Source organism: Lampris incognitus, chromosome 7 (genome assembly GCF_029633865.1).
Source record: "Lampris incognitus isolate fLamInc1 chromosome 7, fLamInc1.hap2, whole genome shotgun sequence".
In the NCBI taxonomy this organism is placed as follows: Eukaryota; Metazoa; Chordata; class Actinopteri; order Lampriformes; family Lampridae; genus Lampris; species Lampris incognitus.
In genome coordinates, this window is record NC_079217.1 from 49,864,350 (window position 1) to 49,925,297 (window position 60,948).

At 43.7% G+C, this 60,948-nt stretch overlaps 2 protein-coding genes across 3 annotated transcripts; one reads left to right on the forward strand and one right to left on the reverse strand.

Moving 5' to 3' along the window:
* The first annotated feature begins 3,228 nt into the window (after positions 1 to 3,228).
* Positions 3,229 to 16,396, forward strand: yif1b (Yip1 interacting factor homolog B (S. cerevisiae)). Of its 2 annotated transcripts, none has more exons than XM_056283502.1 (8): positions 3,229 to 3,355; positions 7,290 to 7,395; positions 8,704 to 8,833; positions 9,116 to 9,220; positions 10,575 to 10,711; positions 11,379 to 11,534; positions 12,966 to 13,059; positions 14,539 to 16,396. In XM_056283502.1, the coding sequence occupies exons 1-8, from the start codon at positions 3,319 to 3,321 to the stop codon at positions 14,692 to 14,694; spliced, it is 921 nt and encodes a 306-aa protein (XP_056139477.1). In that variant the 5' UTR covers positions 3,229 to 3,318; the 3' UTR covers positions 14,695 to 16,396. The 2 variants fall into 2 exon arrangements, with proteins under 2 accessions (XP_056139477.1, XP_056139476.1); XM_056283501.1 differs by having other exon boundaries at positions 3,254 to 3,364.
* A 1,733-nt stretch (positions 16,397 to 18,129) lies between these two features.
* Positions 18,130 to 53,061, reverse strand: LOC130115264 (probable E3 ubiquitin-protein ligase HERC6). Its single transcript, XM_056282877.1, has 23 exons — positions 52,793 to 53,061; positions 51,650 to 51,806; positions 49,224 to 49,300; positions 47,926 to 48,153; positions 47,468 to 47,559; positions 47,103 to 47,230; positions 46,705 to 46,859; positions 46,266 to 46,321; positions 45,114 to 45,205; positions 44,934 to 44,993; positions 44,193 to 44,289; positions 43,847 to 44,027; positions 41,337 to 41,488; positions 39,069 to 39,191; positions 36,736 to 36,834; positions 36,148 to 36,327; positions 35,566 to 35,706; positions 27,646 to 27,812; positions 27,070 to 27,136; positions 26,888 to 26,949; positions 22,631 to 22,814; positions 22,337 to 22,439; positions 18,130 to 19,913 (listed from the first exon to the last, which is right to left on the reverse strand). Exons 1-23 carry the CDS (start codon positions 53,004 to 53,006, stop codon positions 19,699 to 19,701), a joined length of 3,030 nt encoding a protein of 1,009 aa, XP_056138852.1. The 5' UTR covers positions 53,007 to 53,061; the 3' UTR covers positions 18,130 to 19,698.
* Between the last annotated feature and the right edge of the window lie 7,887 nt (positions 53,062 to 60,948).

The following is a 60,948-nucleotide window of genomic DNA, read 5'->3' on the forward strand; positions in this document are numbered from 1 at the left end:
GAGCGAACCGACATGTTGAATCGAAGCGATCAGAAAGTTAATAGGCACAGATGCACATCCCATCTATAGCCACCAAACCTCCATGGTTTACGTCATGGCTTTTTGAACCATACGCACCCAATAGGGAGGGTCGGGGATTCCAGAAAATGCTGACTTTCCAACCAGTAACAACATCAGGGTCACATCATTCACGTGTGCTCTTCTTGTAATCACAACACTTGATTTGATGGCTTGACTTGGAGGCAGCAGCATCTCCGATCAGCGGGGGCGGTAACAGTCACACCTTTTCTCACAGGTGTCTGCTAAAGTTCAGGACTGCACGGTTATAGCAGAGTTCGGCCAGCAGGGCGGCAGTGTTGGCAGATTCTTTACAGGAAATGTGGATATTAACATTTTTTTTTTACTTTTTATTAATCAAAATGAGTACAATTCAAATAATACAATGTACAATGAACAGATGTACAATAATACAATGAACAGCAGGATACAACGAAAACAAAGCATACTACAAAAGGGAAAAAACAAAAAGCAAAGGTTGTGTAAAATGAAATAGTATAAAATGGGGGGCTCAGTACAGTATTTTCAGGATGACAAAATAGTTTCACAAATGTTTCTAGTTTCGATGGCTTTACTGTGTTTACTAAATTTGAGGGTATCTAAATATTGGTCAAAAATGGCTTTGAAGATAAAGAAGGATATTAACATATGTGCACTGAAGGAGAGTTCCTCCTTGACTGGTGTCTCTCATTGAAATTAAGCCAAACATTTCGAGTTTTCACTGAAAAATATATAACAGCAACCTTTGAAATCACGTTTAGTAATGCTCAGAGTCAGAATTTATCATTAAGCAACCAAAGACCACTGTCCACAAAATAAGCAACTTTGATAACTTCATTCTTACTGTAAACTGAAACATCCAGGTAGTACTATAGCATATTGTGCATAGTATATTGCTTTCAGGCACACAGCAAAACATATAAAAAGTACAATTAGCATTGATGAAAAATAAATGTAATCATGGAGAAAAATGTAAAATCAAGTAAAAAACAAAACTTGAGCTATTGTCCGTCTCACCTGTCGGCATGGTGTTTATTTGTTCGCCCACAACATTGATAACACAAAAAGGCAAGCAGATTTTTTTTTGAAGAAGAAGACAAAAAGCCAAAAAAAAAAACAACAAAAAAACCCCAAACAAAACCTATAGATATATGTGAGCATATATTTACAATTTTACCAGTATTGGGGAAAATAGGAAATGGTGTAGGAACCCTTGTAGCTCAGTTAAACTAAGCAGGATTTCAGCACACACACACACACACACACACACACACACACACACACACACACACACACACACACACACACACACACACAAAATCTGATTTCCCCCTCTATAATAGCAAATGACAATGCTCACTCGGGAACTGCATGCTATTTGGGGAGCAGACACACACCTTACTGTAGAAATGTTAATGCATCCAGAGAGGAACATTGCAAAGTTGTCAGCCTAAGTGCCAGCTTGACTTGCCCCGCTCTTTCCTACAAATTGAATAAACTGCTAACAAACTTGTAGCTAACTGATATTGAGAGCCGGAAATGTCCTTTGGGCTTGCTGTTGTGACATTCTGTTATCATGATATATGCACGAGTTCCCCCCAATTAATCTGTAATATTAAGATGTTAACCACAAAATAATATTGTTTTTTATCAATAATGGTAAAGCAAATCCCTTCATTTATTACCACAAAGGCATGTGCACACAGAAGTATATCTACACACACACACACACACACACACACACACACACACACACACACACACACACACACACACACACACACACACACACACACACACACACAGTGGGAAAAAACATACATAAAGATATATAGCACTCACAACACATAAATATGTTTATGGGAGATTCAGCATTTCACCAGCCATTATCCAGACCTTTCTTCTCTCTCTGCCCCTTTGTTTGTTCTTCTTTTTAATCCAATTCCCTTAGCCCATGTCACAATGTACAGCTTTTCTTCTGTAAAACTGTTATTCTGTACAAAACACAACAAACAAAAAACACAATACTTTCAGAGGTGATGGCAGATGTCAGTTCCTCCAGAATATTGCACTGTGTTTTGTGCAGGACTCACATTTTGTGTTTCAGTTTGTAGGTATTTACATAAATGTATGCATGTTTTTATCAAAGTCTGCCTCTTATGTGGCTACCTACCACAGACTATACTATTTAAAAATGAAGGAGCCATCGAAGGTTCACCCAGAAAAATCTGTAATGTGACACTGCCACCCTGGGTTCAAACATGGTATGTTAAATTTGAAATTCAACACGTCGTGAGCCTATCTGGCCTACATGACTTCCACCTCAAGTATAATGAATTCACAATGGAACAATGTCTTTTACATGTGCCAGTGCGATTTAGTGTGGTTTCCAAACTTTCTTACTTGCTTTGCCATTTTCTTGCTGTCTCGATTAATTGACATAACATCAAATGCTCAGAAGGTAGATCTTGTGCATGGTCTCTGCCAGACTATAACCTGAGTTTGAGGATCTGGGTCTTTTAGGGATAGGTTTGGTTTTGCAAGGACAACTGCAAAATGGGAAATTGTGCACAGTATGTGCAATAAAAAAGTGTGTGTGATAATTCCACAGAAAATGCATTCAAATAACTTATTCCACCATTAGTGTGCCCTCCATGGAAGCAGATGAAAGAAGCACAATTGTTTATTTCAAAGGAGGCAAAAGCTGTTCACTTGCCTCTTTAATATGATGCAGTGGCTGCAAGCATCCCACTGTGCATCCCCGAGCAATATTAACAAACGTAACGGAGCAGTAAAATGATGAAATAATGAAATTTAAAGGCACAATATTTTATAAACACTATATAAACATGGCAGTTCTCATCAGGCCTACTTTTACTATATTAAAAAAAAAAATTATCCACAACACCCCCAGTGGAGGACGCACTTGCTGGCCCGCTGCAATGCACCAAACAAATAAAAGCGACGAAGAACCACCGCTGGAATAATGTCAAATTTTTAATACATAATAATTATCTAAAAAGTCTAAAACTGACATTTTAGCCCGTATGTTGACGGGTTTTTTTTTAATCATCGGATCCTTGAAGGATGGGAATTATTCGTTCAAATTCCGAGAATAAGGAGGCATTCCTGCACCGGAAGGACAATTTACTACTTCCGGGTTCGTTGTAGAATGACTCCGTGCTGCTCTCCCTGTTTGGGTTCATAGCGCCCACTAAAATTAGGCTGTCTGTAAGATTACTTAACCACTAAAGTGATCCAATGGATTACACCTCAACGCCAAGTGGATACAGACAGCGTAAGTTACGTACGTGATGTTGATCAAAGCCTTTATTTTTGTTTTCTTCACCATTTCCTTCCCTCCCTCTGCTTTTTGCTGACTATCTCATCATCCCCTCCGCCGACATCACTGACAGCGAACCGTTTGTCTGACAGCCAGGCTCATAATTCATCGTAGTCGATCGCATGAGTTATCCCAAAGCATCCTTGGTTAGTAAATCTGAAAATATATATGTTTTTTTTATTTGTGATAAACAGTTGGTCGTTAATTGCAAATTAGCTCGAGACCTAACTGTTTTATTCGTCGTGATTAGGCCGGCTCATTGAGACGGTGCCAAGTTGACTAGCATAATTACCAACGTTATAACGTTACAATAATATCTGAGATGCCCCTTCACACGTTGTCCCCTTGGCCTTGCCTTCCACTTCATTTGCAGTTTTCTTGATTGTTTGGCCGAATTGGTCTCGTTCCGTGGCAGTGGCTATGGAAAAGAAGACACCTTATTTGTCATTGTACATACAACGAAATTCATTCTCTGCGTTTAACCCATCCTAGGAGCAGTGGCCAGCCGCAGTGCAGCGCCCGGAGACCAACTCCAGGTGTTGTTGTTTGTTTTTCCTCCAATGCCTTGCTCAGGGGCACATGCAGGAGTACTAACCTTAACATGCATGTCTTTTTGATGGTGGGAGGAAACCGGAGCACCCAGCGGAATCCCACGCAGACACCGGGAGAACGTCCAAACAAAGGACCAGGGATGGCCTGGGGTTCGAACCCAGGACTTTCTTGCTGTGAGGCAACAGTGCCATCCACTTGGTCACGGTGCTGCCCACTGTGCTGGGTTTCCTCTTTTAACACAGGCATGCAAGGAGTGGGCGACGAAAGGGGTTTTGAATGTCGTCATTCATTTACAGCCTCTTAATTGTAGTTAATGAATTGGTTTCATTGCTTTTGGTAATCTAATTGGGCCTGGGATGTGTTGGTTTGCCCAGCAAATTGTGCGGCTTCCTATTTGAATGTGCAGAATTGGTCTTGATTTCTTGAAATGGTTGCAGTCGACAGAGGCGAGGTTAGGTCTCAGTAATGGGGAAACATTCAAGCTTCAATCAAAGTAGGTTGAATCAGTTCACCAGGGTGCAACGTTTATTGACAGATACGTTTCATCACTCAGCTAAGTGACGTCTTCGGTCTAAACTGACTGCAGATTTCCCCACCCCTTATAAACAACATAGTACAATACAGTTGCATAGCAACCGAAACCAGCGACCAGGTTTCATATGCAAATATGAGTGTGACCATTAACCAGCAATTCAGTGGCCATGTGTACTAGTCACAGAGGATTTGGGAATGTTTGCAATCACAGCATTGTAAGATTGCGACAGATATACTCTTAGCCCCCCCCCGACCCCCCCCCCCAGTTCAGGGATGGTTGTTCCCTCTTAACATAGATGGCCTCCTTGACTTCCCGTTCAAACCAGCGTTCCTCCCTATCAAGGGTGTGCACATCCTCATCCTTGAAAGAGTGGCCACTGGCCTGTAGATGGGTATAGACTGCGGAGTCCTGGCTTGACGTGTGAGGTCTCCTGTGCTGTGCCATCTTCGTGGCCAGCGTCTGTTTAGTTTCCCCAATGTATAATTCACAGCAATCCTCCTGGTACTTAACCGCTTACACTATATTGCTCTGTTTGTGGCAAGGGACCCGATCCTTGGGGTGGAGCAACTTCTGCCGCAGTGAGTTTGATAGCAACTGAAACGCTGTGTTTGGAAAATACCCCTCTCAGCTTTTCCGACACTCCCGCCACATACGGAATCACCGTTGGTTTGCACTTATACAGCTGTTGTCCTTCTCCTCTCTTCGATTGGCTGGTACATTGTTTGGCCGTCTTCCTGGCTTTGACAAACACCCAGTTAGGATAACCACACCTAACCAAGGTGTGGTTGATGTGGGGTTTCTCCCCTTCCCCGGCAGCTGTTGGTGGGGACGTTGTCAGCTCAGTGGTACAGTGTCCTGATGACTCCTAGTTTGTGCTCCAGTGGATGATGAGAGTCAGACCTTAAGTACTGATGTGTTGGTTTACGGTAAACATCAACAATCAAGAGTCCCCCGTCACCAATTGCAATTTCACAGTCTTAAGAAGGGTGAGCTTGATGTGGTTGTCCACAGAGTTAATGTGGTCAGTGAAATGTGGTACATCTGAGATTTAATTTAAGGTGTCGTCCACAAATCTGAACCAATGACTAGGCGGTGTCCCTGGATAGGACATCAGAACCCTCTTTTCCACTTCCTCTATGTACAAGTTGGCCACTACAGGTGAGACTGGGGAACCCGTAGCACACCCATGCCTCTGCCTATAGTACTGACCCGTAAGGGTACCCCTATAGTAGGTACCCCTATGGTCACAGCCATATTTTTGCATATGAAACTGGTCATTGGTTTTAGTCGTTATGCAGCTGTATTGTTTATAAGGGTGGGGATACCTGCAGTCCGTTTAGACTGACGATGTCACTTAGTTGAGTGATGAAGTGTATCTGTCAATAAATGTTGTATCCAGATGAACTCATTCAACCTTTTTGGATTTTCTTACCTGGATGCAATGAGACATTCAAGCTTCAACACCAAGCTACAGAGACTGGTTGACTTGATGTAATATTCCTTTAAATCAGGCTTTTATGCTGGGCCAATAAACTGGTGCTTTTCTTTTAAGTATTATGTACCTTACCCACGTCTTGATATGTTTAATAAGAATGATTAAGTACTTCCAGTCAATGTGCTAGGTTGCAGGGGGAAAACACAACTTCACTGAAGGGCTCAATGAGTTTCTCTAGAGCAACAAACATGTTTGTGAGGAGAGGTCGAAAGACCTGTGCTCTTTGTAAACGTGCAGGGAATGCTAACATATCATCCCAGGTCACAAAGATGCAAAGGTGTATCAGAACCAGGATCATGTGTATTGGCCATGTAGGTTTGCACATACATGGAGATTGACTCCGGTTTCGTGGCTCTCTGTGTACTTACATAGAATAACAACACTACAACACAATGAATGAATGTATATATGTATGCATGTGTACATCAGGGTCAGGAAACATGGATTTTCTCAGTAGCCTGTGAACAGCAAGTTATTGCCCGGTCAGTAAATGCTCAGTTTGTCAGGTTTCTGGTAACTCAGTGTTGTATAAAGTGGATATGGCAGTGGACTATTTAAATTACAAAGTTAAAAATCCACCCTCACATTTTTTTTTGTACTGTCTGCCTTCACTTTTGTAGCTTTAGAGATTCGGGAGCAAAGCCACTGGTGATTCTGTCTTAAAGGGATGATATAATAGTGTACATGTGATACGTGTATGATAATGCCATCTTCTTCCTTCTCAAGCTGTATCTCTAGACCCCTGCTCCCTCTCTCTTGTTCTGTTTCATGCTCTCTTGCCTACACATTGTGTAGTACTATTAATCTAGGCGATATGATCTATATGCAGATCAAGTCCAAAGTGTTTTGTTGAGTAGCGGCCAGATAGCTCGTGTCTTACCTGTTGCTGGCTGTTGAATGATTTAACCAACCCTTTTCGCAGGTTTTGGTTCATATTTCACTTTGGTCGTACATTTTTACTTTTTTGCATTTATCCTTATAAAGGTTTATGATTTGTCGTTCAGGAGACCAATGGTCACTGCTATCCACTTTCATTTTGCGCACCAAGTTTAAAAATCATGTCATTAGCGGTAGTTGGTGGATGGGGAATTTTATATCCCATTTATATCCCCTTTTTCCACTGTTCCAAGTTGAAAGACAGACTTAACAACTGTTCATTTCCCCTGGTTTTTCTGATGCTTTCACTCTATTCATGTGGCTGCTTGGCTTCGACTTCCTCTACTAACCCAGTCGTTTGTTGTGAATCCCAAATCACATACTCTATGGTTTGACACATGTCTCTCTTTATTTTCGCTCCTCTCCTCCAGAGCCTAAGATGCGTCTGAGGAATACTTCACCAGATGGTCCAGATGACAGCCAGCTGTTTGAGGATACCAGTGGAGTTGGGCCTAAAGCACAGATGGGGGGCTACAGGTTGGAACACGGGCAAGCAGAAGAATAGGCAGGCTGGTTGGGAATGTCAAAACATTGAGGGATTTTGGTCCATTAAAACTCACGCAGCTAACATGGGACCAGCAGCTTACAACAGTAGTGATTTCTTGTCTTCCCTTCCCAGTACTGTGATATTGTGGCCTCATTAAAGCAGATTGTCTCTTCCCAGTAAGAGGAATTCTTTTTCAAAGAACATCCCCCACGGCTGGGAATTCCTTTTTGGCAAGCTGACTTGAAGGAGGGGTGGCACGGTGGCGCAGTTGTCCCGGGTCATCCTGTGTGGAGTTTGCATGTTCTCCCCGTGTCTGCGTGGGTTTCCTCCGGGGGCTCCGGTTTCCTCCCACAGTCCAAAGACATGTAGGTCAGGTGAATCGGCCATACTAAATTGTCCCTAGGTATGGATGTGTGTGTGTATGTGTGTGTGTGTGTGTGTGTACGTCGGCCCTGATAGTCTGGCGGCCTGTCCAGGGTGTCTCCCCGCCTGTCGCCCAATGACTGCTGGGATAGGCTCCAGCATCCCCGCGACCCTGAGAGCAGGATAAGCGGGTTGGAAAATGGATGGATGGATGGGCTTGAAGGAGAATGAAATGTTGTCGTTATCTTGACTTATTCACTTTGCAGACTTGTAGCTAGACCAAAGCCTTTCAGAAACTTTTTTTCCCCAGGACTGAGCCAAAAATAGTCAAATATATTTTTTTTTGGGGGGGGGGGGTTTCCCCCCCCCCTTTTTCTCCCCAATTGTATGTGGCCAATTACCCATTACCCCACTCTTCTGAGCTGTCCTGGTCTCTGCTCCACCACCTCTGCCAATCCGGGGAGGGCTGCAGACTACCACATGCCTCCTCTCATACATGTGGAGTCACCAGCCGCTTCTTTTCACCTGACGGTGAGGAGTTTCGCCAGGTGAACGTAGCGCGTGGGAGGATCACGCTATTCCCCCACCCCCAGTTCCCTCTCCCCCCCGAACAGACACCCCGACCGACCAGAGGAGGCGCTAGTGCAGTGACCGGGACACATACCCACATCCGGCTTCCCACCCGCAGACACGGCCAATTGTGTCTATAGGGACGCCCGACCAAGTCGGAGGTAACACGGGGATTCGAATTGGTGAGCCCCGTGTTGGTAGACAACGAAATAGACCGCCACCCCACCTGGACGCCCATAGTCAAATAATTTCATTTTCATTTTTTTGTAATCATTTTCATCGGGTACATTTGAATGTCTACATCAGGTCTGATCAAAGACTAGTTTGCTAAGACTTCGTATCTCATTTTGTGTTTATATTGTCAGAAACCAGCAGCCTGTGCCTCAAGCAGCAGGCTTTCCTGGTCCATCCCTGCTGGCAGACCCGATGTCCAACCTGGCCATGGCCTACGGCAGCTCTCTGGCATCCCAGGGGAGAGAGATGGTGGACAAGAATGTAAGACTGAGTCACATATTTTCTTCAACAGAACAGCAGTCTTGTTTTTCCTTGCCCTATTTTGCATCCTTTATGGAAATAAACTGAATATTTGATAGAAGAGATACAAAAAGGCTCCATGAAACCACCAAGAGAGCTGGTGTAGAGTCAAGTCAAAGCCAGCTATACAGCCTTGTTGAATTTTGGCTACAATTGAAGTACAAATAGTTCAAGTATAATAGCTGACATACTGTGTGTGTGTGTGTGTGTGTGTGTTTTGTTTGTGTGCGTGCATGTGTGTAGTTGGACAGGTTCATCCCGATCTCTAAACTGAAGTACTACTTTGCTGTCGACACGATGTATGTGGGAAAAAAGCTCGGCCTCTTGGTGTTCCCTTACATGCATGAGGTAAGCTGTTTTTCTGAATTTAATTTGGCTGACGTCGTTTCCCTTTGTGTGCTTCAGGCTGAGGTGGCAAGGCCTGCTTCTAGGGCTCACGTACAGCCTTGAGCATCTAGATGTCTATTCTGGCATGCAGTTAAAGAACCAAACCTATGGGGGTGATGGTGGTGTGTAACAGTTGTGCTTAATATATTTGGTACCCCTAAAATCACATGTGGCCCCAGCCTGCCCCCCCTCCCATTTGAAATGGTCTAGAACCGCCACTGTTTTCACAACGTAAGCTTTGGAGTGTTTGCAGTCGTCCCTAAATACACCAAATGATCTCAGCTGATACATGCTGGATGTCTCATTTAGGAAATGCCGTGTATTGGTCTGCTTACAATTTCAAAGGATTTACAATTTGGGCCACAAAAAGAAACGTTTTCGGGCATCCAGGTAGCGTAGCAGTCTATTCCGTTGCCTACCAACACAAGGATCGCCGGTTTGAATCCCCGTGTTACCTCCGGCTTGGTCGGGCGTCCCTACAGACACAATTGGCCGTGTCTGCGGGTGGGAAGCCAGATGGGGGTGTCCTGGTCACTGCACTAGCACCTCCTCTGGTCGGTCGGGGTGTCTGTTCAAGGGACTGGGTGAATAGCGTGATCCTTCCACGTACTACGTCCCCCTGGTGAAACTACTCACTGTCAGGTAAAAAGAAGCGGCTGGTGACTCCACATGTATCGGAGGAGGCATGTAGTATTCTGCAGCACTCCCCGGATCGGCTGAGATCAGGACGGCTCGGAAGAGCGGGGTAATTGGTCGGATACAATTGGGGAGAAGAAGGGAGGGAAAAAAAGAAAAAGAAAAAAAATGCTTCCTCTTGCCCACAGAGTCAGAGCCACGAAAACGTGTTATTGTTCTCCTTACATCGAGGCCCAACAGACTTATTAAATATTACTGATCAGAAAACTGAACGAGGCTGTAAGTGTATTTCAGTTTATTTACCTGAAAACGTGTCTAGAGGAACTCTACCTGATGACATCTGTTCGAACAGGAAATTAGTTCAACACTGGCCAAGATGACGTCATCAAACCTCTTTAATTGAAAAAATGTATTTCTGGATCAAAATCACCACCCCACCCCACCCCACGCTGCACCGCCAGCCCGAACCCAGATCAGTGATGTAGCACAACAGGTTTTAAGGTAGTCTGACATCAGCAAGTATAAACCAAAAAGAGGCTACAAAGTGTCTTGAGTAAGTGATGCTTCTCTACACCCCTGACTACCTCTACTCCCTCCTCGCCCTTCTCCCCACAAGTCAGTGGGGGGCTAAAACCATGTATTACATTATTTTTTAAGCATATGATTGTGTGTGTTGTAGAATTGGGAGGTTAGCTACCAACAGGATGTTCCCGTGGCCCCGCGCTTTGACGTGAATGCTCCTGACCTCTACATTCCAGCCATGGGCTTCATCACCTATGTGCTCGTCGCCGGGCTGGCCCTGGGTACACAGAACAGGTATGTGGGCGACCTCATGCTGCTTATGACCTCAATCCACTCTGTGCGTAACTGTAGTCCACTGACTTCCGGTTTCTACTGTGGCGGTCATACCAGTTTCCTGTTTGTTGGCGTGTGCTGTTGACAGCGGCATATTTTTTGCAGCGCCTGCAGGATTGACCATGGATAAGTTGATGGACTACAGTTGTGCACAGAACCGATTCTGGTGCTAGATATGGCAGATAGCTCTCAAAGAGTAGGCACATTCATGGAAAAAACTGGAAGCTAGTTGAACGTCTTTCTCGGTCGTTTCTCACGGTTCCTCTTTTCTCATGTTTGTACAACTTCAGAGATAACTTTTCAAACTGCACTCTCTACTCGCTACATCTATTCTTCTCTATTTTTCAGTTGTTTTCACTTTCCTCTCTCTGTTCTCGCCATTGTGTCTTTCCAAATCGGAGTGACTTTTATAGGCCGAATATACTGTCAGCAGGAAGTTAGTGTGTACTTTTAATATGACTCACGACACTACACAAAGTTAACATGTCTCTCAGGTACTAAACACATACACAAAGTGAGTTTCACATAGAAACGGTGTGAAGTTGACAGATCCCCGAACATCGGTGGACTTAGTTGACAGCACAGAAATAAGAAAATCAACAGGACATTCTCCTCCCTCTCCACCCAGGTTCTCTCCTGAACTGCTGGGAGTTCAGGCTAGTTCAGCGTTTGTGTGGTTGATTATGGAGGTGTTGGCAGTCCTCCTCTCCCTTTACCTCGTCACTGTGAACACCGACCTCACCACAATAGACCTGCTGGCTTTCTCGGGCTACAAATACGTCGGGTAGGTGTTGTTGTTTTCCACCTCTGTTTGGATAGTTCATCTGCCTTCCAGCCTCCCACCCCTCATTTACCTTTCACCTAACACCTTGATCGACAACGGATGACACATCGTTACACTTCCTAGGGTACAAAAATATCACTACACACTAATTACCTTTTGCTTCTTGATTCTTAGATTATGTAAATGTTATTTATAACATTTTATATCCATCTATTATCCAAACCGCTTATCCTGCTCCCAGGGTCGCGAGGATGCTGGAGCCTATCCCTAGCAGTCATTGGGCGGCACGTGGGGAGACACCCTGGACAGGCCGCCAGGCCATCACAGGGCCGACACACACATTCACACCTAGGGACAATGTAGTACGGCCGATTCGTATTCCTTTTTTCCCAACTAATCATCTTCCTGTCTTAACACTAGAACAACAAAGGCAGTCATTTTGACGGTTTTGGATTTTCAAAGTTTAATAACTGTGGGGAAAAAAGATACAGACCTGCTACTCCCTGATTGCTCCTAAAATTGCATATATTTGCATTAAAATTAGTGTTGGATCAATTGCAAAAAAAAAAGTTATAAGCTCTACCTATAACGACCATGAGCTGTCAAAATGACCATCTCGTAATTTGCGCGTCATGTCACTATTATGACGTGGGTTGGTCGCATTATTTCCTTCGGCAAGTTCATTGCTCTGTCCTAGAAGCACACTAGCGTTCTCCAGTGCAGAGTAATAGGCTAAATTTGATGTTTGATTATTTCCAACATGTCTGGTTACAGACGCCGTTACAGACACACCATGACTACCACCGAGGTGTTGCAGTATTTACAGGCGTTGGACAGCGGACATTTTAAATTGATTGAAAAATAGTATTAAACATTGTTAAAATGTTAATTTTGGTGTCAGCCGTTTCTTAACAGACATACTAACATATGGTCATTTTGACCGCTCACGGTCGTTTTAGGTGGGAGTGAAATCCCGGTTGTTCTAGTGTTAAAGTCCTTCTCAGGGTACAAAAACATCCCTAGACACTAATTACCTTTTGCTTCTTGATTCTTAAATTATGTAAGTATTATTTATAAAAATTTTATGTAACTAACCATGTCCGACATTACAATAATATAAACTCTTTGTATTCCTTTGCCTGTCCCTTGTTCCCAACTAATTACCCTGCTGTCTTCAGGCAGTTTTATTCGTGTCATTTGGAGTACATTAAAGAAGTATGTGTATTCATTTTCCACAACCTCCAAGGCCACTTAAATGGATAGTGAATGTCACTTCTTTTTGCCTCATTTTGGTTTATTTTCAGTTTTACCATCCTCTTGGTAAAAATCTCGGATCTGGTGAAGCCTAGATGTGTTTTGTGGGTGTGTTGTACAGCAGAATACGATAGCTAAATCCAGCACGTGTGTGTTTGTGTGTTTGTCTTTCTGTAGGATGATCGTGGGCTTGGTGGCAGGCCTGTTGTTTGGGAGGGCAGGATATTACCTCTCTCTGCTGTGGTGCTGTGTTGCCATCTTCGTCTTTATGGTGGGTAGCTGTGTGTACTGTCCTATATCATGAAAAAACAAAATTCTTTAATTTGTATTTAATTTCATGAAAGAAATAAGGATTTAATTAATGTTTAATTTCATGAAAGAATAAGGATTTAATTTATATTTAATTTCATGAAAAAAATAAGGATTTAATATATATTTAATTTCATGAAAAAAATAAGGATTTAATTTGTATAGTGCTCATCGAAAGCAAGGTTTAAAAAAATGGTGTCCTGTAAATTAAATTCTTGAAATCATTAACTCAGAAGTGGTTAGAAAGGAGTAAGAAAACAAAATGGAACAGATTAAAAAAAAATTTAAATCAGTGGTACGAAGTTATTTTGAAATGCAGATGTGACAATTCATTTTTTTACCCCCTCTCCCCCATTATTGAGAAGTAGTCTTCATTGCTCAATACAGTAAAGTTTTTTTTGTTTTGTTTTTTTGAGGGGGGGATTTTTTTTTCCCCTTTTTCTCCCCAATTATACTTGGCCAATTACCCTATTTTCAAAGCCGTCCCGGTTGCTGCTCCACCCGCTCTGCCGATCCGGGGAGGGCTGCAGACTACCACATGCCTCCTCCGATACATGTGGGGTTGCCAGCCACTTCTTTTCACCTGACAGTGAGGAGTTTCACTAAGTGGGAGGATCACGCTATTCCTCCCCAGTTCCCCTGAGCAGGCACCCCGATCGCCCAGAGGAGGCGCTAGTGCAGCAACCAGGACACATACCCACATCCAGCTTCCCACCCACAGACACGGCCAATTGTGTCTGTAGGGACGCCCTACCATGCCGGAGGTAACACGGGGATTCGAACTGGCGAACCCCGTGTTGGTAGGCAACGGAATAGACCGCTACGCTACCCGGACACCCAATATAGTAAAGTTTAATAACCTGACATATTTTTCCCCAATTCAAGGGGAAACCTGCCTTTGTGTTCATAGTGTCAGTATAGACTTGGGAACAACTACAAGAATCATGCATCACATTGTTAAGACTTGGGCTCAGAATAATTGATTTGAACTGTAAGTTCATAACCACAAAACATCTTTGAATTTAATTATAACCTTCTTTTAATTGGCTTCTCAACAGATTTTCAATGGTTTTTTTGCGCATGAGGACTCCTGCTGATCGTATCTTTAATAAGATGAGTGCTGTTCACTGGTGTCCTTCCCCATCTTATAGAAACCTCATTCATCTAATGCACATTTTTAGTTAAGTCATTGAAAATTCGTTAATCCGCTTATTTTTCTGAAATATTGGTTTAGTGACCCTTATCGGTCCCTGCATACACCACGTGGGTGCTCCCAATCCCCGTGGAGGCAGATTTTGTCTTCATTATTTGCTGGTGAATTCATGAATCTGTTGATCGGTCACTTTCCATCTCCTCCAGGCCTCACATTTTGACTGACCTGTTGGTTAATGGATCAATATCAGTCACTGATGGCACTGTGTGTCCTTACGCTGCTCCTCAGATTCGCACTCTGCGGCTTAAACTCTTATCGGAGGCAGCGGCAGAGGGGAGGTTGGTGAGAGGAGCCAGAAACCAGCTGAGGATGTACCTCACCATGTCCATAGCCGCAGCACAGCCCGTCTTCATGTACTGGCTCACCTACCACCTGGTTAGATAAGATTTGGCACACAGAGACACTCTCGCTTACACACACACACACACACATGACACTACGCTTAGATGAAAAGTGGCAAGATCATGATTGTGTAAATAGTATTTCCTCATCCCAAACAAGCACAGATGCACACATTCAACTTCACAAGACTCGACTGTCGTGACGAAGACACGCTGATGATGGATAAAGATGTGAGGCGTCGCTGCCTTTTCTTGTACCGCATAACTTGTCACGTTTTGTATCGTCTTTTTTTTACTTAACGACTCAGCAAGTTTGTATCATCTCCACTTGGCTTTAATTGTTTTTTTTTTATATTGTATAATTATTATTGTTTAATGTATTTTTTAGGCATATATATTTATGCAATTGTTTTACGGAAGTATTAAGTGAGCTGCAAGGGTCCGTGACATCTCGTGGGATTTTTTTTGGGTCTATACGAGGAATCCACGTCGTCGATAAACTGAGCCGTTCAATCCGCACCATGAAAGAGCCTTTGCCCTGAGGCTGACTAATTTAGGGTGTTTATTTCACAGAAGCGAACAACCCACCATACAGGGGATCAACTCTAGGGTCTCCAGACTAGTTCAGCTATTTTAACCCCTTTTTCGCATTCCTGGAGCGTCGTTTTCCTATATGGCATTGATAATTGGGGAAGAAAAGGATCGTGCCAGGAACGTATGTTGTTCCTAGCGCGGTCTCGTTGTTGGGGAGCTTCCGTGTTATGTCAGAGAAACCAGATGTCCACATCGATATCCTTCTGAGGTTGTTTGACGGGATTATTTAACGTGTAGAGCTTCATTTATTAGGCATGACGGTTATGATGCTGGTATGGAAATAGTATGTTTGCCGTACATCCTGGATTTTACTGGTGAAAATGGCACGTGTATAATGTTATGTTAAATGTGTTAGCTTTGCTGCCTCAATGTTTAGTACGACAACCAACTGTGTAAGCCATGATGGCATGCTAAAGGGTAGTTCATGAGGAGGCATCATTGTTCTTTTTTTCTTTTCTTTTTTTTTCTTCTTGTCCAATTACCCCACTCTGAGCCATCCCGGTCGCTGCTCCACCCCCTCCGCCGATCCGGGGAGGGCTGCAGACTACCACATGCCTCCTCCGATACATGTGGAGTCACCAGCCGCTTCTTTTCACCTGACAGTGAGGAGTTTCGCCAGGGGGACGTAGCATGTGGGTGGACCCCCCCCCCAAGTTACCCCGAACAGATGTCCCGATCGACCAGAGGAGGCGCTAGTGCAGCGACCAGGACACATACCCACATCCGGCTTCCCACCCGCAGACACGGCAAGTTGTGTCTGTAGGGACGCCTGACTAAGCCGGAGGTAACACAGGGATTTGAACTGGCGGGATAGACCACTACACTACCTGGACACCCCAGCATCTTATTCTGAAGATCTTAAGACACGTTTTTTTTCTTTCCTGCTTTTCATATTGATAGTTAGAATAAAGGGGATAGATATGATGGTCTTTGGTTTGCATGGGGTTTTTTTTATCCTTGAGAATACTTGAAGTACTGAAATCATTGAAATTGTGTTTCGCCTCATCCTGCATCGGTTATGTCCTCATTAAACATTTAGTCACTATGACCATATCAGAAATGGAGGTTGGGGGGGGTGGTTCTGCTTCTCAAATATAAAATAAACTGCTCATTTATGTCACCGATTGTCTTTTGGCAATAATAAACTTATATTCTCCCCAGAATCAGGTTCAGTTTATATTTGTCTCATCCATTCACAAAGTATTGTCTGCAGAACTCAGGTTTTCTTTGCATTTTCTTCATATTAAGATACTGTATTGAAGTTTTTAAGAGGTGGCAACTCCTGGAAGAAGAAAAATGTGGCTTCAATGCAAAGTGTATATTTTGTCTTATAAATAATTATAATCTTTTCATATCTTGTGTGTACCACTCATAACTGAATTGCAGGCTATATTACTGAGTTAAAGGGAATCGATTCCACCCCGTGCTTTCAACGTAGGCTCCAGGCATGCCATGCAGAAGCTCAGGCCAAAGAGAGGAATTATGATAATACTGATCCTGATGTTCAAATTATATTTAAACTAGTGGAAATGGTTTGGTGGGGTTTTTTTCTTTTTTACTGCTTTTTTTTACCCCAGAAAGGTGAATCAGTTCACCTAGACACAGTGTTTATTGAGAGAAAACCCCACCCTTATAAACAGCACAGTTGCATAACAATCGAAACAATCGTGTCACAATCGAAACCAGCGACTAGGTTTCATAGGCAAATTGCCATGACCATTAATTAGAGTTTCTATGTCCATGTGTACTATTCACAGAGGATTTGGGAATATTTGCAGTCACAACATTGTAAGATAGTTAGAGATGTACTCTTAGCCCCCCCCCCCCCCCCCGGTTCAGTGATGGTCATTCCCTCTTAACATAGATGGCCTCTTTGACTCCCCATTCAAACCAGCGTTCCTCCTTATCAAGGATGTACACATCCTCATCCTTGAAAGAGTGGCCACTGGCCTGTAGATGGGTGTAGACTGTGGAGTCCTGGTCTGACGTGTTAGCTCTCCTGTGTTGTGCCATCCTCTTTGCCAGCGTCTGTTTAGTTTCCCCAATGTACAAGTCACGGCAATCCTCCTGGCACTTAACAGCGTACACTATATTGCTCTGTTTGTGGCAGGGGACCCGATCCTTGGGGTGGACCAATATCTGGCACAGTGTGTTTTGGGGTCTGTAAGCAACTGAGACGCGGTGTTTGGAAAATACGCGTCTCAACTGTTCTGCCACTCCCACCACATAGGGAATCACCACTGGTTTACGCTTAGACAGCTGTTGTCCGATTGGCTGGTGCACTGTTTGGGCGTCTTCCTGGCTTTGACAAATGCTCGGTTAGGATAACCACACTTAACCAGGGCCTGTTTAATGTGGGATTTCTCCCCTTCCCTGGTTGCTGTGTCAGTGGGGACGTTGTCAGCTCGGTGGTACAGCGTCCTGATGACTCCTAGTCTGTGCTCCAGTGGATGATGAGTCAAACCTGAAGTGCTGATCAGTATGTGTTGGTTTATGGTAATTATTATTGGCAATTATTATTATGCCACTGTATTGTTTATAAGGGTAGAGGATACCTGCAGTCAGTTGAGCATTGGGTCCAGATGAACTGAACTTTCTGGGATTTCCTTACCTGTATTATTGAGCATGCATCAATGCATTTTTTTTTACAGTTATTTTTAGTGTTCTTCCCTCCGAACAGGATATAAGCATGTTAAAAATGCAAGACAAATTGGGTGACTACCAAAAATATGTATACAGCAACATCTATTTTTTTTGTTCCTATGGTGGCCTGATAAGTTTCACACACCCTCAGTAGATGGTTTACCGAGTACTGCTGGTATAAGAAAGTCTTTGAGATGTAGAGCATCAAACAACAAAAACTGGTAGGCATTTTTGAATGCAGAGATTTATTTCAGTGATTAACACTCAGCAACCACACCGGGTGGACCTTTAACATCGTGCTTCAGGAGAATAAAGTATGTAGTCACTTCAACAGCTAAAGCAAGAGAAGAGTATTAGTTCATTGGACCCTGTAGCTGTATCCATTAGTCATTTAGGGCCCTGACACACCAGGCCGACTGTCGGCCAATGTCGGGCCGTCTGTGACCCTAGTTTCTGCGGTGTGTCCCGCACCGTCAGCACTAGTCGGACCCCTGTTGGCAGCTTTTCGGCCGATTCAGCATGTTGAATCGGCGGAGCCCGTCATTGAGGGAGATGACTCTGATTGGCTGTTCAGCTTAGCGAATCAGTGCAGAATGTGCATGCTAGTTGGCCGTTGGCTGTAGCCTTTGCGGTCTGTTCAAGTGCTACTTTTTGGCCCAGACGGCAGGTGACGTGAGGCGACGCAACAGTCGGCCTTCGTCGCCGCTAGTCGGTTTGGTGTGTCTGGGCCCTTAAGGGCTCAAGCTTTTGTCTCTACATGCAAGTCTCCAGATATTGTCCTATACAAGGGCCAAAGCTAAAATCTGTATTAATGCAGAGGCTGTCTGTGTAGTTGCATGACCCCAGTTGTAACTTCTACTCATGTAGGGGCAAAGGCTTTAGTTTATGTTGATGCTGAGGCCAACAAGCTCTGAATATGCCCGCAATTGAGCCATGCATTTAAAAAAAAAAAAGAAGTTCATTTTGTTTTTAAATAAGGACAGGATTACCCTTTCTTACTGTCTAGTAATACAAAATCTGCTTCACATGTCCAAAGACGTTCCTGGCCTTCTGGGACATACCCATGTTACCAAAACATAAAACTCAGACATGAAACTCAAGTCTACTCAACATTTATAACGTGCTCTGGATAAAGATAATCAACCCACCCATCCATTTTCCAAACAGCTTATCCTGCTCTCGGGGTTGCAGGGATGCTGGAGCCTATCCCAGCAGTCATCCCAGCGCCACCGTGCCTCCGGATAAAGATAATATGAAGGATCATTTTTATTTTATAGGATAATCTATATCCCGCATGGTGGCACAGTGGTTAGTGCGGTTGCCTCACAGTAAAAAGGTACTGCGTTTGAGCCCCGGGGTAGTCCAACCTTGGGGGGGCCGTCCCGGGTCATCCTGTGTGGAGTTTGCATGTTCTCCCCGTGTCTGCGTGGGTTTCCTCCGGGGGCTCTGGTTTCCTCCCACAGTCCAAAGACTTGTAGGTCAGGTGAATCGGCCATACTAAATTGTCCCTAGGTATGAATGTGTGTGTGTGTCGGCCCTGTGTGATAGTCTGGCGGCCTGTCCAGGGTGTCTCCCCGCCTGCCGCCCAATTACTGCTGGGATAGGCTCCGGCATCCCCGCGACCCTGAGAGCAGGATAAGCGGTTCGGAAAATGGATGGATGAATGGAAGGATAATCTAAATATTTTGAAAACAAAAAATTTAAATGCAACAAATTACAAGAGCTTGATTATATTTTAAAGGGAGTTATCCAATACAGATTATGTTTTTGACGGTAGCCTTCCTAGCTTTTCCCTGATGGACCTAAATCGCTATCCTTCCTTCCAGAAGCCTCTCTTGTGATTAATAGCCTCTATGAGTTTGCTGTGGAGCATGCTCTTGGCTGAGTAGATTGGCAGCATCAACAGCTTATGACAGGCGTAGGATTCTGGGCGATGGAGCTCTGTAAACTCAAACAAGACGGTGATCTTCATGATAATCGAGTTCATACCCGTGATGGGTACACGGCTATAACCTGTGACAAACACTGGTAACAAGCAATAAGAAGAGACGGAGTTAAATGAGAACATCCTACACTGAGAATACCTTTTAAAAAGTTATTGATGAATAATTCTGACAAAGTGCTGCCAGGAAAAAGATAATTACTCTTAATGTCCTTGGGTCACCAGAGTATTTTTTCACCATTTCGACTCTTGTGTTCCTTACTTTTTATTGATTGCAATGTTTTGATCGAGGAATTTAAGCTTATTCTAAGATTTGTGCATTTATGCTGGAAGTTGTGATACACTCACTTTTTGGCATCCATATCTTAGCTTCCCCAGGTGTCCATAGTCATGCTCAACAATGCAGGTAAGAAAATCAAAGGTTGAATCAGTTCATCTGGACACAGTGTTTATTGACACATATGTTTCATCACTCAACTAAGTGACCTCTTCAGTCTAAAGTAACTGCAGGTGTCGCCACCTTTATAAACAATACAGTTGCATAATGACCGAAACCAACGACCAGTTTCATATGCAAATATTGGCGTGACCATTAACTAGAGTTTCAATGGCCATGTGTACTATTCACAAAGGGTTGGGGAATAGTTGCAGTCACAGCATTGTAAGGTGGTGACAGATGTACTCTTAGGGCCCTGACACACCAGGCCGATGGTCAGCCATCGGGCCGTCAGTGAGCATCTGTGACCCCAGTTTTTGCGGTGTGTCCCGCACTGTCAGTACTAGTCGGACTTGTTGGCAGCTTTTCGGCCGATTCAGCATGTTGAATCGGCGGAGCCGGTCGGTGAGAGACATCACTCTGACTGGCTGTTCAGCTTGGCGAATGAGTGCAGAACGTACATGCTAGTTGGCCGTCGGCTGTAGTCTTTGCAGTGTGTTCAAGTGCTACTTTTTGGCCCAGACGGCTGGTGACGTGAGGCGATGCAACAGTTGGCCTTCGGTGCCGCTAGTCGGTTTGGTGTGTCTGGACTGACGATTCTAAACTGACTGCAGGTATCCCCATCCTTAAAAACAATACAGTGGCATAACAAGCGAAAAGCAACGGCCAGTTTCATATGCAATTATTGATCTGACTATTAACTAGAGTTACAATGGCCATGTGTACTATTCACAGAGGGTTGGGGAATAGTTGCAATAACAGCATTGTAAGATGGTGACAGAGGAACTCCTAGGCCCCCCCTCGGTTAAGGGATGGTTGTTCCCTTAACCGAGGGTTGGCCTCTTTGACTCCCCACTCAAACCAGCATTCCTCCCTATCAAAGATGTGCACATCCTCATCCTTGAAAGAGTGGCCACCGGCCTGTAGATGGGTGTAGACTGTAGAGTCCTGGCCTGATGTGTTAGCTCTCCTGTGTTGTGCCATCCTCTTGACCAGTGCCTGTTTGGTTTCCCCAATGTGCAAGTCACGGCAATCCTCCTGAAACTTAACAGCGTGCACTTTGTACTCTGTTGGTGCCGGGGGACCCGATCCTTGGGGTGGACCAGCTTCTGGCCTTTCCCCGATGTACCTGAGGGTGCCTTTCCCCGATGTACAAGTCACGGCAATCGTCCTGGCACGTAACAGCGTATACTCTGTATTCTGTTTGTGCTGGGGACCCGATCCTTGGAGTGGACCAGCTTCTGGCGCAGCGTGTTTTGGGGTTTGAAAGCAACTGAGACGCAGTGTTTGGAAAATACTCATCTCAGCTTTTCCGACACTCATGCCACATACGGAATCACCACTGGTTTACACTTAGGCAGCTCTTGTCCTCTCTTCGATCGGCTAGTGCACTGTTTGGGTGTCTTTCTAGCTTTGACAAATGCCCAGTTAGGATAACCGCACCTAACCAGGGCCTGTTGGTTTCAGTTGTTATGCAACTGTATTGTTTATAATGGTGGGGGTACCTGCAGTCAGTTGAGACTGAAGATGTCACTGATGAAATGTATCTGTCAATAAACGTTGTATCCAGATGAACTTATTCAACTTTCTTTGAAACCCATTCTAAACTTTTTCTAATTTATATACCCCTGTTTAATTTGTAACTTACAACTTACTACAGCTATAATATGCTATTTTCTCATGGCTTATTGTGTAGTTTCTTAGTTGTATTACGTTGCTTGAATACTTATTGGTAATATGAGAGTGCCTGCAGTTGGTTTTTAATATAGCCCATTTGCAAATAATTATTATGCAAGTCTGCAGTTATTGTCAACAATGAAAAAGCCATCAGATCCTATAGGCAGCTGTCAGAATAAATATAAGTTCATTTGCAGGTATGCTGGCTAGAATGTAAAACTACTAATACTGCTAATGAACTAAGTTAAAATATTAATTTTACAGTGTCTGTGGGGACACGAACCACCCATGATGGATATATAAGCTCCAGCTCAGTTTAGACTCAACATAGGGAATAAGTCAATTTTGATTGGATTAAAAAAAACAATAAGCGTAATGGTGTATCATACTTACGAAAAAAAGCTTTCTTTTGCTCTGCTGTCAGTTCCTCGAACACCTCCCAAAATGTCACAATGTTGGGATGCGTGGCGTTGTACTCCCCTTCATAAACAGTGTTCTAGATGATTTACAGAGAAGAAAGTCATCATCTGTCGAGATGATGACCTTCTTCATCATCTCTAAAGAAACTAAGCTTTGGCATGCAATTTATTATTTTTTTACTTTTTATTCTTTGATATTTTCTTTTTATGGTTTCAAACAAAATCAAATCGTAATTGACAAATTAACACACTTGTGCTGTCTGCAAACCTGCTTGAACACATCCCAGTCGTATTTTTCTTCGCCCACCATCATTCTTCTCAGCTCCTCTGGCTGGAAGAACTCCACCGCGTCTCTGTTGCACACCTTGAAGAAGCCTCTTCTGAACTCCTCAAACACTCTCTCCACTGACGTGTTGAAGACATAGTTAACAAAGGCGTCAACATTAGCTTTCCTGTGAAGGGACAGCATGGAGTGACTTGAAGATTATAGAGTAACTTGTTTCAACCAAGCAATTTGATTAATCTGTCTTTTGCGCCAACTGTGCCGAAGACATGCAATACAACAAACTGTGTTTTCAAACAGAGGTAGTGGTTGTCAAGCTAGTCCTGCTAATAACCAGGACTTGAACTGGAAAAAAAACAAAAAACACAGATACTCTCCATATTGGCAATTTGGTGTGGGTATCGGCGCACCCCTGGGTATTACATTTGGAATTTGTACAGTGAATAAGATGCTAATGTTCACAAGATTCATTTTAAAAAGGATCATTTGGTGATTTAGAACCACAGCAATTTATAATACCTCAGGTGGGCGCTCTTCTGTGACTACAGGTGTAATGGTGATGCATCTTGGTGCAAGGCACAGCGGAGCACCATAAAGAATGCCTTCATGAATATTATTCCCAAAATAAACAACGCAAACCGCCCATGGTGTATAAATGCATATATATATATATATATATATATATATATATATATATATATATATATATATATATATATATATATCACGGATACAGGAAAAAAGATTTTAATGCACAGCGGTACAGGCCTGTTTCGTGTGTCTCGCACTCATCAGCTGCTAATGTTTTTTTTCACAAAGAATCCGGAATTTTTCCTGTATCCGTGTTGATATTCTGCTCCTCATTAGTCAAGCATTCAACACCATTGACGGTTTCGGAAAAAAAAAACGCTATATATATATATATACACAAGGCTCAGCGTTTGCGGTTTTTACCGATTTTCACCGAAAAATACCCAGATTTTTTTAAAAGGAGCAGATCGGTTTAAACTGATTTTCGCCCTGATTTTATGTTTGCACAGATCCAAAAGTTGTTCCTGTTCGTGTGAGGTTATGTAACAGTGTCCTCTTGTGGCGAAATTCGGCATGCTGGATGGCTTTGAAAAATAAAAACCGAAAACGCTGAGCCTTGTGTGTGTGTGTGTGTGTGTGTGTGTGTATATATATATATATATATATATATATATATATATATATATATACACACATATATATATACATATATATACACACACAGATGCAGGAAAAAAGTTTTAATACATAGCAGACAAGTCTGTTCCGTGCGTCGCGCACTCATCAGCTGCATATACAGTGCATCCGGAAAGTATTCACACCCCTTCACTTTCCCCACATTTTGTTATGTTACAGCCTTATTCCAAAATCGATTAAATTCCTCTTTTTCTCATCAATCTACATACAATACCCCATAATGACCAAGTGAAAAAGGTTTTGTAGAAATTTTTGCAAATTTATTAAAAATAAAAAACTGAAATATTGCATGTACATAAGTATTCACACCCATTACCCAGTACTTGGTTGAGGCACCCTTGGCAGCGATCACAGCCTCAAGTCTTCTTGGGTAGGAAGCTACAAGCTTGGCATACCTATATTTTGGGTATTTCTCCCATTCTTCTCTGCAGATCCTCTCGAGCTCTGTAAGGTTAGATGGGGAGCGTCGCTGCACAGCTATTTTCAGGTCTTTCCAGAGATGTTCAATGGGGTTCAAGTCTGGGCTCTGGCTGGGCCACTCAAGGACATTCACAGACTTGTCTCGAAGCCACTCCTTCGTTGTCTTGGCTGTGTGCTTAGGGTCGTTGTCGTGTTGAAAGGTAAACCTTCGCCCCGGTCTGAGGTCCTGAACGCTCTGGAGCAGGTTTTCATCAAGGATCTCTCTGTACTTTACTCCATTCATCTTTCCTTCGATCCTGACTAGTCTCCCAGTTCCTGCCGCTGAAGAACATCCCCACAGCATGATGCTGCCACCACCATGCTTCACTGTAGGGATGGTATTAGCAAGGGGATGAGAGGTGCCTGGTTTCCTCCAGACGTGACGTTTGGCATTCAGGACAAAGAGCTCAATCTTGGTTTCATCAGACCAGAGAATCTTGTTTCTCGTGGTCTGAGAGTCCTTTAGGTGCTTTCTGGCAAACTCCAAGCGGGCTGTCATGTGCCTTTTACTGAGCAGAGGCTTCCGTCTGGCCACTCTACCATAAAGGCCTGATTGGTGGAGTGCTGCAGAGATGGTTGTCCTTCTGGTGGGTTCTCCCATCTCCACAGAGGAACGCTGGAGCTCTGTCAGAGTGACCATCGGGTTCTTGCTCACCTCCCTGACCAAGGCCCTTCTCCCCCGATTGCTCAGTTTGGCTGGGCGGCCAGCTCTAGGAAGAATCCTGGTGGATCCAAACTTCTTCCATTTACGAATGATGGAGACCACTGTGCTCTTCGGGACCTTCAAAGCTGTAGACATTTTTGTGTACCCTTCCCCAGATCTGTGCCTCGATACAATCCTGTCTCGGAGGTCCACAGACAATTCCTTTGACTTCATGGCTTGGTTTCTGCTCTGACATGCACTGTCAACAGTGGGACCTTATATAGACAGGTGTGTGCCTTTCCAAATCATGTCCGATCAGTTGCATTTACTACAGGTGGACTCCAATCAAGATGTAGAAACATCTCAAGGATGATCAGTGGAAACAGGATGATCCTGAGCTCAATTTTGAGTGTCATAGCAAAGGGTGTGAATACTTATGTACATGCAATATTCCAGTTTTTTATTTTTAATAAATTTCCAAAAATTTCTACAAAACCTATTTTTCACTTTGTCATTATGGGGTATTGTATGTAGATTGATGAGAAAAAAAGGAATTTAATCCATTTTGGAATAAGGCTGTAACATAACAAAATGTGGGGAAAGTGAAGGGGTGTGAATACTTTCCGGATGCACTGTATATATATAGATATATATAGATAGATAGATAGCGTTTTTTTTTTTCGGAAACTGTCAGTGGTGTTGATAAAACTGCCCAACAAATGAGGAGCAGAATATTAAAATAGACTAGAAGATCCCCGCTACAATGTAGCGGTTTGGTTATCCACCCGTCTAAATCTCCCTCCTCTTAATCCTGCCAGCTAACCGCCTTCCCCCTGCCCCTAAACCCCCCCCCACTCCAACTCCCTCCCCCCAAATGCTCAGAATCATCTGAAATGCCGAGAGAAGTGGTTTTTAGCCATTTTTAGAAAATGCATATTTTGCATAATTAAACATAATTATTATAATTATATTGTAATGTTCTGCTATTTTTCTGATCCTCTCTGGAACAATACCTACCACCTCCCAAAAAAATTAGGATCATAAGTGCATTTTTGCAAAAATTCATATATTTTGCATAATGGCAAAACATTTCTAAGTCCCAGAAAAAAAAAATGTATATAGGTGAAAAACCCAAAGATGCTCAGAATCATCTGAAATGCCGAGAAAAGTGGTTTTTAGCCATTTTTAAAAAATTTCATATTTTGCATATTTATGCATAATTATGCATAATTTTAATTTTCTGGGATTTTTCCCTTACTCTCTGAGGCAATACCTACCACCTCCAAAAAGAATTAGGATCATAAGTGCTTTAGTTTTCGGTCCCGCTATCTACACTAACACCACACACACACACATTCCGAAAATATATGAGTAGATGTAGAAAAAAAAAATCCTTTAATACATAGTAGTACAAGCCTGTTTCGTGCGTCATGCACTCATCAGCTGATGAGTGCATGACGCTTGGCTTTGGATCGGAAGGAGAGATCTGTGGGCCAATGCTGCTGGGACACAAGCCAGGGCCTGATCAACCCTGTCTGGGTTGCCGGAGTGAGGTTGTATGATGTTGAAACACCCGAAACACCCAAGGATCTCAGGAAACATCACTGATGATGTGTCCCAGTGCATCCATATATATATATATATATATATATATATATATATATATATATATATATATATATATATATATATATATATATGGGTACTATAATGCACGGGGGGAAACGGCGACATATGCATCTTATACTGTCTTGAAGCAAACCCAAATCCAGCAGGTCAAGATAAGGCAGAATTATTGCAAATGCTTTTTTTCCTGAGAATAATTTTTATAACTCCAGATCTTACATACCCCCAAGTAGATACCAGGGCGCCTTTTTATGACGTATGTATACCTCACATAAATAGGAACTTACTTGTTTCTCGTGACACGCTTTTCTGTTTGGTCAAGTTTGACCTTACTGCCATCCCAGGTTGCCTTGAAAAGACAATGCTTTTGTTAAGTAAGAGTTGCACTGACACAACAGGCACCAAATAAGGCTAGGCAATAATGTCAGCTTTTGTGCGCAATATGATTATTGAAAGGACAATGTAATACCGGGAAATCCAGGTTCATGTCGTCCATATCATCAGCGGTATAAGCCTCCTTTATGCAACGCAAACTCCTACAGGGAGGGACAGTAAGCATTCAAAGATTTAATCCATAACTACTGCCCTCTACATGGCACACGGCATCTCTTATTAAACAAATATTTTATGTGCAAGTTTAGCCTTCGACATTTTAGAAGTTTGTGTTCACCGTGGTCATGATCTGCAAACAGTACTAAATCTTCTGGTTTTTCTCATTCAAAAACAAGCTTCACATACTGGATATGTTTCTTAAGCTATAAGCTCATTTTTCTTTGCTTTTACTCGGCTCAAGAGCATTGTATAATTGAATATCTGTCAAATTATTATAGACTGAAATTTTATTTGAAAAAAATAATGACGTACCAGTGCTTAGCCATTTTCAGTGATATTTCCAATCCAGTCATAGACCAGTTACAGAGAGAAAGAAAATCTCATGTATATTATTTTGCGGTACACATTCACATTCCTTGCAAGCACCTTTTCCTTGTTTAGATTTTGTTTTCTAAAGAAAAGATCTTAAATGCATATGTGAAACCATCCTCACTCTTCTACTGTGGGTTCAAACTCCTTCATGTCGTCCAGTGAAGGTTTGACGTTGACCAGCTTCTTGAAGAGAGCCAGCGAGAAAGGCAGGTGGACGACATTGTTGTTGTAGAGGGCCATGCCACACAGAACTCCAAACAGGAAGTAGTGTTTCCCCTCTTTTCTGGGCTGTTGGATGGGTAACAGGGGAACAAGATTTAGGTTCAGTTTAAATGTGTGGGCTGATCAGAGGTTGGCTCTGTGACATGAAGCAAAACCAAAAGGATTGCATTCTCAGGTGTGAATTAAAGGAGTATCCCAATAAGTTTCTTGATTTAAAGCGTTATTCCAGCATTGGAGAGTCCAATCTGCACACCACTCATTTGAATACATTAGCAGTCTTTCATTCAAACATGCGTCAAGACTCCGAACTTAGTGCTCTCACAATTTTGCCGATTGGATGGGTGCTTAGAGACACAGGACCGTTTATTTCCAAAGTTTGCTATGTTTAGACAAGTGTGAAAACTATCTTCAAACTCGGGTACAAACAAAAAAAGCTGGTGTGAATTCGCATTAGTGCTATCATCGCATTAGTGCTATCATCTGTTTCCATGTCTTCCTGTCCTTTGCATCTTCCTCTGTCACACCAGCCACTTGCATGTCCTCTCTCACCACATTACAAAATGTGGTGAGAGAGGACATGCAAGTGGCTGGTGTGACATCACCAAAATTGTGTAACCCATGGAAATAGGTACCACACAGGACACAATCACTACTTTTGGGGTTCTTTATTTTTTTGAGTTATCACTCTAAATTGAATTGAGTAATTAGGTTCCACCTTTATGGTTTAGGCAGAAAGAGTTAATGAAAAACAAATACAAAAATACTCAAAAACAAATCACAAAACATCCTCTTTGGCCTTCCTCTTGTCCTCATCCAACTCCATATTCAGCATCCTTCTCCCAATATACTCAGCATCTCTCCTCCACACATGTCCAAGCCATCTCAATCTTGTCTCTTGCTTTGTCTCCAAACCGTCCAACCTGAGCTGTCCCTCTAATATACTCATTCCTAATCCTGTCCTTCTTCGTCACTCCCCATGAAAATCTTAGCATCGTCAACTCTGCCACCTCCAGCTCTGCCTTCTGTCTTTTCATCAGTGCCACTGTCTCCAAACCATATAACATAGCCGGTCTCACAACCATCTTGTAAACCTTCCCTTTAACTCTTGCTGGTACCCTTCTATCACAAATTACCCCTGACACTCTTCTCCACCCTGCCTGCACACTCTTCTTCACATCACCACATCGCCACACCTCTCTTCCGCACTCCCCGTTACTTTGAACAGTTGACCCCAAGTATTGTAACACTAGAACGACCAAGGCGGCCGTTATGACCATTTGGGATTATCAAAGTTTAATAACTTTGTGGAAAAAAAGATACAGACCTGCCGCTCCCGGAATTCTCTTAAAATTGCATTTATTTGCATTTAAAATGAGTTTTAGATCAATCGCACATGAAAAAAAATACGATAAGCTCTACCTAAAACGACCATGGAAGGTCAACGTGACCATCTCGTAATTTGCGCGTGATCGTGCGCGTCATGTCACTATTTATGACGTGTTTTGGTCACAGCATGTCCTTCACAAAGATCATTGCTCTGTCCTACAAAAAACAAAAACAAAAACCTAGCGTTCTCCACTGCAGAGAAACAGTCTAATTTTGATTTATGATTTTTGCCAACATGTCTGGTTAAAGACGCAGTTACAGACGCACCATGACTACCACCGAGTCATTGCAGTATTGACAGGCGTTGGACAGCGGCCATTTTAAATTGTTTGAGAAATAGTATTGTAAACTACTAATTGGACACGGTAGTCCCTAGCTAACGGGTCTGACACTTTAGCCGAGCGGTTAGCGATGTCGCCTTATGGTGCAGTACACCTCGTATCGAATCCCGCACCGGGCAAGAAAATAACCGGTTACAGTATGGTAGCGAATTCGGGGGACAACTACAGGAACTGCCGCGGCGCGAACCCGGATCTCCCGCATCGCGAGAGACATCGCTAACCGCTCGACTAACGGGTCCGAACCGTTAATTAAGGGCTAACGTGTCTACTTATCCATGCACGTTACACTACCCCCTTCCTTCGGGAAGGGCCTCCGATGGAGGGAACCGCCACTCCCGGGGACCCGTGGCTCCCGCACCACGGGCAACAACGTTAACCAGTCGACTAAAGGGTCCGACCCGTTAGCCAAGGTGTCTACTTATCCATGCACGTTACACTACTCCCCTCCTTCGGGATAGGGCGTCCCCGGTCGGACCGTCACAGCCGGGGATCCGAACCCATGGCTCCCGCATCACGGACAACAACGTTAACCAGTCGACTAAAGGGTCCAACCCGTTAGCCAAGGGCTAACGTGTCTACTTATTTGTGTACGTTACACTAGGGACCGCCACAGCCGGGATGCGTAGTGTGGGCTAACGTGTCTACTTATTCGTGTCTACTTTAGTCGACTGGTTAACGTGGTCGCCCGCGGTGCGGAATACACGAGTTCGGGTCCCGGCTGTGACAGTCCAGCCGGGCTGCCCCCCGAATTCGCTACATTGCTGTCAGAAGTGGGATGCGCGCGGACGCGCTTCCCGAAGGAGAGTGAGAGGGAGGTAGTGTAACGTGCATGGATAAGTAGACACGTTAGCCCTTGGCTAACAGATCGGACCATTTAGTCGAGTGGTTAGCGTTGTCAGCCGCGGTGCGGGAAATACGGGTTCGCGTCCCGGCTGTGGCGGTTCCCCAGCTACCTTCCTCATTCACCACATTGGTGTCAGAAGTGGGATGTGCGCGGACGCGCTCCCCGAAGGAGGGGGGTAAAGTAACGTGCATGGAAAAATAGACACGTTAGCCCTTGGCTAACTGGTCGGACCCTTTAACGGAGCGGTTAACGTCGTCGCTTGCAGTGCGGAAGATACGAGTTCGCGTCCTGGCTGTGGCAGTTCCTGTGGTTGCCCCCCTGAATTCGCTTCAGTATTACAAGTTGTTAAAATACTAATTTTGGTGTCAGTTAGTTTCATAACAGACATACTAACATATGTAATGCATTAATATCTCAGTTGGGTATTTATTTATCTTGACAGAATAGAGTTTAAAAACCGCGGCGGTCAAAATGACCGCCCACGGTCGTTCTGGTAGTTTTTGAAGTTCCAGTTGTTGTTTGGGACTGTTTCAATATTTTATTTTCAGTTAAAAAAATTTTACATTTCGCGTTTTATAGGCCTTGTTATGTTTGGTAGATTAGCAATATGTGTTTTTCGTTTTGTTTTTCAAGTAATATTTTCACTTTTTCAACTTAGCTAGTTTGACCATGTCTCTCTGAAGTTTAAATTGTTTAAAAATCGTATTATAGTTGTTAAAATGTTAATTTTGGTGCCAGTTAGTTTCATAACAGACATACTAACATATGTAATGCATTAATATCTCAATAGGGTATTTATCTTGACAGTATATGGAGTTTAAAAACCGGCGGTCCTTTTGACCGCCCATGGTCGTTTTAGGTAGGAGTGAAATCCCGGTCGTTCTAGTGCTCATACGTCTTCGTCACCTCCACTCATTGTATCCTCACCATTCCACTCCTCCCTCTCATTCATGCATATGCATTCCGTATATGTGTGTGTATACATATATATATATATACATATATATATATATATATATATATATATATATATATATAATGTGTGTGCTATATGACAATACACAGCAAGTATATCAGAACATCTACACGTCATCACTGGTTGTGTTCTCAACAAAATGTCTCATTAGAGTCGAGCGTCCCATATGAATATGGTGCAGCAGAACTGCACCCAGGCCATTCATTGTGTTCCAACATTTTCAAGGCAGCACAAAATTAACACAAAGAACACGTACGTGTGTAGTTAACAAGGGTGGACGACAGACACGACAGTAACACCAGTGATGTGCAGTACTATGCAAACTCACCACGGTTCATGTGATGTGAAATGTGTGTGAAACCCAATCAGCAATGTTGAAAAAATAAACAATTACACCAACAATCGCTAGTTTGGACTCGAGTTATTGGCCCAAGTGTGAAAAGAACGTCAGTGTCCCATTCAGGGGTGTACCTCACAACACCAGTATTGCAGTGGCTCGGAGGAGTAGTTCTCTCATCTCTTGCTTGGGCAGTAAATTCATTTATGTCTACAACACTGATTGGCCCACCACATGAATAGTGTTTGCAAATTAGTGTTGTTGTTTGCTTTTTTTCTTCCCCCCTTTTTTTTCTCCACAGTTGTATCCGGCCAATTACTCCACTCTTCCGAGCCGTCGGAAGAGTAGGGCTGATCCAGGGAGGGCTGCAGACTATCACATGCCTCCTCCGATACATGTGGAGTCGCCAGCCGCTTCTTTTCACCTGACAGTGAGGAGTTTTACCAGGGGATTTAGCTCGTGGGAGGACCATGCTATGGCCCCATTTCCCCCTCCCCCCTGAACAGACGCCCCGACCGAACAGAGGAGGCGCTAGTGCAGCGACCAGGACAGCGACGTGTATTGACTAATCTGGCGAAGTACCGGAAGTTAACAAGTCGCCATTACTGCGGTGGCGCTTCCCTACAATATGCGCGCATTTGAATGCAAACTGTGCTAAGAAGTGTACAGTTTTCTACTTTTATCTTTTTAACATTATTCAACGTTACATTTGACAATGATGTCTAGGAAGTCAGGAAGAAGCTGTGCAGTTCTCGGCTGCTCCAACAGTAGTGGCAAACTTAAAGTTCAGAAAAAGACTGAATGTGAAATACACAAGCCTTTACTTCATGAAGATTGCCCCTGTCTGAGACCATACAGTTTACATAGATTCCCTGGCCGTGCAGAGGACCAAGATATTCACCAGAAGTGGATTAAGAATACCAACAGAAAGGACTGTGTTCCCAGTAAAAACAGCACGGTAGGTTTTGGTTAACAGTCGACAATCTATATTCATCTCACAATGACTAACGTTAGCATGCAGCTGCCTAGCCTAACATGGTGAAACACGTCTTTAAGCTAACACTGCTTAGCTTACGTTAAGTTAGCTAACGTTAGTGGGCTGCGGTGGTCGCACCTAATAAATTAACCCAACCAGCTAACTGGCGTTATCGTGAAAATATCTAACGTTAACTGGCAGCCCTATGTTTAATAGTGGAAGTGATTTTTGTAACCATGGAAAACTTGACAGTCAATAAGTCTAGCTACATTTTATGTCAAAGTTTGTCATCAATTAACGTTAGCTGAAATAATTTAGAAAATCAACAATCTTTGCAAAAACGTAAATTTCTTCACTCAAAGGGTTGTTTTTCCATCTGATATTGCTGTGTGATATCAATAAGATTTGGGTAGCATATTTAAGGGTGGGTTTTAAGTTGATTTTGATTGGCGCAAAGCAATTTCTATGACATGAAATGCAGAGTAATGTAATGGACAATATTTCAATTTCTCTCTATTTGGCTATTGACATAACCGATGTCTAACTAATATGCACAATTTGAATGATGTTAAGATCGCCATCCATAAGGTACCTTCATCAGTAACTGGGGGCCACTGTCTAACGTCGTCAATCCAACTACCCATGCTGCTGTAACTGCTGTCACTTAGCAGGCAGTAGCAAACGTTGCTCCTTGCCACCGCAGTAATGGCGGCGTCGCTAGACGGCGGAACACACAAATTGGTCGGCAGATTAGTCTCTAGAGTCTGGCCATCCTTTGATCTTTGCAACACGCGCTGTGATTGGCTGAACCTGTCACGTGCTTGACGGGCGCCATGTTGCCTACAAACGTCTGGCTCTGTCGTTATGACATTTCAGTGATTTTCCTGCGTTTTCGGCCCATTTCTCGCCGATTTGTAGCAGTTGAAGGAGAAATGGTGTGTTGTGCGGCTTGGGGCTGTTCGGTTCTGCCGGGACACACACGTATGATGCATCGATTTCCGCAGGATGCGCAAAGGAGAGCAGTTTGGACCGTGAAGATTCGCAGGCTGGGCTGGTCCCCCTCAGCTTATTCCTACTTGTGCTCGGTGAGTTCATTTCAGTGTTTACGATTTTTCAATAAACTAACTTCCCTAGAGCAACCCGAGAGTCGATAAGGTATTGATGTGTGGAAATCAGTTGTCTTGCACATCCAAGCCATATATAATCGCAGAAATCAGGCAAATGTAAAGTGTCAGTGTCATATGGGATGGATTGAGTGACAGGCCTGAGCCGAGGCAGTGTGTGGTAGTGTTGAGATAAACTAGAGAAGAGCCCCGATACAGAACTGACGCTGCACTGGCTAAACCTCCAAACAGGTAGGCCTGATATTGCTCAAGTGTCCCTGATATTATTGCTCATTATCATTCACTAGTAGCCTGCTGAAAGCTGCAAAATATGTAATACTGGTACTGATCACCAGTTTACCCACCACACCAGTAGTGTAGTGGATAAAAACTAAAGTGTCTAGAGTAAATTCTTTGGGTTGAAATCTACATGTACGCAGCAGAGGCCCCTGCTCAGCGCCTGCGACTGTGCTATGACCGCTGGTGGGTTTCTTCCTGATCTCATCACCTTCATCATGGACTGAAAAAGTGAAACACATTACTACCATAGCCTCTGCTCCTGATCTGGTGTTAAACCACCTACTCCGACTACTGGTACGCAATGATAAAAACATTTCTGGTTCTCTGAAACTGGGATTGAAATGATGGAAAATCCATAATTTCTGGAACCCTAAGTGTACTGGTACTGAATGATGTAAAATACATAAAGTGCCTCTCAAAATTATTTACGCAGTGGTGTGGCCTTAAAGGGGCAAACCCCTTTCTCAATAGCTTCAATATGTTGTCTAAAATGTTAATCTAATAAATTCTTGTTTCCTCTAAGTTGGGGTCAAAGTCTAGTAATAGAATTTGGAAGTAAAAGCATGGCGATGAGGGTTATGGTGAAGAAACTGAATTAGTGAAGAACCTAGGCTAGCACCTACCGAAAAGGCAATGTCGCCTACTTTCGCAGTGGGAGGTTTCCATAGTTTTCATGTATGTAGAATTGTGATGCTTAGCTGACAGTGAACGCCAGTCGGCGCTATTATTTCCTGGCTGTTTATTCAGTTACATTGTTGCAGACCAAAGCGCACAATGATCATTCACATTTTATATACCTTTGGCCATACAAGTTGTAAGCAGGACCGTTGTGATGGAAGTTATTTTGTGTCATGTTTTAAAAATGTACTTTAACGGGAGTCGATTATTAAGGGAGATTTTTGAAGGTACATTAGTGAAATTGGGACTTGGAAAAATCCATTATACCGAGAGGTACATTTTATCCATTATCATCCATTGCCTTGTTTTATGCAGCTTTATCTGTGTAAAATTGTGTGACACACTAACCAGAGTTGGCGGAAGGCCAAATTTAGTCGGTAGAAATGTGTCTTTTATAAGGACAACTTGCCCTTTGTGTACCATTGCGAGGATATTGCTTATGAGTTACCGTTACGAGTCATTTTTTTGTTTTTATCATCAGAGTAATGAAAACACAATACGTTACGTTATGCCTAATAGGCCTACCTAAGGGAACGTCCATAATCATCAATATTTTTTAAAGCGTACTTGTGTAAACCATAGTTTTAGAGGAGTTGGGACACCCTACACCTGCCATATTATTATTATACGTGGCGCCCGTGTAGCCAGTTGGCCAGATTCTCTCTATACACGGCGCTGGACCAGGACACATACCCACATCCGGCTTCCCACCCGCAGACACGGCCAACTGTGTCTGTAGGGACGCCCGACCAAGCCGGAGGTGACACGGGGATTCAAACTGGCGATCCCTGTGTTGGTAGGCAACGGAATAGACCGCTACGCCACCCGGACTTTTTTTTTATATTGTTATTATTATTATTACTCCCCCTTGAGCTTACCCTCGCAGGAAACCAGGCTACAGTCTTGCTCTCGTTGTACATGAGCGTCCCTGACTCAGGACAAGTCAACACTTTAAACACATCGACGAAGAAGTCCATTTTGTTGCGAAGAGTCAGCTCCAGATTATCCCTGAAGTAAACCTAGTGGAGATAGATTGATGCTTTTGTTAAGGGGCAGCATGGTGGCTTTGCACTTGAAAAGGCTAACCAACATCCACAAAGCTAAACTGTGCTTCAGTAAAACACGGGTAACCACTGTTCTGTGGCCCACTCCGATGACCCTGTACAAAGAAGCACTCTAAAAGGGAAATTCCCCTATTGGGGTTATTTAACTTTGACATGAGATTAATTCAAGACTATTTCCAATTGGTACAGTGGTTTCCGTTTGACACGATGGCAAAACATCAGTTTCAATCAGTTTCCGCGAATTAATTTTACTAACGAATGTCTGACGCCATTATCTCACAGGAAGACTGTGTTTTACTGCCCAAGCTGCAGCAGACTAGCTAAAAACACATTATGAAATGCAAAATAGCTGGCGAACAAACTGCTCAATCTCCTCAAAGTTTAGAGAAAACTTACTTGGAGTTCTTTCTGGAAGCAGCTGTGGTCAGCTGCATCCAGTTGCCTGAAGGTGTCCTCCACAATGCAAGGCTGCCTCAGGTACAAGTTGAAGACGGGGATATTAGTAGGGGAGGATAAGGTCTCCGCTGTCACCGTTTGATCAAAACTCATGAACTGTCTTGAAACATGGTGGGATGCCTGTAATTATAAAGTATTAACAGCCTTTGACACATGTAATTGAATTTCTATTCTATTTAATTCTACGTCAATTCTATTAAAAATGCATGGTTGTATTTCTCACAAACAGGAATCTAATTCTGCATTTAAAAAAAAAAAAATTAGGCAATGTTCACAGGCAGTAAATCCGATGGTTAATTAATGTCTAATGATGGAACTAATAAGCTACATCTGTTAAGTTAATCAGTTCTGCCAATACATTTCAACAAATTACATTTTGATATTTTTTGCTACATTGTCTACCCTCATATTTAGAAACTGCTGGTATACAATTAACCTTACAGAATAGCCATAGCCAAAAGCCATGCAGTACATCTAGACATTCAGAAATAGGTATCTGAGAAACATTTGTTGAAAATATTAAGATACCTGTGAGACGGCTGAAAGGACGTTAAAGACTGCCACCTTGTAAAAGAGATTGAACACGAAAGGGAAGCGGCAAAAGATAGCTGGTGTTTGGTCTTCGTCCTTTAAGGAAAAATGTCATTATGCTTTAAAAAATCACATTGACTGTTCATTATGAATAAATAATACTACTAACTTATTTAATGAATAAGTTACTTTTTTTTAGTGTTCAATTATTTCTGATGATGCTAAAACAACTTTCCCCTAAACCAGGAATCAGAGGACTGACACCTAAAATTCACTGTGAATCTTTAATTCATAAATGGCAGAAGGGTTGTGTGAAGGCAAGGATTGTCTGAATTTTTGTAACCAACTCAGATTTATTCTGCATCACAATTCCACAAAGAAAAAGAAAAAAATCGACCATTTGAATTTTTAGTCGGATCTTTTTTTCTTTTGTCTTTTTTGTTGATTTTTTTTCCCCCTTTTCCTCCCTAATTGTACTTGGCCAATTACCCCACTCTTCCGAGCCGTCCTGGCCGCTGCTCCACCCCCTCTGCCGATCCAGGGAGGGCTGCAGACTACCACATGCCTCCTCCGATGCATGTGGAGTCGCCAGAGGCTTCTTTTCACCTGACAGTGAGGAGTTTCACCAGGGGGACGTAGCATGTGGGAGGATCACGTTAAGTACAAGTTCTTTTGTTTCTGGCTTTGAGTATTAGCTAATTAGTAAAGGCAACTTTGGATCTAGGGTCCAGTGTAAAATGTAGGCTCCCCTGTGATGCCCTACCATGATGTGGAGAAAAAGCGGCACATAAAAAGGTAACATGGCATACGGTGTACACTGAGTTGCCAGTTTATTATTAGGTACACCCACCACCGTCACAAAAATGGTGCATGTCATATGTCATGTGACTGTGGTGTGGTATGAAACCAGGCAGAGCAGCATTTCTACCATCAGTCAGTGTTCAGTTGAGCATTAGAATGGGCAAATGGGCTTCGTCACTTTGAATGTGGCATGATAGTTGGCACTAGGCGTGCAGGTTCAAGCATGTCCTCCTGGGCTTTTCACACACCATTTCAAGGGTTTAGCAAAAATGGTGAGAAAAGCAAAGGAGAATGATGAGAATTATGCAAGCGAACAGACGGGTCACAACCAGCGAAATCACATCTGAATTCAACATTGATGTGTAGAATGTCATCTCAGAATGCATCACTTATTGGGTTTTGTTAAGAATGGGCTTCAACAGCTGAGAACCATGTTGGGTGCCAATGTAGTGAGTGAAGAACAAAAAAGCACATCTCCAGCAGACAGCAAGTATCAAAACTGGACCGTTGAGGAGTGGAATAAAGTTGCCTGGTTGGATGAATCCAGGTCCCTCTTGGACCATGTTGATGGAAGGATCAGAATTTGGTGCAAGCAGCATGAGTCTATGTGGCATTCCTATTCGGCGACCACACGCCAGTGGATGTAGTGGGATGGCGTCAGGAATGTTTTCCTGGCACACATTATGGCATCTTATAAAAAGTGAAAAACGAACAAGACAGCATGCCTGAACATTATTGCTGACCAAGTTCCTCACTTCATGGCTAGAGTTTATTCACACTTGGATGGACACTTCCAACATGACACGCACCATGTCACATGGCATGTAAAGTCACTGAATGGTTTCAGGAGCAAGACAGCAAGTTTTCATTGTTTTAGTGGCCTTTGGAGTCCCTGGATTTCAACCCTATGGAGCATCTTTGGGATGAGGTAGAAAAAGCTATTTGCAGCAAGACTGTACAGCTGTCCAATTTGCGGCAGCTGCAAAAGGCAATCATTTCCACATGGTACAACATTCCTGCACAACATATCCAGCATCATCTGGAATCCATGCCAAGACAAATTCATGCTGTTCTGAAGGCCAAAGGAGGCGCGACACGCTACTAGATAGGTGTACCTAATAAACTGGAAACTCAGTGTATTATATGCAAGGCCGAATCGCCCCAACTCTTCCATTCTGCTGCTTAACAAAGACTATGTCTGACATGCCTTGCAAGTTGCAGCTTTAACATACGCAGCAAAGTTGGGAATACCGCGACGCACCTGCTCAGCCATCACCCGAAGACAGCTTACTGTGTATTCTTTAAGCACTTGGGCCTGCCCACTGCGAGGTTCACAGGGTATTGGATATACGTCCAAAAGTGATTTTAGCTTCTTTTTACAAATGCAAAATTTTAACAATATGTTTAAGAAAAAAAAACATTCCCATACAAGGAATATGATTAACAATTTTAGTTGGAATTCAAAATTAGAGACATTCTTATGACGAAACAAAAAACTTGATTACCTATCAGTAAATAATTGCTTTTACCTCAATTTTTGCATAATCCAGCCAATGCCGAACAACTTGAGATGGCTGTAGCATATTAACAAGTTCTTCCACGTGAAAGACACTCACTGGAACCTTCTGGGACTCTCGGGCTTTGTTGTTTGCCTAAAAACCATACAAATAATGTCTTCATTAGAAATGTTGAAGAAGAAACGTGTACTCTTGGAACTCTTGTACTTGCTCATTCAACAGCCATTTGGAATTTTACCATCATTCAGAAGAATCATCAGTGGTGCTTATAACCGTTTCTATAATGAGTTGAACTATTAACCATCACAAAACTCATGTAAAACGAGGCTGTTGTTGTCGTATGTTGTTTTTCAAGTCTTGCCATAGTTTAGTGAAGCTAGCTTTCGTTACGGAAACATGTATTTTTCTTTCTTCTTTCAGCTTTTTCCCTGTTTTTCAGGGGTCACCACAGCAGATTTTACAGTTTCCATCAGGACCCTGTGAGGGCACAGCACCAATGCTGACCGTTGTTCGATCCGGTATGGTCTTGTCAATCTGCATATTGATTTGGCAAAATTTTACGTCGGATGCCCTTCCTGACACAACCACTAACCCTATGGACGGGGGCACAGGTAAAGCGCTGGATGCCATCCCAGTATTCATGGACTTGCGCCCATGCCTGTCGCCATATTACGGAAACATGTATATAGTGCTTAAAATGTGCTGTAGTATTCTATCTCTTTAAAAGCTGGGGTAGACAACTTTGGAGACGTGACCTATTTTGCCGGAACACCTGCAAAAAAAAATCCAGTCCCCTCTTTGCCCCACTTCCTCCATCCTTCCTTCCCATGACCGCTTGCTCCAGGTATGGCTGTTTGCCCATTGGAACTGAAAAAACGTATTTCTTCATTGACAATCTATGTGTGTAAAAACATTTAAGCGAAATTCTTAGTAACACCCATATTGTTCTTGTGAAAGACCGTTTTACTTATAGGTGAAGCATTTGCAAATATCGCTAAGTTCAAAATGTAGCGAATTTGGGGGGCAGCGGGTAACTGCTGCAGCCGGGACGCAAACCCGGGTCTCCCGCACCACGGGCGACTTCGTTAACCAGTCGACTAAAGGGTCTGACCCGTTAGCCAAGGGCTAGCAAGTCTAGTCATTCGTGATCATTACACTACCCCCTCCTTCGGGAAGCGTGTCCCCGCGCTTCAGCATACCAGCTCCCTCACACCTCTGGACGCACACACCTCCGATGTCCTCACGGTCTGACATCCTCCCCCCCCCCCTTTTTCTCCCCAATTGCATCCGGCCAATGACCCCACTCTTCTGAGCCTTCCCGGTCGCTGCTCCACCCCCTGTGCTGATCCAGGGAGGGCTGCAGACTACCACATGCCTCCTCCAATACATGTGGCATCGCCAGCCGCTTCTTTTCACCCAACAGTGAGGAGTTTCGCCAGGGGGACATAGGGAGGACGGACGACAGAATAGACCGCTACGCTACCAGGACGCCCCACACCATCCCACTTCTGACACCAGTGTAACAAATTCAGGGGACAGCCGGGAACCGCCGCAGCCGGGATGTGAACCCTGCACTAACCAGTCAACTAAAGGGTCCGGACCCGTTAACCAACGGGCTAGCGAGTCTAGTCATTCGTGATCATTTCAATATCTATATATAACCGGAGAACCTCATAGTCACAGCAGCGGCCTGTGCAAACAAACCATGAAAACACTGGGCTGACGTTACCCTGTGGCTAACACTACTCACCTCGATTTTACAACTTCCTCCTCCACATCCTCCCGTGGCCTACCATGTACATCTATATACACAAGGTTTAGGCAGCCGCTCGTCCCCATCAATCTGAATGCACACTGCGATACGAGCTTGGCAATGTTCTGTTATACTTGATGTTTGTTGCCGCAATCGTCTAAATTGCATGCTGGGATCATGAAGGTTTCATCAGATCTACTTTGGATTTTCATTCTAAAGCATAATGAAGTCATAAGGGGGGGGCACAATCCTGGAGAAAATATGCCCCCAAACTTTTTCAAAAAATAAAAAGTTACAAACTGAATCTTATAAACATCAAACTCGTTAACGAAGGGGGGGGGGGGGAAAAAAGACTTTTGGGTCTTTGGGGTTTGATTATGGATCTGAGTGCCAAGTAAGAGGTCCTGATCCCGCTGCCGTCAGGTTTCTTCGTGACTGGAATAACTTTGTTGTCATGACTAAAAGTTTGTCCCGTACCCCTAAAACATTTGAGAACCAATTTCTCATTAACAAGAACGAGTACTGACTTTGTAGAGTAGCTGGAGGACTTCAAGCAGGTATTTCACTCTACGGTTGTGGGTCAGCAAAAGGTGATTTCTCAGCATGAAGACCAGTGCCTTTTTGAACACCATGATGTGCTTCGTCATGATGGAGGGAGTCAGGGAAGACCACCAGCCTCCTACCGGGAAGGCACAAGACACGTACAGTCATATTCCAAAATTTGTTGAAAAAAAACCTCACATCTCCAAGTAGTAAGGTTTCCTCAAAACAACTTGATTTTAAACGTATGTGCATCTTACAACCATAAGATGGGTCCCAGTGGATTGGCAGTATACCAGGAATACGAAAATTACACAAAAGGTGACATTATCCTGAAAGCTGAAAGCATTTTTATGCAATTCCAGCAAAATTTTGGAGATCACATGTGCGCGCTATGCTATCTATTTTGACATGTTTGGCAACTTAAAACAGATCTGTCATATTGTAGAAAGTGGATGTGCACCAATATATATTTTTTTTGGCCGAATCGGCAAAATAATTCAATACTGAGATGGTTTTTTTTATCCATTTCAAAATATATAACATCATATATATTAAATACATTTCATATTGGGTTCCCACTTTTGGATGAAAATGAGAATACTTAACTACAGGGAATGGTGGGGGGATTAGCGCTGTTGGCCATTCGGTCCTTTCCAGAGGACATTGCTCCATAATATTTTTTTGTACACTCACCGGCCACTTTATTAGGCACACCTGTCCAACTGCTCGTTAACGCAAATTTCCAATCAGCCAATCACATGGCAGCAACTCACTGCATTTAGGCATGTAGACATGGTCAAGACGATCTGCTGCAGTTCAAACCGAGCATCAGAATGGGGAAGAAAGGTGATTTAAGTGACTTTGAACGTGGCATGGTTGTTGGTGCCAGACGGGCTGGTCTGAGTATTTCAGAAACTGCTGATCTACTGGGATTTTCACGCACAACCATCTCTAGGGTTTACAGAGAATGGTCCGAAAAAGAGAAAATATCCAGTGAGCGGCAGTTCTGTGGGCGAAAATGCCTTGTTGATGCCAGAGGTCAGAGGAGAATGGCCAGACTGGCTCGAGCTGATAGAAAGGCAACAGTAACTCAAATAACCACTCATTACAACCGAGGTATGCAGAAGAGCATCTCTGAACGCACAACACGTCGAACCTTGAGGCAGATGGGCTACAGCAGCAGAAGACCACACCGGGTGCCACTCCTGTCAGCTAAGAACAGGAAACTGAGGCTACAATTCGCACAGGCTCACCAAAATTGGACAATAGAAGATTGGAAAAACGTTGCCTGGTCTGATGAGTCTCGATTTCTGCTGCGACATTCGGATGGTAGGGTCAGAATTTGGCGTCAACAACATGAAAGCATGGATCCATCCTGCCTTGTATCAACGGTTCAGGCTGGTGGTGATGGTGTAATGGTGTGGGGGATATTTTCTTGGCACACTTTGGGCCCATTAGTACCAATTGAGCATCGTGTCAACGCCACAGCCTACCTGAGTATTGTTGCTGACCATGTCCATCCCTTTATGACCACAGTGTTCCCATCTTCTGATGGCTACTTCCAGCAGGATAACGCGCCATGTCATAAAGCTCGAATCATCTCAGACTGGTTTCTTGAACATGACAATGAGTTCACTGTACTCAAATGGCCTCCACAGTCACCAGATCTCAATCCAATAGAGCACCTTTGGGACGTGGTGGACCGGGAGATTCGCATCATGGATGTGCAGCCGACAAATCTGCAGCAACTGCGTGATGCTATCATGTCAATATGGACCAAACTCTCTGAGAAATGTTCCCAGTACCTTGTTGAATCTATGCCACGAAGGATTAAGGCAGTTCTGAAGCCAAAGGGGGTCCAACCCGGTACTAGCAAGGTGTACCTAATAAAGTGGCCAGTGAGTGTATATCTTAACACTGAAGCCGCCAACAGAGGCAAAATGTTGGGAGGGGGCCATGTGTGGTGATGTTGCTTTGTCATGTCTAGCATCTTGATCCAGGCGTGTTTCAGACTCTAAATTTTTTTTTAAAAAAGTGTGCCCCCTTTTTTCCCCTTTTTTCCCCTTTTTTCTCCCCCAAATTGTACCCGACCAATTACCCCACTCTTCCGAGCCATTCCAGTCGCTGCTCCACCTCCTCTGCCGATCCGGGGAGGGCTGCAGACTACCACATGCCTCCTCCGGTACACGTGGAGTCACCAGCCCCTTCTTTTCACCTGGCAGTGAGGAGTTTCACCAGGGGGATGTATAGCACGTGGGAGGATCATACTATTCCCTCCAGTCCCCCCCTGAACAGGTGCTCCGACCGACCAGAGGAGACGCCAATGCAGCGACCAGGACACATACTTACATCCGGACGCCCGACCAGACCGGAGGTAACACGGGGATTCGAACCGGCGATCCCCGTGTTGGCAGGCAACGGAATAGACCGCTACGCCACCCGGACACTCGTATTTAAACACCTCATGAACACTTATTTAAACTGAGTTAATTACTGAGTGTTTTCAAAGCGTTTTCATTCAGCCCCATGATGGTTATGGCCAGCGGCAGCACCACGTTCATGACGTTGTCGTCTTCTTGGAGAAGTGGGCAGGTTGGAAGAACCACAAAGACCTCTGGCGATTTCACAAAACGTATTGCGTCATAAAGACGTCCGATGAGGATAGTAAACGCCGTCTGCACACACACACAAACACAAAGACAACACAGCTTCATTTAAAACACGTGTGTTGCCATGTAATTATCGATACGTTTCCCGTGCAAAGGGTTTGAACCCAAAATGTTTAATGGACCCCTGATGTGCGTGACCTATTACGAGCAGTGACAGAAGTTGGTCTTAACTGTTGGGTTTAGCCAGGATATGTCCATAAGCTTGTCGAAAGTTTGGCTGGCGGCTTCAGTGTCAACCGTTAAGGCGCCTTTCGCTGGTGGACGCACACTGATGTGAAAGAGAAGCAAACCATACACGTTAACACAATATGAGCAGTGTAAAAACACCCACATGTGTGTGTGTGTGTGTATATATATATATATCTATATATATATATATCTATATATATATATCTATATATATATATATATATATATATGCGCTGCCCAATGACTGCTGGGATAGGCTCCAGCATCCCCGCGACCCTGAGAGCAGGATAAGCGTTATGGATAATGGATGGAATGGAGGATGGATATATATATATATATATATAACTAAAACTAGCCAGAAACCTGGTAAATACTGCTAAATTCTGCCTGCAGTAAAAAATGTACAGCAAGTACATCTACTTAACCACACATTATTCAATTAATTGTTTAGCCAGTTAATTAAATTATCAGCTGGCTAGGAATTACTTTCTATCCAATAACATCCAGCACAAAGACAGGCTTGAGAATCAAGCGGCCGCTGTGCAAGGTGCATGATAGACATCTGACGTTTTGATCCAATTATTGCGATAATTGGCTCAAATTAATTGGCAAATTCATTGTTATTTAATTTCATTAAATAATTAATTGTTAATTGATTTTTAAAAACTGGCAAAGTTTTGCCTGAAGTATACTAATGAAGAGCAGCCACCACAGAGGACATACCTGGCTTTTGTGAAACAAGCAACAAGGCTGGAGCTTGTCATGAACATCCAGGACATTTCCCTGTTGGATCAAACATTAGAAAGCACTGTGAATACTGCAACAATAGTTTGCAACTGATATTCTACTCATGGGGTGATTTACTGAAAACACAAAAAAAAAACTGGAATGATAAATATAAACCTCTGTGCTTCTTCGTTGCATTTATCTGCTGCCCGCCATTCCTGCAGCTTAGACTCATCCAACCGTCCGAACGTCTGCCCTCGCTCAAAATCCTGACATTGCAAAAAATAAATAAATAAATAAATAATATATATATAACTGTTAGACACCTAGCATAACACACACCTCGAGGTATAAATGTTAGACACCTAGAATAACACACAACTCAAGGCATATAACTATTAGACACCTAGCATAACACATATCTCCAGTTATATAACAAACTTTTAGAAACCTAGCATAACATAAATCTCAAGGTATATAACTGTTAGACACCTAGCATAACAAACACTCCAGCTTTAAATGTTAGACACCTAGCATAACAAACATCTCCAGGTATATAACTGTTAGACACCTAACATATCACACATCTCCTGGTATATAACTGTTAGACATATAGCATAGCATACATCTCCAGGTATATATATATATTAAACAGAAGTTCATATTGAAAATTAACTGACTTGGCCTCATCTAGTCCTGCTGTCGTGTTGTCACTGCTTTCTTTTTATCATTGCAGGCCAAGTAATAATGTCAGTTCAAGACTAGAACTTTGTCCGGCTTGGTCGGGCGTCCCTACAGACACAATTGGCCGTGTCTGCGGGTGGGAAGCCGGATGTGGCTATGTGTCCTGGTCACTGCACCAGCGCCTCCTCTGGTAGGTCGGGGCGCCTGTTCTTGGGGGAGGGGGAACGGGGGGGGGGGATAGCGTGACCCTCTCACGGCCACGCGCTACATATCCCTGGTGAAACTCCTCACTGTCAGGTGAAAAGAAGCGGCTGGCGACTCCACATGTATCGGAGGAGGCATGTGGTAGTCTGCAGCCCTCCCCGGATTGGCAGAGAGGGTGGAGCAGCAACCGGGACGGCTCAGAAGAGTGGGGTAATTGGCCAAGTGCAATTGGATAGAATAAGTGTGGGGGGGGGGGACTAGAACTTTACACATGCTGGCTATCAAAATAATTTATTATTAGCTGAATACAAAGTTCAATATGTACTTCAATTGACAGTCATCATATCGGACTTGTCTGAAAATTATCATTTTGACTGAAGGCATACGTGCAGTAGTAGTAGATCATCGCCAGGAATAAATTTGAAAAATAAAATAAAGTACCTCAGCAGGTGACGTGTAGGCGAAATCTGTATTCCATCCAGCTGCTATTCTCAAGTCTGGTGAAGAACAAAACAAAATTACAACAAACGAATACAAGTTGAACGAGTCTTCCGGGTGTCGTGTGACTGAACATTCCAGCGGAAGATGCGGTGAATTTTCCACCTTAAGTGTCTCATGCACAATAAAATAATAAAACGCGCTCACTACTGTTGTCAGGGTTACGTAAAACACCATCATACTCCCAATGGCAACCGTGCTAATGCTGTTGAAGGAGACTGCCAAAAGAAATGGGCGCGCTTATGTCACATATTCAGAAGACGATGAACGCGTCTCTGTGGTTATTAGTGGAATTTCTGGCAAATGTGGGGGAAACCAAACACCAGCTCCAAATGATCAACATCGTTTTATTGAAATAACGGACTACAATGTCCAGACGTACCCCCGGGTATGGCTTTTGTGCTGTCAGTGATCCAAGGAAGTTGCACCAAAGTAGGTAATAGGCTGTTCTCTGTAACTCCAGTCCCACATTGACCCTTATCACCACTGCCGAAAGCCCACAGCTGACCGGAGGACCCCAATACCAGGGTGTGGTGGCTGGAGGACCAAATATAGAAGCCAACCAGATAAGGTCTACGTATGACTCAGCTAACAAGATAATATTGGTATCTTACTTGTATCTCATTTAATGGACTCTTATTTAGGAATAGCCCTTATCCAGGTTATCGTGAATAGGTAGCAATTAATTACACAACTCGGTAACAATGTATGAGCAGGCTTATTCCAACAAGGAATGGACTATCGGTGAGTGTTCATGCCTGCTCCTGTTTATTTTATTACCTGCCACATGCTATCTGTGAGGCAAGTCCGTCAATACCGTCTACCAATCTGGGCATCTGTTCATCAGCAGTGGTGTTGTGGCCAAGCTGACCATGGCTTCCCTTTCCAAAGGTGAAGACTCTGCCGTCCTAGAGACCACCAAAACAAGAACTGTAATGCTGTGGCATAGACATCCCGTAACCGTAACTGAATCTTTAAGGTATTGCAAACGAAATACCTAAAATCCTCTGTAGACATACACTAAGGTTAATAATGCAGTAAATAATAGTCTGCTGCACCACCAAGAGCTGGTAAATTACACATTCATGTTCATCACATTGTTTTGCATTAACCTGGCGCGTTTGACAATGGCAAAAATGTAATACCTTTGTTAAAACGGCAGAGTGCGCTGCTCCACAGCTCATAGAGGAGACCCCCAGTGGTCCAAGGGCAGGTACGGCACAGATATTGAACCTGCCTGTATGATGTAACAGGAAATATGGAAAGGAAAGTGCAATCAAAAACATCCCATTTCGAAACTCTGGAGGACATTTTTCTTTTTCTCTTGTCTGCTCTTGCAGTCCAAGGTGTTTTAAGTACTCGGTGTAAATTCAAGATTCACTGCTTAGAGTGCCCGAAGGTCTGACCCCCACCAGAGGTTAAAATTCACCACCACACTTAATATGACACCCCTGACAGCCCCTCGTTTTTTCGAATCACCCCTCTGGTTGAACTCTAATTCCATATGGGAGGAAGTGATCCATCTCCAATTTCAAATTCTCTCTTCAGCAACCAGCAACAGCTTTTGCCTGTCTCAGTCCAACCCCAGATTAAGTCTCGGTACCCTTTTCATCCACCCTGTTGAGCCCCAGTTGGCCAAATTTGTTGGCCCCACAGCAGTAGACAAATCCGGGAAGTGTAAGGATCAAGGTGTGGGTCCCTCCAGCCGAAATCTGGGTCACCGCTACCCCCGTCAGGGAAAGCACCGCGGCAGGCATCGGCTGCACTGACACCTCCTTCCCAAGACCCAGCTGGCCATGGCTGTTCGAGCCCCAGGAGAAGACATCTCCCCCTGGGAAGAGAGAGCAAATGGCATCAATTCATGAATAAAACCTGAAAACCTATATTAGGTCAAACGTTGAAGGACGTAAAAGCTATGAGTCGGACAGCAGTTTAAGACGAACCAGGGAGCGTCCGGGTGGCGTAGCGGCCTATTCCGTTGCCTACCAACACGGGGATCTTCGGTTCGAATCCCCGTGCTACCTCCGGCTTGGTCAGGCGTTCCTACAGACACAATTGGCCGTGACCGAGTGTGGGAAGCCGAATGTGGGTATGTGTCCTTGTCGCCGCACTAGCGCCTCCTCTGGTTGGTTGGGGCCCCTGTTCGGGGGGGGGGGGTAACTTGGGGGAATAGCGTGATCCTCCCACGCGCTACGTTCCCCTGGTGAAACTCCTCACTGTCAGGTGAAATGAAGCGGCTGGCGACTCCACATGTATGGGCGGAGGCATGTGGTAGTCTGCAGCCCTCCCCGGATGGGCAGAGGGGGTGCAGCAGAGACCGGGACGGCTCGGAAGAGTGAGGTAGTTGACCGTATACAATTGGGGAGGGGAAAAAAGGGGGGGGGGTATTAAAAAAAAAGAAAAAAAGAGGACAGATAACAATACAGCTGATGAAATCTTTTCATGACACCTCTGACTGTGGTTTAACTCCGTTGTTAACTAATAAAAGCGCTTCAGCTGCTAATATCAAGAAAGTCGCTCTGCCTATAGACCCTTTCATGACCTTCGTCACGCATAGTATGCGCGCGCTTTTTGTCAGCAAAAGAGGCATCTTCTCCATCTCCAATCAATGCAGAGTGCACGTGGATTCTTGATCGATTGGTGTTTACATTTTTAAAATGTCCTCTTGTTGTGTTGTGGGTTGCCAGAACAGGTCTAGCAACACTAAAGGTGTTAATGTCTACCGCATTCCGTCGGGGGGAAAGACCGATGAAATAGACACTTTTATGACCTACGTCACGCACAGTATGCGCGCGCATTTTGGCAGCAAAACCACGTGATCACCGTTTACCGACTGTAAAAGGGCCAGAAAGGGCATATCAGCCCCAAGGGCAAATCGCATCAACGCGTGCGGTTTCTTACCCCGAGTCAGAGCCAAGGAATGCGAGTCCCCGCAAGCAACCTGGACCACCGGCACCTGCAGAGGTATATACACTGGACTGCATGGGAAGGAGGAAATCATGTATTTAGTAAAAAAAAAAAAAGACCACACAAGAAGGTTTAATCAATATTATTTATGTTAATGGTTTCCCTACGGTTGTCAATTTTGTGTATTCCGATATTTCTCTTTCATTTCTTTTTTACGCCCCTCATGTTCAGCTGTTGGCAATATTCTCTTCTTTTTAAAGGGGAAAATAATGAAGGAAAAAGAAGTTAAACTTTGGGCACCAGCCAGGCAAAAATATGGGCGCCCTAAAAGCATTAGCCCCTGTCTGTAACAACAATAAATAAATAAATAAAGCAAACGGAAATAAATACGACCCCTAATCAGAAAAAGTTGGGACGCCGGTATGTTAAATTAAAAATAAAACTGAAAAAGTGATTTGTAAACGACCTTTGACCTGTATTACACCGAAACAACACAACAGCACATGTCTGATGTTTCACCTCATGAATTTTATTGCTTTTTCCCCCCAGAATAAGCGCTTCAATTTTGATTCTTGCAACATATTTCAAAAAAAGTTGGGACTATAAAAGATTTACCACTTTGTATGCTGCCGTTCCTTTACTACACAACACTTTAAAAAAACCGTTTAGGGACTGAAGTGATGAAGCGTCTCAGGTGTAAGTTTGTCCTACAAACGAGGCTGAATGTGTGCAACAGTACGGGGTCTTTGGGGACAGGTCGGGACTGCAGCAGGCCAGTCCAGCACCGCACCCTCTTCCTCCTCAGCCATGCCTTTGTAATTCCTGTGTGCTGAATGTGGTTTTGCATTGTCTTGTGGAAATATGCACGGGCGCCCTTGGAAAAGATGTCGTCTTGAAGGCAGCATGTGTCTCTCCCAAATCTCGGCAGGGTGCCATCACAGAAATGTAAGTTACCCTTGCCAAGGACACTGACACAACTCCATACCATGACAGACCCTGGCTTTTGGACTTGTTGCTGGTAACAGTCTGGATGGTCCTTTCCTTCTTGGGTCCGGAGCACACGGCGTCCATTTCTTCCAACAAAAAAAGACCTCAAATACTGACTCGTCTGACCACGATACACGTTTCCATAGTCCATCCTAAATAACTCCTAGTCCAGAGAAGTGGACGAAGCTTCTGGGCACGGTTAACATAAGGCTTCCTTTTGGCACAGTAAAGATTTTACGGGCATTTGTGGATGAAACGACGTATTGTGCTTGACGAAGGTTTGCCAAAGTAATCCTGAACCCATGTGGTTGTATCGCTCATGGATGAATGACGATTCTTGACGCAGCGCCCCCTGGGGGATCGGAGAGCACGGTTATTCCGCTTATGCCCTTGCCCTTTACGCACTGTGACATTCCTCCAGATTCCTTGAATCTTTGGTATTATGCACCATACAGGGTGACATATTCAAATCCCTTCCTGTCTTTCTTTTGAGGAACATTTGTTTTTAAACATCTCAGTGATTTTCTCAGGCGGTGCAGTGGTTAGCGTGGTAGCCTCAAAGCAAGAGAGGGCCTGGGTTCGAGCCCCGGGGTAGTCCAACCCCAATCGTCCCAGGTCATCAGTGAAATCCCGAGCGTTAATTTAACTTCCTGAGTGTTAATTAACTCTGAGTGTGTACAAATGGAGCCTCCATTTGCACACACTCAGAGTCAAATTAACACTCAGGTTTTTCTCCCCGTGTCTGTGTGGGTTTCCTCCGGGTGCTCCGGTTTCCTCCCACAGTCTAAAGACGTGTAGGTCAGGTGAATCGGCCGTACTACAATTGTCCCTAGGTGTGTGTGTGCGAGTGTGAGTCAGCCCTGTGATGGTCTGGCGGCCTGTCCAGGGCATCCCCCCGCCTGCCGCCCAGTGACTGCTGGGATAGGCTCCGTGACCCTGAGAGCAGGATAAGCGGTTAGGAGGAGGGATGGATGGATAATTTTCTCACGCACTTGTTAGCAAACTGGTGATTTTCGGCCCATCTTTGCTCCTAAAGGACGAGGCCTTTCCTGGATGCTGCTTTGGCACCAAATCATGATTACAATCACCTGTTGACATGATCCGGTTCAAATCACATTACTTATTTGTTGCAGGTCATTACTACCTTTCCCCTGTCCCAACTTGTTTTGGACTGTGTCGCAGGCCTGAATGGCAGGAATGGGTGCATATTTCCAAATGAAATGAAGCTGACCAGACAAAACATGAAGCCTCTTGTGTTCGTACTGTCTTCAATTAAATAAATACAAGTCAAAGTAAATTTAGAAACTGCTTTTTTTTTCTAAATTTGCTTTTTCTATACCGTCCCAACTTCTTCCGAGTTGGTTTTGTAAATGGAAAATATTTGTCATCTTCAGTGGAATTTCCGTGTTAAAATATAATCTATGAGATCTTGCCTTGGCGTTTTACATTCCGATGGTTTTCCAGGGCCGAGGCCCAGCTGTCCCTCCGCTCCTGCCCCCCAGCAATACACATGTCCAGGGGCACGCAGAGCCAGGCAGTGGTCCTGACCACAGGCGATATCCAGCACCTCACTTAAAGCCGTCACACCATCTGAAAAAGACAAGCCAGACAAGGTAAGGCAAGGTTTCGTTTCTCCAAACATGACCTCATCTGACCGCCTCCACCCCCCCCCACCCCGCCCCGCCCAAAAAACAAGCAAAAAAAACGCGCGCCGTCATCACCATCCGAGCCGCGCGAGCGCACCTGACGCGCATGCTTGAGACACACGTGCTCACAGGCGGGCGGGACCGTCATCAGTGCAGCTTCAGTGAACTGGAACAACGAAACCGAAACCGAACTAGTTCACATCTAATAATAATAATAATAATAACAATAATAATAATAATAATAATAACTTTATTTATACAGCACTTTTCTAAAACAATGTTACAAAGGGCTTAACAAAGAAATAAAACCAGACAAGGCGAAAATAGGAGCAAGACCAAGTAAGTAACAGTAAAAATAAAAACGGTATAAAGAAATAAGAGCGAATATCAAACATTTGTAACTTTCCCCACATCAACGAGTCAGAAGGAGAGATCAGTTTAACAACCGACGGCTTGAAAGACAGACCAACCAGAAAGAAAAACACAGACAGACTTGGTTTCTCCAAAAATGTCGCCATTCCTCCAAACGTTGCGTCACCTGCCCCCCCCCCCCCCCAACGCGTATGCCGTCATCACCATCCGAGCCCGGCGAGCAATACAGATCAATAGAAATCCACCTGACGCGCATACTTGAGACACACGCGCGCGGGAGCGGGAGCGGGGCCGTCATCAGTACAGCTCCAGAGTACTGGAGCAACAGGAGAAACGAAACCGAAACCGAGTTTCACATCTCATGAATTAACTTTCGCCTCATCAACAGTCAGAAAGAGAGGGAGCAATTTATCAACAACGAAAGGCTTCTAGAAAGTCGACAGTGTCGTCTAGAATCTGATTCAGATGACTCTAATATGTCCAGCATGTCTGTTATGTTAAATGGCGAGACAAACGACTCCCCCCCCCCTCCCCTGTCAAATCTCATTCATCCCTCACCTGCTACCGTGGTCTCGTTTTCCTGCCGACCAAGTTGCCCCTTCGAGTTGCCCCCACTCGACAAAACGTCGCCGCTCTGGGTCAGCATTAACGCGTGTCGTTCCCCGCAGCATATTTTGACGATTCTTTCGTTGACACGCCACGGCACGGGGACCAAAGCCCGCCGTGGCCCGAACTGTCCACTCGCACCGTCTCCCCAGCAGAGCACCTGCATCTCTACTCCGTCTCCTGCTCCGACTGAAGACGGGGCTGGGTTGATGGAGTTTCAACACACGCACACGCCCCCCAAAAAAGTGCTGTCCCTCCCCAGATGGTCACATGGAAGATTAAAATGTACTCGAAATTTAAAAACTTGCCAGCAGGCTACAGCTCCATGGTTTCCCTTCTCCGCCCCGCCCCCCCGCCCCCCACCGGCCGTGAGAACGACACGCAAGAGGGCGGCCATTTACCGCTGTGTCCCGTCAGCTTAGCTGTCAGCTGTTTCCACCCTTGCGAAAATGTCCCAAAGGACTGAGGCAAACACAGTGGCGGGCGGCTGGTGGTGATATTGGGTGGAGGGGCTAACATGTGTATTGTACCGCTCTGACTGACGGCGGTTCTGCGCCGGGGGAGCTGATGGGACTGTTAGCCTTCATGTTGAAATTGCATTTTAATGATATTGTGTTCATGTTGTAGTTGTTGTGATGTTGTTTGTTTGGGGGTTCGACCCAGACTAAGTAGAACACCGTTTACTGACTGACTGACTGCAGGACCGTGACTCAAACTAATCTCGCCTGTTGTGACCTGGGGGGGGGGGGGTCATTGTGTCGTTAGTTCTCGCAGGTGTGTGAACAAAAGAGCATTCCAGGGGTTGTGCGATGTATGGGAGATCTCTGCCTTTCGACTCCTTCTTCCACGCCGGCTCGCCATGTTGGTACCAGGAGTGGGATTTGGCTGAAGAATGGAGAGGGAGATCCAGAGACTGGAGCAGGGCATTGGGCAGACCCGTTGGCGCTTGATGAACCTGGTGTGGCAAAAGACGGAGCCCGCCAGAGATGGAAGTTTTCCAGCCATGGCTCCAGTACAGTACCGCGACCCCACTGCACCCTTGAGGCCAGGAGGGACAACACAGGGGAACGCCTGTTGCCCGCCACCACCGGCAGCCCCCTAGCCTAGAGGCCAGGGGTCTCATTTATAAAACAGTGCGTAGGATCCTTACTAAAAGTGTACGTGCTCACAAAAGCCGAAAATGGCGTGCGCCAAAACAAAACATAAAAAATCGGACTTATAAAACCGTGCGTACATACGCATACCTGCAGGCCATCTCCCCATTATAAATCACAGTCCACCTGGAAATGTGCGCGCCTGTATCAGCCTCATATCCAGCCCTCTGCACGCCCACATTCAACCATGTATGTGTAACCAAGTATTACTGCTGAAATTATTCTACAGGGTCTGGGATCATAATAGTCATGAAATATACATAAAGCTTATTTCCTTACTTGTAGGCTGTGGGGTATTTAGTTCAAGTCAGACACAGACACAAGGTTTTATAACACAGTTATTATTAATAGAGATTAGATTTTTTGTTTGTCAATCAATTTGCATAAATCATAGGGTGAACAGTTACGTTCAGTGTAGGCCTAGTTCTAAATGAGATGGCCACTCATAAATACCTAGCTGCAGCAAAAGTCCAAAAAAAAATTGTTGGTTGTGCACAACATTCAAAATAATAACGCTGTGTGTCCCAAGAAGTGCCAGGCGCTAGTGCTTGGAGAGATCTTACTGAGAAATGTGTTCTGGGATGTCCCATCCGAGAAGGTGCAAGACGAATATGGACGTCCTCACGTTACGGCAGTCCCATGCACATTTCACGTCCCGTTCTCCAGCGCAGGTCACATCCACACATGCTATTTCACAAAATAATATTTCAGACAGGTGTTGGCTTGTGAAATCACAACACCGAAGTGCAGCAGACAGTATATTTCTCTCCAACAATCGCACTCAGCAAACCGTCTCCCATCAAAGGTTTTCTGAACGACAAGTGCGCACATGCACTGTCAGTGAGGCCTAGGGGGCGCCAACGTCAAAGAGATTTCCTTATATAGACTATGCATGAGTGCTGTCTAGTAATTGTCTGCAATGTTTGTGTGTATCTTTGTATAGTGGTGACACATTTGAAACTAAACCACTATTTTATGGGTGGGTTACTTATAGTCACTGCAAAGCACCACATGAATGCTGATGCATATAAGTGAGCCTGCTGATCAATGGTATGCAGTGGCGGATCTAGAGATTTTTTTCCTGGGGTGGCAAAGGGGTGGCAAGACTGTGTCCCAGAAGTGGCAGCTGCCACCCCGTAGATCCGCGCCTGTGAGGGGGTGGGGGATTCTAAATCGGCGACTTCTGTTTGAGATGAGCTTGGTGCGGGTCTCATAGACCTTCGCCATGCATGTACATAAAATATACTTTAAAAACATATTATCTGATTTATAAATGGGGTGGCAACAGGGGTGGCAAGACTGTGTCCCAGAGGTGGCAGCTGCCACCCCTTGCCACCCCGTAGATCCGCGCCTGATGGTATGTTACGGTGGCAACAACCGAGAGGAAGAGGAAGGGAACGATTTTTTTTCTTACACAGATATCGAGGTGCTTGTGGGTGAGGTGGAGGTCAGAAAGCAGATATAGCTTGGTGGCCTCAGCAGTGGGGTCACAAACAAAAGAAAATGCACTGAGTGGCAACATGTTGCTGCTGCGGTTAATGCAGTGACTGGAACAGAGAGGACAGTACCAGAAATTTAAAAAAGTGGTTAGATCTGAAGGTGGAGGCATACTGGTGGGGGCAAGGGCACACCTGAGCTCACGCCGCTGGAAAACCATCCAGCCATCCATTATCCTAACTGCTTATCCTGCTCTCAGGGTGGCGGGGATGCTGGAGCCTACACAGTAAAAAAAAATCCTAATTTTACATTATATGAATCTAATTTTTTACAATAGTTTTGCTGTTCTTTAAAAATAGTGTACAAAACTGTAAACTTACAGACATTATCTGTAAATCAACAATCCGTCTGTTATTTTAAGTATTATGACAGTAATGACAAACTACATTTATTTCTCATTCTTTTACAGAAAAATACTATATTGATTTTACATTATCTTTTCTGTTTTCTTAAATTACATACAAATTCACGTAAAATGACTAATTATCTGTAATTAAGTATGTAGCCTGGTATATCAAAGTTCATGTCCATACTAACAATCTTAACACTTTTCTCTGTAATTTTAAGGTAAATCTTATTATTTTTATATTTGCATGTAATTATACATTCAACCTGTAATGAAATATGTAGCTTGTTATATAAAGGTTTAAGTCCATACTAACAATCTAACGTTTTTCTCTGTAATTTTAAGCTAAATCTTATTAGTTTTAGATTTATGTGTACTTTTACATTAAAACTGTAATTAAATCGGTGTACTTGTTGATGGGGAAATTTTGAATGAACATGATTGGCTGATGTGGCTGTCATCAAGAAAACTGGCCAATGACAACTGTGCGCGCCTTTTTTTGAAAATAACCGGTGAAATACAAAATGTAATTCAGATACGTTGATATTTGGGAACACAAATCGGTAATTTATAACCTCGGGTACGAAAAAGCTGCCACATCCCATAGAATCCACCTTTGGGCGACGTTCGCTTTGTATGTCTGTCTGTCGTCGGAAGCGACCGAAGTTGGACGCAGTTTTTCGCCGTCAAAAGTACGGACACGTCCTCAGTTTGAAGGGACTTAAAGAAACACCGGCAGTTGGAAGCTAAAGCTAGGCTACAGTTGGAAGCTAGCGAATATAGCATGCCAAAAACACGGCAGCTTTTAACGAAAACGGCAACATAGCTAACTTAACTAGCAAGACAAAAAGTCGCCAAATTGTGCGTTTTTTCGGGCTTCGCCGTCCGAAGTTGGATACCGATCCGCTGCGTCAGTTGGGTCCGGCGCTAGCGTCAGTCGGTCCACTCGTGGACTATCTGACCACTAGTGGATTACCTGGATTATTACCTGGATTATTTTACATCTGCTTGCCATGTTTTTATTTTGACCGAATCCGAGTTGTGGGATTTCGACGGAGAACAAAAAAAAAAAAAAAGGAGTATGGACAGTTGAAGGGTCAGACGGATGTTTGGTCAGCTAGCTAACATTAGCTAAGTGAACTTCGCGGTTATAACCGTTCTCCTGCTGCTATGTCAGGTAAGGAAGCATTTCCCTGCTATTTGCTGTAAATTTATAACCAAACGCAATGTTTGTGTTCATTCCCTAACTTACAGTGATGATGTTGTCAAACAGATTAGCTAGTTAACCATTAAGTAACGTTAAATTAAGTAAAGTCACAGGTGACAAAGTTAGTTAGCTTGTTGGCCTGATTCGTGGTGTTAATATTAAATGTGGTTTAAACGAGAGGCTTTGTTTGCCTGTTTGCAGGCAGCGAGTCTTTGTCATGTCATTAACGCAGTTGCTTCTCTCTCTCTCTCTCTCTCTCTCTCTCTCTCTCTCTCTCTCTCTCTCTCTCTCTCTCTCTCTCTCTCTCTCTCTCTCTCTCTCTCTCTCTCTCCGTGTGTGTGTGTGTGTGTGTGTCAGGGATGCAAACTTGTCACCTTTCGGCGAAAATCGCCGTTTTGAATCCTCAATAAGTCATTTGTGTGATTCGTGCACATTCAATTAGTTATTTTGAAAAGGGTGTGTGTTTACATGATAAAAGAATTAAAGCAGTGGCACAACTCAGCCAGGAAAACAAGGTGTAAATGTCTAATACGTGAACATGACGTGAGCAGCAGAGCACACGTTACATCGTAACTGTCTGTCTGTCGTATCTGTCAGAAAATGGTGAAGAATGTTGATCAGTTTCCCAAAGACCAAGGTGACGTCCTTAAGTGTCTGCCATGAACCGATGTCTGCCTTAAATTACTTCAGTAGCAGTAAGTTAACATTAATTCGTGGGTTTTTCTCAATATGCTGACTGAAAATGTACATTAAATTAGATTAAATATAAATTAATTAAATGTACATTTTACTGTACATTAACACAACACTGGAAACTTTTGTGTGTATGTCCCCTGCCTATCCCACCCTTATAAGCTTTAGATGACCTATTTCACACCTTGTTTTACCAGCCAAAATGCAACTGCTTGATTAATGGATATTTTATCACTTAATGAATACCTAGCAATACATCCAAGTTGGAATGAATCAACATTTATGTTAAGTTCCATGTACCTACGTATATACATACTATGTAAATTCACTGATACTTTTCATTCTAATTCCAGAGATGCTCATCAAGGCAAGGTGATGATTGTCAGAGGGAAAGGTAAGTAATTTATATATACAGCCTATACTACAGGTCATTCTAAGACGATAAAAGATGTGAATGTTTTCAAGTTATTTACATAAATCATACTATTTGCCCCATTAAAAAATCCTGATCAGTCTAAGAGATTGAATGACTGTGCTTGCTTAGCATAACTACCATCCTCATCTCTCATTTGGTGTTGTTCAAGTAGTTGAGAAAATAGCAGAAGAAAGATAACATGACCTATCCTGTCTCTGTCCTCTGTCTTTGCAAAAGGGAAAATGCAGCATGAGCTCCAGAAGTGCCCGGGGAGATGCTGTGATGTATTGTGGGGCTGTTAGTTTCCACAACTTCACTGCAGGCTTTCACTCAACCTGCAGGTAATACCCTTTCCTCTTCTCACACACATCGAAACACATATTGACACATGAAATGATACATTTACTCAGTGGTGTGAAGTATTTTCGATTTGATCTGAAGTTTGGTGTGTGTAGGGTAGGCAGATAACAACATGCGATTAAATATACAATTCTTAAAGTAAGTGCCTGTATTATACACAAATAGGGCTGCACAATATGGTAAAAAAAATCATATTGCAATTTTTTTGGATAGATATTACGACCGTGGGAATGATCATATTTATATCCAAATTCTTGTGCCTCTGCACTGGCGATAGCCAGGGCCGGGAGGCATTAAGTTTTCAGATTGTCCGTCTGTCCATATGTCCCATTCTTGTGAACGCAATATCTCAAGAACGCCTTAAGGGACTTTCTTCAAATTTGGCATAAATGTTCCCTTGTACTCAAAGATGAACAGATTAGATTTTGGAGGTCAAAGGTGAAGATCACTGTGACCTCATGTCTTGTAGATGCGATATCTCAAAAACAGCTTCAGAAATGTTCTCCAAATTTGGCACAAACATTCACTTGGACTCGAGGGCTAACTGCCCAAAGGTCAAGGTCACTGTGACTCCTTAAATAAGTTTAAATGATATTCAACAATGGTTCCGTATTCTCTCATGAATGTTACTGACCTCAACACACCAAAAACAATGAGCACATAATCTGGATGTTTATAACAAACTAAAATCATATTAACAATAAGACATTAAAATCACTCACAATGGCATTACAACGCAACGCACATCACATTTTAACTGACAACAGCATATTTTTCTCTGACATTTACTTATTGTAACTACATATATGAAGTAATATTCTCAATTTTGACGAAAATATACACTACATTATTTAAAAAAAATAAATCATTCTTCACTACATATGTTATATGCATCTGGACACACATGAATGTCAACTTCAAAATAATATCTGCGCAGAGGCATAAAACTGCCTTGAGGTATTTCTAGTTATTGTCTTGTATTGTGATAGGCCATGTGCAATTTATTGCCGCACACACTCACTGATATCGATAGGTGACCACGCAGTTCACAACCATCGGGAGCAAAGGACACTTCAACATGTGGACAGGAGGAGTCAGGGATCGAACCATCTGATTGGACGACCACTCTACCCCCTGAGCCACAGCCGGCCTGATTCTTATTTTCATGCAGTTATATGCTAAGAAAAACTGCGTATGAATATTATATTCCATTTCTGTCAGGTCCCCTATATGGAGTAAATACCACAAAATACTACACACTGGACTTGGATATCAAACTGCTTTGAAGAGTTTTACATCAGCTCCCCCCTAAATTACACAGAAATACAGTATATGATAAGGCTTATGCTTGTCTTGGAGAGATGTTACAGAGATGTTATATTTGGCCTTATGCATGTGTGCTGTGTATGTGTAACTGCCTGTTTATTTCTGAACATTTTTTACATTCTCATTTCGAATACTGATAACTGCTAATGATGAGAAATTTGTTTATATTTTTTGTACATCAAGCATTGGAACAAGGTTCATGGCAGAGAACAGGCACCCAACGGAGAGACAAGTCTACCATTAGTAAGTATCAACTGCAATATACACTCACTGGCCACTTTATTAGGTACACCTTGCTAGTACCGGGTTGGACCCCCATTTTGCCTTCAGAACTGCCTTAATCCTTCGTGGCATAGATTCAACAAGGTACTTGAAACATTCCTCAGAGAGTTTGGTCCATATTGACATGATAGCATCACGCAGTTGCTGCAGATTTGTCGGCTGCACATCCATGATGCAAATCTCCCGGTCCACCACATCCCAAAGGTGCTCTATTGGATTGAGATCTGGTGACTGTGGAGGCCATTTGAGTACAGTGAACTCATTGTCATGTTCAAGAAACCAGTCTGAGATGATTCGAGCTTTATGACATGGCGCGTTATCCTGCTGGAAGTAGCCATCAGAAGATGGGAACACTGTGGTCATAAAGGGATGGACATGGTCAGCAACAATACTCAGGTAGGCTGTGGCGTTGACACGGTGCTCAATTGGTACTAAGGGGCCCAAAGTGTGCCAAGAAAATATCCCCCACACCATTACACCAGCACCACCAGCCTGAACCGTTGATACAAGGCAGGATGGATCCATGCTTTCATGTTGTTGACGCCAAATTCTGACCCTACCATCCGAATGTCGCAGCAGAAATCGAGACTCATCAGACCAGGCAACGTTTTTCCAATCTTCTATTGTCCAATTTTGGTGAGCCTGTGCGAACTGTAGCCTCAGTTTCCTGTTCTTAGCTGACAGGAGTGGCACCCGGTGTGGTCTTCTGCTGCTGTAGCCCATCTGCCTCAAGGTTCGACGTGTTGTGCGTTCAGAGATGCTCTTCTGCATACCTCGGTTGTAATGAGTGGTTATTTGAGTTACTGTTGCCTTTCTATCAGCTCGAAC

What these genes read in the sequence shown, in the direction of transcription:
- yif1b (XM_056283501.1), top strand. Translation starts at nt 3,319, where the DNA reads ATGGATTACACCTCAACGCCAAGTGGATACAGACAGCGTAAGTTAC. An exon ending in GAGAGATGGTGGACAAGAAT is followed by an intron (nt 8,834 to 9,115) that starts GTAAGACTGAGT and finishes GCATGTGTGTAG; the next exon opens with TTGGACAGGTTCATCCCGAT. An exon ending in TTGCCATCTTCGTCTTTATG is followed by an intron (nt 13,060 to 14,538) that starts GTGGGTAGCTGT and finishes GCTGCTCCTCAG; the next exon opens with ATTCGCACTCTGCGGCTTAA.
- LOC130115264 (XM_056282877.1), bottom strand. Translation starts at nt 53,006, where the DNA reads ATGCAGGTGCTCTGCTGGGGAGACGGTGCGAGTGGACAGTTCGGGCCA. An exon ending in AAACGCTTTGAAAACACTCA is followed by an intron (nt 41,489 to 43,846) that starts GTAATTAACTCA and finishes CCTTCCCGGTAG; the next exon opens with GAGGCTGGTGGTCTTCCCTG. An exon ending in ACATGAACCTGGATTTCCCG is followed by an intron (nt 26,950 to 27,069) that starts GTATTACATTGT and finishes TGTCTTTTCAAG; the next exon opens with GCAACCTGGGATGGCAGTAA.